This window comes from Hyaena hyaena, unplaced genomic scaffold (assembly GCF_003009895.1).
Source record: "Hyaena hyaena isolate Hyena2069 unplaced genomic scaffold, ASM300989v1 scaffold_992, whole genome shotgun sequence".
NCBI lineage: Eukaryota > Metazoa > Chordata > Mammalia > Carnivora > Hyaenidae > Hyaena > Hyaena hyaena.
This window is the reverse complement of record NW_024081625.1, coordinates 443,232-511,612: the sequence shown is the minus strand read 5'-3', so window position 1 is coordinate 511,612 and position 68,381 is coordinate 443,232. Positions and strand designations below refer to the sequence as shown.

At 59.9% G+C, this 68,381-nt stretch overlaps 3 protein-coding genes across 4 annotated transcripts in view; 2 read left to right on the top strand and 1 right to left on the bottom strand.

Moving 5' to 3' along the window:
• GRK1 (G protein-coupled receptor kinase 1) overlaps positions 1 to 12,149 on the top strand; it is a 13,702-nt gene extending 1,553 nt beyond the window's left edge. Inside the window, exons 2-7 of the mRNA XM_039221632.1 lie at positions 324 to 451; positions 3,682 to 3,839; positions 4,760 to 4,843; positions 8,774 to 8,898; positions 10,634 to 10,835; positions 11,843 to 12,149. Of these exons, the coding sequence (XP_039077563.1) occupies positions 324 to 451; positions 3,682 to 3,839; positions 4,760 to 4,843; positions 8,774 to 8,898; positions 10,634 to 10,835; positions 11,843 to 12,141 (996 nt within the window). The 3' untranslated portion in view covers positions 12,142 to 12,149. The remainder of the gene's footprint in view (positions 1 to 323; positions 452 to 3,681; positions 3,840 to 4,759; positions 4,844 to 8,773; positions 8,899 to 10,633; positions 10,836 to 11,842) is intronic.
• Positions 12,150 to 25,258: 13,109 nt separating this feature from the next.
• Positions 25,259 to 60,750, top strand: TMEM255B (transmembrane protein 255B). 2 transcript variants are annotated; one of them, XM_039221605.1, is made up of 9 exons: positions 25,259 to 25,334; positions 30,593 to 30,735; positions 33,340 to 33,402; positions 44,968 to 45,057; positions 51,989 to 52,069; positions 54,215 to 54,300; positions 55,566 to 55,725; positions 56,254 to 56,397; positions 60,574 to 60,750. In XM_039221605.1, the coding sequence occupies exons 1-9, from the start codon at positions 25,289 to 25,291 to the stop codon at positions 60,706 to 60,708; spliced, it is 948 nt and encodes a 315-aa protein (XP_039077536.1). In that variant the 5' UTR covers positions 25,259 to 25,288; the 3' UTR covers positions 60,709 to 60,750. The 2 variants fall into 2 exon arrangements, with proteins under 2 accessions (XP_039077536.1, XP_039077537.1); XM_039221606.1 differs by lacking the exon at positions 44,968 to 45,057.
• A 7,567-nt stretch (positions 60,751 to 68,317) lies between these two features.
• The window catches only part of GAS6 (growth arrest specific 6), a 34,493-nt gene continuing 34,429 nt past the window's right edge, over positions 68,318 to 68,381 (bottom strand). Inside the window, exon 14 of the mRNA XM_039221622.1 lies at positions 68,318 to 68,381. This exon is cut by the window's right edge and continues 400 nt beyond it. The gene's annotated coding sequence lies outside the window, so the exon portion shown is untranslated.

Here is a 68,381-nt window from a genome sequence, read left to right as displayed (position 1 = left end):
CTGCGGGGTGGGGGTGGGGGCGGGGGCGGGCTGTTTGGACGTAAGGAAGGACCGAACAGGCAGCCGCCGACGTGCCGGGTCCTCACCTGGCGTCTTTAAGGCTGGCGGTCCGGCTCCTGCCCCCGGAGGCTCCAGGAGGCCCGAAGGCCTCTGGACGTGTCGTCGCCGGGGCTGGGGCGACCGACACCCGTGTGTGTTATGGGCGGGTGCTTCGAATACGTTTGCAACTCTATTTCTGCTTCCGGCTTGTGGGACTTGGGCTTTTATGGTGACGTCACTTTCCCGCTCAAACCCGGGTACTTATTCAAGATCTTGCTTTTCAGGGTGCTATGGTAGAGAAGAAGATTCTAGCAAAGGTACACAGCAGGTTTATAGTCTCTCTGGCCTATGCGTTTGAAACCAAAACTGACCTCTGTCTGGTGATGACTATCATGAATGGAGGCGACATAAGGTAAGCAGGGAGTGAGTTGGAGCAGGGTCTCTGGGGCCCCGTGGGGCTGCCCCCCATCAACACGCTCCTCTCTGCCCCCTGGTTGCTGAATCTCCACGTGATGTGTCCTCAGCACCACGTGAAATGCGGGGCCGTGGGGAGGTGGCCCACAGCTCTCTGGTCACTGGTGGACGAGGGTTTGTGTGGCTGCGGGCTGGAGGCACAGGGGCCGTGGGTCAAGCGCCATTTGGGTTGGACCGATGAGCAAAGGGTGGGCCAGGGCCCTGCTCTTGGGGATCACGGCAGAGCCGGAAACGACGTGGCCAACTTCGGGACCGTGGCTTTGCTGTCCGTGTATCCAGTGCCTGGGTTTGCCGGAGGCCTGAGAGCCCGACTGTGGGCTCCCGCGGGAAGTCGGACCACAGGCTCTCGGCGCAGAAAGACCCAGTGCAAGTCGAGCAACCTGCCTGCCCTTGCCTCAGTGTGCTGGTCTGTGAAATGGGGATGAAGAATAATACTAGTATTCTCAGGGCGTTGTGGGGAGTAAGTTACCACATAGTAGGCACCCGGAGGAGTGTCGCGTGGCACACAAACGGGGCCGTCACTGTTGGTGTCACTTGCAAGCCCTCTGCCTCCGTTCCTCCTGCGGGTCCATCTCCAGCGAAGCTCTGTCAGGTGTCTGTTGGCCCCATTTTCCAGGTGGGGATTCTGAGGCCTTGAGTAAGGAGCCCATGTGAGGCCACACGGAAGAGGAAGTACAGACAACATGACTTAAAGAGAGCAGAGATGATCATGACGCTGCTGTACCGTATCGTACCACATGACACGTCACTCTGCACGGTTGTGCTGCACCACACGCCCCACGCTGCCCTGTGCCACACCCTACTGCGCCACGTGACACCACACTGTCGTATCCGGCGCCCTGCTACAGCACGCTGCAGCACACTACAGGACGTTACAGCACACTACAGCACACTACACTACAGCACACTACAGCACACTGCGCACACTACACTACAGCACACTACAGCACATGACAGCACACTACAGCACACAACAGCGCACTGCAGCACATGACAGCACACTACAGCACACAACAGCGCACTGCAGCACACTACACTACAGCACACTATAGCATGCTACAGGATGTTACAGCACACTACAGCACACTGCGCACACTACACTACAGCACACTGCAGCACACTACAGCACACGACAGCACACTCTAGCACGCTACAGGATGTTACAGCACACTACAGCACACTGCAGCACACTACACTACAGCACACGACAGCACACGACAGCACATGGCAGCACACTACTCTATAGCACACTACAGCACACTGCAGCACGCTACAGGATGTTACAGCACACTACAGCACACTGCAGCACACTACAGCACACTGCAGCACACTACACTACAGCACACGACAGCAGACGACAGCACATGGCAGCACACTACTCTATAGCACACTACAGCACACTGCAGCACACGACAGCACACAGTAGCACACTACAGCACACGACAGCACGCTACAGTACACTACACTACAGCACACTGCAGCACACTACAGCACACGACAGCACGCTACAGTACACTACACGACAGCACACTACAGCACACAACAGCACGCTACAGCACACTATACTACAGCACACTGCAGCACACGACAGCATGCTATAGCACACGGCAGCACACAGCAGCACACTCTCGTAGACTTTGCCATGCGGCTCTCCACTACTGCACTGCACTGCACTGCACCACTCTGTGCTGCTCCACACCACACCATACTGCACCACACAATAGTCTACCTCACCACACTACACTGTAGCACACTGCAGCATACTACACTAGACCACAGTATACTATACTGCACCGCATCGTGTTATGCTCTACTACACTACCCAATGCTATGTGACACTGTACCACACTGTCCTAAACTACACAACTCCACACTAGACTTAACTACACTGGACTAGACTACAGCGTGTTACACTACACCGTACTACACTGTCCAACACTGCACAATAGTATATACATACTGTACCATTCTATACAACACTATACTAGACCACACTACAGTGCTGTGCGCGGTATACTCTGCTCCACTGTGCGATACGTGACTATACTATGTGACACTACAGTATATTGTACTATAACATACTATACTCTGCTACATCATACTGCCCCATCCTGTACTGCACCATACTATACCAGCCCACACTGTACTGCCTTATACTATACTATGTCATTCTCTACTATACTACTTTATAGCACACTGTGCCACGCCACACCACGCCACACCATACAACACTGCTCTGTATTACACTACACCACATCACACCACACCACGGTGCACTACGCTACACTATCCTACCTTACGCCTTATTACACTATGTTGCTCTCTACTCTACACCATTGCATAATACACTGTACGATGCCACCCTACACTACACCGTACTACCCTGCACACCCCACGCTACACTGTGCCACCCCGCATGACGCCACACCGCACTGCACTGCATCATACGACGCTGCACTAACTGTAGTGCGCTACACTCTGTTATGAAGTAAATGTAATAAAAGCCACTTATTTTGTTATCCCGGCTTTCTCAAGGTCTGGCTTATGTGAGGTTCCCCGTCTTGTTCCCTTGGCCCGCCTCTCCCTGGTTGCTCTCTGGTATAGATGGTTTGTTTCTCTTTATCGTGAGCTCACTAGGTCTTGCTTCCGTGCAGAACGTGATAGTGGAAAGATGGGGAGGGGGGAGGCTGGACGGAAACGGCGCTGCAGGCCCACCCGGGAGTCTGCGTGTGTGGACTTGGCGAGATAGCCGAGGCGCTTACCTGGACGCTATATCGACTGCTTAAACTGAGTGACTCCGGTGGCTTGCGTGGGCTTCCTTCACCGCCCTCTGCCCGTCCTCCCTGGGCTGGCGCTGGCGAGATGGCTTTGGGGAGCATTTCCAGCTTTGCAGGCCAGTGTGGGGGAGGCGGGAGAGCAGTGCACTCTGCCCGTCTCCTGGGTGGTCGTGGTAGGGTCTGTGGGGGCGTGACCACCAGCCGCTGGGGGCTCTTGGCGCCGCGGCAGGCTCTTCGGGCTGACGCCGAGGCCCCCCAGGGCCCAGACGCTTTGCTGACACAAAATGGGACTTTGAGGCTCTCACTGTTTCCTGAGATTTCACTTTCCATGGAAACTGGGGGCCCGTTGTTGTGCCGGAGCAGCATGGGCCTCTGCGTGGTCTGCCCCCAGATACCACATCTACAACGTGAACGAGGAGAACCCCGGCTTCCAGGAGCCACGTGCTGTCTTCTACACGGCGCAGATCATCAGCGGCCTGGAGCACCTGCACCAGAGAGCCATTGTCTATCGAGACCTCAAGCCTGAGAACGTGCTCCTGGACGACGACGGTGAGGGGGCCTCCCTCCCCGCCTGGCCTTCCCCTTCCCAGTACCCCCTCCAAGGGTCCCCCTCCAGGCCCCCCCTCCCAGCCTCCCCTCGCGGCCCCCCCTCGGGGCCCCCCCTCCCGACCTCCCCTCCCAGCCTCCCCTCCAGGCCTTCCCTTTCCCAGTACCCCCTCCAAGGGTCCCCCTCCCGGCCTCCCCTCCTGGTCCCCCCTCTCAGCCTCCCCTCCCGGCCTCCCCTCCCGGCCTCCCCTCCCAGCCTCCCCTCTGGCCTCCCCTCCCGGCCTCCCCTCCCAGCCTCCCCTCCCGGCCTCCCCTCCGGCCTCCCCTCTGTGGCCCGACAGGTCACCCGTAGGGAGATAGGCCAGTTTTGATAAGTGTTTGTTGTAGCTTTAAACAGCATCAAAAGACATCTTAAGTTTGTTGTTCATTTCATACATTTTGCACAATTGTCTCCAAATTTTTTGATGGATTGAGTTGAAATCCGGGGGATAATCAGGCCCCAAGCGTCACGGGGAGTTAACTCCACATGACTCTAGTCGTGGAACGATTGGCAAAGAGTTAATATTTCATTACTGATTATAAACCCTCAGGCTGTCACTCTTCCTGCCTTTTATGGAACTCTCGTCAGAAGGTGACGCGGAGATCTAGGTTTCCTCTGTGTCCCTTAGACAGCCTCCCTTTGTGTCCCCAAGTCACGCAAACGTAGTGATCTCCAGACAGGGCTTGGGGGGACCGTGTCCCCAGGCACAGCCACAGGTCTGCTGGGGGCCCCGGGGGGGGGGGCTTGTGCTGTGAGCGTGTGCCCGTGGGCGCACGTGTGCCCTTGCATATGTGTGCACACGTGGGCAGAGGCTGCCCTTGGCTCCTGCGGGCGCCTTTGTTCTGTAGAGCTGCGTGTGACCTCCGTCCGTGTTTGCTTTCAGGCAATATCCGCATTTCTGACCTTGGGCTGGCCGTGGAGCTGAAGGACGGGCAGACCAAGACCAAGGGCTATGCAGGAACCCCAGGTGAGCACCCCAGAGCGAGGGTGGGTCCGTGGGGGCCCCATCTGTCAGAGCGAAGAGCAAACCTTTGGGACCCGCCAGCTGCACCCACTGCAGGGACGACCCTCCCGCCTGCTGCTTCTGACGCGTCACGCCCTCTGAGATAGAAGCTTCCGCCTTCAGTGGCTTTCTGGACATCAGCAGAATGTGTTTGTCTGGAGGGGAGCCCGACAATGTCGGCTGGAGCCCTGATGGCCTGTGCGCAGTGAATCACTGGCTGTGCCCCCACCAAGGTGGGCAGCCTGGGAAAGCCACGAGGGGTACCCAGCCCTCGCCTCAGTGTGCCCAGGGCCTTCTCTGTCCACGGGAGTCCAGGGTAGGGTGTGAGGCAGGTGGGGCGGCCTCACAGGGGAGGGGGCCGCCCGCATCCTGTGTGTGTGTGTGTTGTGTGCGCGCGCGCGCGTGCATACACACGTGTCTGTGTTTACATTTGTGTGTGTGCATTGTGCATGTGTTATGTGTACACGCACACGTGTCTCTGCAGGTGTATGAGTGTGCTTGTGCATATGTGTGCATGTGTATGAGTGTGCATGTGTGCACGTGTTTGCATCTCTATGTGTGTGCACGTGTGCACGTGCGTATATGCATGCATGTGTATGAGTGTGTGCATATGTGTGGGTGTGTATGTGAGTGCATGTGTATGTGTGCACGCATGTGTATGTGTGCGGGTGCATATGCATGTGTATGAGTGTGCAAGTGTGTGTATGCTTGCATGTGTATATGCATGTGTGTGTACACATGTGTATGTGCATGCGCGTGTATGAGTGTGTGTGGGTGTGTATATGGGTGCATGTGTATGAAGTGTGTGCATGTGCACGCGTGTATATGGGTGCATGTGTGTGAGGTCTGTGCACGTGCACACGTGTATATGGGCTCATGTGTGTGAGTGTGTGCATGTGTGTGCGTGTGTATATGCGTGCATGTACAAACATGTTCTGCTGCCCCCCATCTCCCCTCACCCCGGGCCTGCAGAGAACACAGGAGACCCTGGGAGCAGGGGCGGGATGGGCACAGCACAGCAGCCCAAGCAGCAGGAGGGGCTCAGGCCCACAGGCTGTGGGCACCTGACGGTCGGTCCCCCTGCCCCCCACCCCCCATGTTCCGGAAGGTCCAGGGACTCTCAGTAGATCCTCTCCTGGGTTGACCTGGCTTTGGGGAGGAAACGCTGCCAAGGTGGGTGTGTCCTCATGGGTGGCTTTGTTCAGGGGAGGGTCCCATCTTGAGTTTCCCACATCCTTGGTCAGAATCTGTGAAGTTCCAGCCCTGAGTGTGAGCGCGTGAGTGGAAACACGTATTTCGAGGCGATTCAAACCATGAGGCGGAAGCTGTGGAGAATGAGGCGCCACGGCTGCCTTCCGAGCGGTCTGACTGCAGGGCGTCCGCGGGCCCTGCTGGTGCCGAGTGTGAGGGCCCCGCAGCCTCTCGTGGCTGCTGCCTTTCCCTGGGCAGCGTCCTGGCTTCTGCGCCTTTGGGCCGGGGCAGGGTGGGGCCTGCAGAGGCCCGGCCGAGGCTACCCAGGCTACTGTGCGTTGTGCCCAGGTGCGGTGACACCTGCCGCCTCCTTCTCCCCTACCCCTCTGCACCCTGCCTGCTGTGGCCGCGGGCAGCAGGCTGTCAGCCCTGCGCAGGAGGGATGTGAGCGTGCCCTCTGACCCCACGGACGCGGGGCTGGGTCAACGCAGAAGAATTAGTAACTAGAGGGAGGAGTGTTCGCTCACTCATTCACTCACCCGGTCATTCATTCATGCATCTGCTCGCTCATTCATTCACCCGCTCACTCGCCACCCGCTCACTCATTCATTCACCCGCTCGCTCATTCATTCACCCGCTCACTCATTCATTCACCCGCTCACTCATTCATTCACCCGCTCGCTCATTCATTCACCCGCTCACTCATTCATTCACCCGCTCACTCATTCATTCACCCGCTCACTCACCACCTGCTCACTCACCACCCGCTCGCTCACTCATTCACCCGCTCGCTCATTCATTCACCTGCTCACTCATTCACTCACACACTCAGTCATTCACCCAGTCACTCAGTCATACACTCATTCATTTGCTCACTCATTCACCTACTCACTCCTTTATTCATTCACTCACTCATCCACTCAGCCGTTCACTCACTCACCTACTCATTCATTCACAAACATTTGCTCACTCATTCATTCATTCATCTGCTCATTCAGTCACATACCCATTCACCCATTCACCCATTCACTCACCTGCTCTCATTCCTTCACCTGCTCACTCATTCCTTCACTTACTCATTCATGCTCCCGCTCATTCACTCATTCATTCACTCACACACTTGCTCAGTTATTCTTTCATCTGCTCACTCTGCTCACTCACTCATTCATTGCCTCAGTCATCCAGTCACTCGCTGTGCATTCAGGTGACAAATGTTTACTGGTGCTTTCTCCTCCTGGAGATACAAAACAATGTGTCACCCAGACCAGGTTGGGATATAGACCAGAGCCACCACTGTGGTGTTTTGCAGAAACTGATCCCCTCCCTGAGGCCTGGCTTTCTCCCAGACAGTGTTTCAACCTCAAAGTTGTGGCCAGTGAAACCCATCTTTTTCATACCATCTGAGCAGTCTGGATGGTGGTGCAGTTTCTGAAAAGCAGGACCTAAAAAGGCAGAAGGGGTGGGCCTACGGGACTGGACTTCTGTGACCTGTCTGGGACAAGTGAGTCGGTGGTCACACTGGCTTGGCTGCCTTTGCTGAGCACACCCCCTCTTGGACCCTGGCCGTGAACATGGTATATGGAGGGCCAGGAGGGACAGGAAGTCAACAGACACACTAGCTTTCCTTCCCTTGGAATGTGTGCGGCCGTCAGGCACAGAAGCCATCTGCACCCACCCCAGAGCACCGACCCCTGGTCCCAAGGGAGTGGCCATGGGTCCCAGAAACTGGCCCATCCACCCTTCCCATGTGCTGGCTGGCTTCCGTACGGTGGCAGTTAGGGAGTAGAACCCCAGAGCTTGCTTTCAGGCTCATGGACCTGCACAGTGTGGGGCTCCCCAACTCCCCAAACGTGGCTGACCTGGTGTGGGAACAGATGGGGCAGTGGTGGGCATCTGGATGGCTCTTTGGAATATCTGGCCTTCAATCTGTCCTTTTGTGCCCTTTTCAGAAGCAACTGGTAGTGCCTGTCTCTGACCACACACCCCCATGACCCCACACATGAGGTCACACTCATGCCTAAGTTGCAAGCAAGGACCGTCACTCTGTGTGTGTGGTTCTGAGGGGCCATCTGTGTGTGTGTGTGTTTCTGAGGGACCGTCACTGTGTGTGTGGTTCTGAGGGACTGTCACTCTGTGTGTATGGTTCTGAGGGACCGTCACTCTGTGTGTGTATGGTTCTGAGGGACCGTCACTGTGTGTGTGGTTCTCAGGGACCGTCACTCTGTGTGTGTGGTTCTCAGGGACCGTCACTCTGTGTGTGTGGTTCTCAGGGACCGTCACTCTGTGTGTGTGGTTCTCAGGGACCGTCTCTGTGTGTGTGGTTCTCAGGGACCATCACTCTGTGTGTGTGGTTCTCAGGGACTGTCTGTGTGTGTGTGTGGTTCTCAGGGACCGTCACCCTGTCTGCTTACTGTGGCGTGCCACCAGGGAGACAGGCATCACGGCACAAGTGATGTGGACAGCAGTGGTTCTCAAGCAGGGACAATTATGCCTGGAGGGGACACTGTGTGCTGTCGGGAATGTTTGGGTTGTGACACCTGAGGCCTTAACTCCTGGCCACGGGCCGGGGACACTGTCCACACTGTGGCACTCGGGCAGCCCCAGCACGGAAGGTCGTGCATGTGGGTCGTCGGCCCCTCCCACCGGGCTGGGTGAGTGACGGCCACCACGTGCCGCGTCCAAGCCTGCGCTGTTACCTGGCAGGTTTCATGGCCCCCGAGCTGTTGCGGGGTGAGGAATACGGCTTCTCTGTGGACTACTTTGCCCTGGGGGTGACGCTGTATGAGATGATCGCAGCCAGAGGACCCTTCCGCGCCCGAGGAGAGAAGGTAGGAGGTCACTCCACCCCCCGCGGTGGCCCCGCTTGTTATGGGGGGCTGTTCACATGTTCTCACGGGCAGGAGAGGGGACACGGTGGCCCCGTCTCATGGCGCTCCCCACACTGAGCTGTGTCTCAGGACCAGCCATGCTGGGCCCCCCAAGCCAACCCCACGAGCAGCGCTCAGCCCATCTGGGGCCCAGCCGGTCTAAGGGGGATGCGGCCTCGCCCCTCCTGCTTTCCCCGCAGAGCAGCGAGCTCGCTGTCACCTGCTCCAGCATGGCAGCCTTTCTGAAGAGAGGGCAGCAGGTCTCACGCCTCTGTGCCCTGACCCCTGGGGCACGTCCCCTCCTGCACCGTCTGCCCCAGAGGCTGCAGGTGCTGTTACCTCGGAGTCGCCTGGGGTCCTGCTCCGACCACCACGGTGGAGCAGACGCCGGGTAAAGCGAGTCAGACGAACGTTCTGGTGTCCCAGTGACCATAAAGATCACATGTCCACATGCCACAGCCTGCTGAGTGTGCAGCGGCCTCGGTCCCAAACAGCCTGTGTACCTTAATGAACAAACACAGCTGGGTTCCCAGCGAGTTGTGATCACTGATCACCATAGCAAATAAAACAACAATGAAGACGTTTGAAATTCTGTGAGACACGTGGGCAGCCCACGCTGTTGGGGAAGGGGTGCTAGCAAGTCTGCTGCCCTTTGTAAAGACCGCAGCATTGCCACCAACGGTATCTGGGGACTCATCGCCCGCTCGAAGCCCAGCGGAGGCACCAGGAGCCGGGGCTGAGGAGGCCGGAGGGCAGGAGGCATCTGCAGGGCCTGTGGGAGCAGCCTCTTTAGCCGGCCCGAGGTCACGCCCCTCGCTTCTTCTGCCTGGGTCCCCGAGTGTGTCCGTCCCCAGGCCTGCCCTGGCCCTGACACACCCAGGCTTCTGGGAGCAGAGAGCACTCATGTGGCTACACGCCAGCCGCTCTGCGTCTCTGCTCGGCCGCCCTCATCGCTATGACGCGTTTTCTCTCCTGACTTCCAACCACTCGCAAGAACAAGACGAGGCTAGCGGTGCGGAACCCACATGCAGCGAGAGGCCCAGCCCAGAGCTCCCACCGACCCCACGGCCCCGACCAGAAGCGCTGCTTTCTGCGTGCGCGAGCCTGACCCGTCAGGCACAAGGTGTGCAGCGGGCCCGCGGCGGCCCATGGCCTGCTCCACGGCCTGCGGCCCACCGGGCGTCAGACCCGTGATGGCAGATGAGTGACTCTGGGTGCGCCTGTCTCTATGCCACGTTAGGAAGGCAAACCTAGCCTGTGGTGAGAGTACACGGCCGGTGTTTGCCAAGCTGGGGGGCAGACGGGCTGCAAAGGGCACAGGGCACGTTTGGGGTCTTTGTGGGGCTCCCTGGTCACTGGGAACAGGGTCCTGTGGTATAGGAACTGTACTCCATAAAGTGGATTCAAGCTTGCCCTCAGTTTCTACCCAGTCAGGAGGTCTCTGCCAGCTCAGTCTACAAGGTTGGCTCTTTTTCTCTTACACTTCTCGCTTTCTCCAGTGGCTGAGGAATGGGTACATGGATGCACCGAGGCACCAGCCAGAGCGCCCCAACCTTGCCCAGCACCGCTGGGGTGCCTGGGGGCCTCGCATTCAGGGCCCGCCATCACCTCGGGCCGGCATCTTCCTGGGAGATGGCTGGCACCGGCCTGCACGGGCTCAGCAGGCGTGACGTGACGCGGTGTGTCCCGTGTGCAGGTGGAGAACAAGGAGCTCAAGCAGAGGGTCCTCTCCGAGCCTGTCAAGTACTCGGACAAGTTCAGCCAGGCCAGCAAGGACTTCTGCGAGGCGCTGCTGGAGAAGGACCCCGAGAAGCGCCTGGGGTTCAGAGACGGGACGAGTGACGGGCTCCGCGCCAACCCCCTCTTTAAGGACATTAACTGGAGACAGCTCGAGGCCGGTACCGTCTGCTCACCTTTGGATCTGGGGGTCCCGGGGGGGCAGGCCCATCGGGAGGTCCCTGCTTGCCCTGCCTGGTCCCTTGGTGCCTCTTGAGCGGTGACATCAGCAGAGATGCCCTGTGGCCTTCTGTCACCAACCAACCACCATCCCCACTTCTCTGTCACCTGCGCCCCAGGCCTGGGTGTTCACACAAAGGTCTCTTGTGCTGGTAGTTGGGTGGGATGCTTGCGGGACGTGCTGCTCGCCCTTGAACTAAGGATCCAGACCCGTGCTATGGATTTCCACACCCTGTGCTTTTAAGGAGCCCCGGTCCACGACAGGGCAGGATCCCCGTGCTCTTGAGAGAAGCTCGTTCCCTCAGTCTGTGTTGTCAGGTGTCACTTGGGCACAGGTGTGTGTGTGCAGACGCGGCCTGTCCCTGAGCCTGCGGTAGGGTGTGTGAGCCTGTCACCCCGCACAGGAGCCCTGAGCATCAGATGACCACAGGGAGGAGGCTCTGTGGTGGGGCAGGGGTGCAGTGCAGGGAAGATGGGAGCCAGGGGAGCTGGGGCCTGGGGGGTCCTGAGGCCACTTCACTGGTCTGGCAGGAGGCCCGGCCCGGGGGCTGCACTGAAGGGAAGGGCGGGTGGCGGGGCCACGGGGGTCACGTGGCTGGCACTGTATATTGGTGACTGAAGGACCTCGGCTCCCGAGCAGGCTGGGAGACAAGCCGGCTTTGGAAAGAAGATGAGTTCAGTCCTGACCGTGCTGGGTTCGAGGGGTCGCTCCTGCAGACAAGGAAGCCCCTGGGAGGCTGGCCTGGGGACGCGGGCCAGAGCACGCTGTCCTTTGCTGTGGGTGCCCGGGAGGCACGTCCTGCCTGGTCGCTAAGACCCTCACGCCCGCTCAGCGTGAAACCCAGAAACCCATCCAGACACCCCGGGAAGGGCAGCCCTGCTCGCTGAGCACACGGCCGCTTCCCTCTGCACATGGCATTTCCCACCCTTGTTTCCTGTCTCCTCACAGGGATGCTGACACCCCCCTTCATCCCAGACTCCAGGACAGTCTATGCCAAGAACATCCAGGACGTGGGCGCCTTCTCCACGGTCAAGGGCGTGGTGTTCGACAAAACAGATACTGAGTTCTTCCAGGAATTCGCCACCGGCAACTGCTCCATTCCCTGGCAGGAGGAGATGATCGAGACAGGCGTGTTCGCGGAGCTGAACGTCTGGCGCTCGGATGGGCAGATGCCTGACGACATGAAGGGGGTCGCTGTGGAGGAGGCGGCCCCTGCGTCCAAGTCGGGGATGTGTCTCGTCTCCTAGGTGTGCAGGAAGAGGATCTGCAGCCCGCAGGGGCGAGAAGGCCTCTGAGCCGCCGAAGAAAGCAAGGAGCGGCCGGACACCCCAGCCCGGCTCCCGAGCCCGGCCGGTAAATAGTCCGCTTCCTCTGCCCCGTTTCACTCCGACACAGCGCTGGTTCCCAGACGGAACGGAACTTGGGGGCTCCTGTGGACGTCCCAGCCGTCAGCCCTGGCTGCCGTCCAGGCAAAGTGCTGCTCAGACCGCAGGAGGCATGTTTCCTGCACCTTCCCCTCACTGGCTCAGGGGTTGGCAGAGCATGGCCCGCGGGCTCACGGGCACCAGCGGAGAGGCCGGGGGGCCCCCTTCCCGCCCAGCCTCTGCCCCCGCCCCCCGCTGCTGCCAGGGCCTGAGCTGCTGCTCACCCACCACCTGCGTGCTGCAGATGCTGACGTCTGCCAGGTGCTGGGGGCGCCATCTCCCCAGGGTTGCGTCGCCGGGGCTGGGGCCCAGTGTCCCGGAGGAGGGAGGACACGGGGCCCTGGGGGCAGCCTCCCGCTTGGCTTCTCTTTGTTCTGAGAACATCTCCAGCCGAAGGCACCTGGGCAGACAGGTGTGTGGGGCTTTTCCTTCTCCGGCCCAAGCACCTGTCACCACCTGACTCCACCTCCTGACCGAGCCCTTTCCCGGCTTTCGTCCTGGACAAGCCTGGCACGGGCTGGTCTTGCCACATAGGGTCTGTTGGCTGGTGGCTAGGGACAGGCCCTCTCGGAATCCCCAGAGGCAACAGCACTGGAGTTTCGGGGTCCCGCCCCTTACGAGTGCAAACATGTCCTCCTGGCCCGCGGCCGCCTTCACTGTCTCCCCGTTTCCAGCTTCAGCTGTGACCCCAAGGGTCCCCGCGTGCGTCCTACCCTCCAGACGACGTTCACTCCTAGGCTAGGATTTGGTGGCCGTGGCCTTGGAACCTGAGACGGCCGGAGGGCTCAGGAGGGGCTAAGCTTCCGGGGAGGAGCGGAGACTTAGGGCCTGGAGTTTCCAGAAGGGTCTACCTTTCCTTAGGAAAGAACTCCCGAGTCCCTGCAACTCATGCACTGTGTCACGTGCTGGTCCATGCAGAGAGCCACGTACATGGCTGTGAGATGCTGGATTACGTGTGGGGTCACGTGGGAAGGCCCCCCCGGGAGTGTCAGAAGATGCCACCGCATTTACCAATCAAGTGGGGCTGACATTCGGCCCTTCCACGGGTTGCAAAAGAAGGGGTCCTACCTAGTTTTAGCACATGTGCTGGGGTCACTGCCTCCTTTCCCAGCTGCCTCATGAGAGTCCCCCCCAAGTCTTGGGGTGCGCCCGTCCTCAGACTGCCAACACCGAGTGTTCAGGGCACCCCCACCCGCAGACTGCCAACACCGAGTGTTGGGGGGCCGTTGGCCACAGAAGTCCGTGTGCGCTCTGCTCCCCTCCACCCTCAGGGGACCGGGGGGTCCTGCAGTCAACAGCTCTGGAGGGCCGCTGCTCTGGCCCTGCCTGCCTGGCGCAGGGCCGTGCCGCGTGTGGCGGTGCGGAGGCCAGCCAGGTGGCGGGGAACATCCAGCCTGTGCTTCAGAGGACCGTATGCACACGAAGCCTCTGCCTTCGAAGCATCCTTGGACCAGAAAGATCCTTCTCTCCGGGCTGTGCGCGTGGCCTGCCAGAGACAAAAAATGTTCTGGAAGGGCCCAGAGAGGCGCCCAGCGCTTTCTGGCCTGTGGCCTGGAGCATCTCTGCAGGCACCCAGGACCAGGGACATGGGGCTGTCGTAGGCGAATCACGGCACCCTCCCCCCGTCTGGCTCTGTTGTCCAGGACAGCGCACGCTGATTCGGTAACGGCCCCATGCAGCCCCTCACCGCACTGCGCTGAAACCAGGGCCTGTTCCGGCTTTTATAAACCCAACAATGTGCTCCAGGTTCTCACGGCCCTGAGCACAGTGGTCGCAGCAGCTGTGTGGACAGAGGCCTGAAGCCCCTCAGCGTTTGCCGGGGGGCCCATTTGCCTGCGTCTGACGACCAGATGGTCAGATAAAGCACAGGACAGCGATGCATTTGAATTTCAGATGAGCAGCAGATACTGTTTTTAGCGCATGTCCCCAAGCGCGTCAGTGTATGCTGGATGTGGCGCGCCTGTTGCTGATTACATGCGTCACGCATAACAAGTACTTACTCCACTGAACCAGCCGGTGTGTCGGGCACGGTCGTCACTTCAGCGGTCTCGGTCGGAAGGCGTCTTTCCCACGCCCATAAAACTCAGTGCCCCTGGCCCTGCCCATGCTCCCTGCCCCCTGCCCCCTTCCCCTGCCCCGTGCCCCCTTCCACCTGCCCCTTGCCCCTGCACACTGACCCCTTCCCCCGGCCCCCTCCCCCCTGCTCCCTGCCCCCTGCCCCCACCCCTACTCCCTGCCCGCTGCCCCCTTCCCCTGCCCCCTGCCTCTGCCCCGCCCCTGCTCCCTGCCCCCNCCTGCCCGCTGCCCCCTTCCCCTGCCCCCTGCCTCTGCCCCGCCCCTGCTCCCTGCCCCCTGCCCCCTGCCCCTGCTCCCTGCCCCCTGCCCCCTGCCTACAGGCAACACTGCACATGCTTGGATGGTGGTCTCAGGGCGCTAATTTAGGACGCCCAGTGCCTGTGGAAATGGTGGCCGTCTGTGGGACATCCGCCGCCCTCAGCTCTACTGGGGGTCCCGGCGGGGGTGGGGTGGGGTGGGGGGCAGTGCCTGCCCGTGGTTTCTTCACAGTCTCAGGGGATCTCTGCTGGGGGTGGTCTTCCAGGCCCAGCCCCCCGACCTGGCACACTCCCAGGGGTCTGGCTGTCCCCCACACACAAGGTCCTCCCCCCAGCTCCGGCCTGGACCGCGGGCTGGCCCGGACACAGCAGCAGCCCATCCGCTCAGCCGCAGGGGCCGGTGGGGATCTGGTTAGCCTGCAGGCGGGGCTCTGGCTCAGGGGCTGCCCACACTAGGCCGACGGGGGCCCCTGCAGAGCAGCCTTCATCGCCGCTCCTAGTGTCCCTCAGACACCGGCCTCGACCTCCTGGAAGGTGCCGGGACTCAGGCACTTGGGCATCTACGGCCATGGCCACAGCCTGGCCAGACCTGCCGTCTTGGGGTGAGGATGGCACCCAGGGGTTTCTCCCCAGGACAGGAGGAGGCCAGGCAGCAGAGGCGCCCTGGGGGCACTGGGATCAGAACGACTCAGTGTGACTTTTTGTTTGTTAAAAAAAATGAAGTTTCAGGGTGTCTGGGTGGCTTAGTCAGCTAAGCGTCCGACTTCGGCTCAGGTCATGATCTCACGGTTTGTGGGTTCGAGCCCCGCTTCGGGCTCTGTGCTGGCAGCTCAGAGCCTGGAGCTGCTTCAGATTCTGTCTCCCTCTCTGCCCTTCTCCCACTCCCGCTCTGTCTCTTTCTCTCAAAAATAAATAAAAAATTTTAAAACAATAAAAATTGCTTGTGGTGCCCCTACTGGTGAGACTGAGAATTGCAGAGCACGTGGAGGGGCACACCTCCACCTGGTCCCCCACCCTGGGGACTCGTGTGGTTTTGCTCTGCTACTCACAGTAGAGTTTTGTATAACTGTAGCTCCCCCTGTCCCAAACCTGCACCACACGCTTGTTTGAGGCACCACTTAAGTGAGTGGCATTGTGGCTACCTTGGGCAGAGGCCCCTGGGCAGGCCCTGGGGTTTAAGGAGGTGGCCTAGACGCTGTGCGGCTGGTGCTGAGGGCCACGGTGGCTGGCAGAGACCAGGGCAGGGCGGGTCGCTCTGCATGGCCGGGAAGTGCACGTGCTGAGTACTGGGTCAGATGCTGCAGAGAAGCCCGGAGGCATCTTTTTCCCGTCTGTGCTCTGCTCTCCAACCCTGGGTCGTGCGTGCGTGGCCCCAGGGACAGACCTGTCCCACGGCCCTCTCATGCCCCACCGTGCCCACGTCTGTGTCAGGTGCTCGGGTGATGCCCATCCACCTGGGCTAGCAAATACTTCCTCCATCGCCTTGGGTGACCTGGCAGTCATTGTAAATTAGATTAAACCCGGGGCGCCTGGGTGGCTTAGTTGGTTAAGTGTCCGACTTTCGCTTAGGTCACGATCTCGCGGTTCATGGGTTTGGGCCCCGCGTCGGTCTCTGTGCTGACAGCTCAGAGCCTGGAGCCTGTTTCAGAGTCTGTGTCTCCCTCTCTCTCTGACCCTCCCTGGCTCACGCTGTCTCTCTCTCTCTCTCTCTCCTAGAAATAAATAAAAATATTAAAAAAAAAAGATTAAACCCTTTTCGTTTTTATTTTTTTTAATGTTTTATTTATTTTTGAGAGAGAGCACGAGCGAGAGAGAGAGAAAGAGAGAGAGACAGTGTGAGCGAGGGAAGGTCAGAGAGAGAGGGAGACACAGAATCTGAAGCAGCTCCAGGCTCTGAGCTGTCAGCACAGAGCCCGACATGGGGCTCGAACCCACGAACCCTGAGATCATGACCTGAGCCAGCATTGGATGCTTAGCCGACTGAGCCCCCAGGCGCCCCAAGAAAACCCTTTTCCTGCTCGCGGGGTGCAGGGCCCTAGGAACCGCAGGTGAACAGGGCTCAGGTCGGTAGGGGGGATGTGGGGGCTGGCGGGCTGTCCTGTGGACTCTCCGCAGTGGGGCTGCTGGTGTTTATTCCTGCAGGTCCCCAAGGCCATGGCGCTGTTGATGGCTCACTCGTTCCTCCCAACCCCGCACAGGGCAGTCAGACTGGGACTGTGTGTCGCCCTAGGGGTCTGGGAGCCAAAGCCACCTTCCCATTTCAGGGCAGCAGTAAGTGCCTTCGGTTCTGGGGCGCGGTGGACTCCTGTCCTCCCCCACCCCACCTATCAGGACACACTGAAGAAGGTTAGGGGTGGCTGGCCGGCCCTGGACCGGGGGTGACCCAGGCCTGGGCCGGAGGGGCTGCTGACCCGCACAGAGGAACGCGCCCCGGGAGGAAGGCATGGAGAAGCCAGCCCAGTGTTCACAAGGGACGCCCACGCCAGCCTGCACCACGGCCCGGGGGGCTGAGTGGGTCCTGACCTCCACCTGCCCTCGGCCGTGACCAGGCGCTGAGCGGGAGGCCCGAGCTTTTGCCCTCCACCCCTTGGGAATGAGCTGCTCCGGTCCCTTCTCCCAATGGGGACAGAGGTGAGGGAACCTGGCCCATTCTGGCGCCAGCAGCACGTGGCTCGAACGCCGTGGCCGCCACGCGTCAGGGGTAGTTCCGTCCTAAACGTGTGCGGCAAGTGTGGTGGGAATTCTCAGTGGCTGATGGGGACACACTGTCTTCACTGGCTCGTGGGAAAGCCCACGCAGGGCTGAGTGATGGCGGGGACGGAGACATGATGGATGGACAGCAGGGGTGCGGCTGACCGCCACCCCCACCCCCACCCCCAGAACTCTGGACAGCGTGCTGTCATGGCCCGCGGCGCGCTCTCGTGCGGTCCTCCTGGACTCGCTGGGCTCCGTCCTCGCTGGCCGGGCGGGCGCGCAGCAGGTGGGCCTCACCTGGAAGTGAGGCCGACAGGCACTGGCCGGCGGCCGCAGGCTGGTTGAGAGGCAGACCTCAACTTGGAACTGTGAACTTAAGCTCACATCACACTAGTGTGAGATGGGCTCTCAGGCACTACCCAGACCGCATGAAACGACGACAAGGAGGCTTTGAGTTTGTGAGGAGTCAGCCTCAGCTCCCCAGTTACCGCAGAAAAATGGGTCCAAGCTCAGCCTTCTTCCTTCAGGGTAATCAGGTGAGAGCCATACACAGGGTTGAACGGGAGCGGGCGTGTGGGGCCCTGCAGCCTGGTGTTGACCCGCCCGGGCCTGGGTCCCTTGGTGCGTCCCTTGACTCTGGGGAAGCCTGGGGGCGGCCACCTTTCCCTGGAGCGTCGCTGCTTAATATTTAATAGGTGCCGGCGCGGGAGCCTGTGGGGGGCTGGCGCCCAGGCTGCTGAGACTGCACTTGGCGGGTGGGCTGGCGGAACAGGAGACACGGGACACGCCTGTGGCTGCCGAGCCCAGGGCCAGGAAGGGAGTCCCGGGTGGGCTCCGTGCTTCCGGGGGTGGCTGGTGGGTGAGCCCCGGGACCTGGAGACACGAGGCATCTGCGAGGCGGCCGGTTCTGCTTCGGCTCGATGGAGAGATCATGGTTACAAGCCCTTCTGGCAAAGCCCAGACAGTGCTTTTAATTTAAAAAATTCATGTCTCTGAGACGGTTTCCTGTCCCACCGCACCTCGCTCCTGAGGACAGACGGGCGGGGCTGCGCCCGCCGTTTCTCTGGTTGCTCGCCTGCATTATTTATTCCCTGAGCTTCGCTTCAAGGTCATTGGGTTACAGGGGGGAGTCGTGTTCTGCCGTCTGCACTCCATTCCCCTGAGAGTGAGAGCCCGGCTGCACCTGCCTGGGGCGGGAGGCCCGTCGCCCGGGCACAAACCCCAGGAGACAGACTGTGCTTCTGCGTGGACAACGTGGCTCCGGCGAATTTTTGTCTTTTCTAGTCCTGCCCCTTTCAGAGCTGGCTCTTCCTACCTGCTCAAATAAACTGGTTTCCCTGCCAGTCAGACTGACGTGTGGGTCCCCCCGCAAGGCCTGCCGAAGAAGGGGCCCCGAGGTGAGGCGCAGGCAGGGGAGGAGTACTGTGCGCAGCACTCGCCCGGCCTGGCAGGAGGCAGCTGCCCACCCGCGTTTGCACCAGTCAGGCGCGCACAGTCCTCATTGAACAGGTGTGTGCTGCGGGCCTGGCTGGAGGCGGGCGCTGCTCCGAGCGGGGAACACCTGTCTCGGGCGAACGCATTTCCGAGTAGAAGCGACAGGTGCCACGGCCACCCTGCCCACCACTGCTCCACGCCCTGCTTGTGTCCAGAAGAACCAAACTGCTGGTCCTTAGAGCCCTCGGACGGCCGGTTCCCCGGCTCCGCCGCCCTGGCCGCCCCTGCCAGGCTCCACGCTGCTGTGCGGGGGCCCCGGCTGGCACGCCACCAAGGGCTGCGTCATCCCCTCCTCAGGTGGCCTGGTCGTGTGTTTTTAACCCTCCCTGACCATAACCCAGGATAGTCAATTCTCAACGCTTCTACTTCCCTTCCTGTTCTGTGGCTTCGGGGAGGGGGGCCTGTGGCGAGGGCGACAGCGGAAGTCCCTGCGTCTTTCCATCTGGGTCCCTCCGAAGCCTGAGCCGCCCCCGAGAGGCAGTGAGAGAAGGGGGTGCTGGGCCGGCGCCCCGCTCCCTAGGCCAGTCCAGGGAGGAGGTGGGCATCCGGGGCGGTTGCCAGCGCTGGTGGCCAGATGCCCCTGCCCCATGCTGTCCCCTACCTGTGTGTGCGCCCGTGTGTCCTACCTGCCTGGGGGGCCCTCAGGCTCACGGCTCCTGCTGGAACGATGGAGCAGAAGCATCACGTGGTCCGGAATCGTGGCAGCCTATGTCCTCCAGCCTCGGACGTGGCTTTGCCCCCGTGCCTCTGGCACCACGTGGACCCCCTGCGACCACTGGTCCTTGCCTTTCTCCCCCAGCTTCCTGTCCGTCCTGAAGACAGGCCTGCCGGGGCCCGGGAAGCTCAGACATCCCTCTCAAGGCCAGAGGCCCTGATCTCGGTGTCCTGGGCCCGAGGGTGCCTGTGGGGGGCGAGGCCGTGCTGGCCTGTGTCTCCCTCGGGCGGGGCCCGCCCGCGGGGACCCCTGTTAGTGCCGCAGCGTGGATGTTTTATTTGTTTCTCACTTCCAACTGCGGTGTTCTTCAAGGGCCGGTCTGCATGGCCCATCTGAGCAGCACCCGCGTGTCTTACGCACAGAAGGAATTCAGCAAATATTTGTTGGCTTCGTGAGCTTAAGATGAAATGTCTGCACTCAGGTAAATACGTGCTTTCCCATTTAGAAGATATAATTTTGCTTTGAAATTGGGCTGACCTGGTTTGTATCTTGTTTCTGCCATTAGCCAAATACTTGACTTTGGAAAAATTATCTAAATTCTCGGGGCCTGTTTTTCATCTGTGAAATAATATTGTACGGATTAACTAAGGCCACAGGGTGAAAAGCCGTGACCACGGTGGGAGGCGTGTGGTCAGTGCTTAGTCAGAGCCACTCAGCCCGCCTCGCCCACGTCCTAAGGGACGCACTTGGGGGCCACAACATATCTGGGGAGGTGCTCCGGGGAGGCGCGGGTGTTTCTGGGGGCTCGCGGGACCTGCGTCCACACAGGGAGGTTGGGGGACCCCACAGCATGTCGCCCTGAGCAGGGAGGTTGGTGTTAGGGAGAACAGCATGCTTCTGTCACAGCCGCTTTCATATCTTTGCGCGCACAATAGTGATTTTATTAAATTAGTTGCTTTATAAAAAAGTGCAGGTGTCATAATGGTTAACATGACAATTTGCTAAACCTTGGTCAGCCGGTGCGATTTGCTGAGCGTGTCTTACAAAGGAGAGGAAATGCCACCTCCTGTTAACACTGTTCCTTCACAGCCCAGGGGGAGCGAAGAAGAACCGTTTATCTCAGACTCTTCGTCAGGGACGTGAAACCGGCCAAGCACCTCCCTCGCCCAGCAGAGAAGAGTCTGCGACTAGCGCCTGGAGTGCCAGCTGGGCTGCCGCGTGGCCGGGCTCGCCTCCTCCGGCCGGGCCAGCTGTCAACCCCAAGCCAGTGCCGGTCAGCTGCCGAGTCTTCGCCCCGTGGACTCACGTACCCTCACGCTCACCCTGAAGACGGACGAGCTGCTCACAAGTTGCTTTTCTGCACAAGTGACTGTGTGGGAGAGGGAGGGGCGGGGAGCTGGGACGCTGCTCCTCCATCTTCAGTTCAGTGGCAGTGGCCACGTTAGTAGGCGTGAGTTTGTAAACTTGGACTTGCTGGCAACTGTGTTCTCAATTTTTAAAAATGTCTATTTGTTTACTTATTTTGAGAGAGAGTGGGGGAAGGGCAGAGAGAGCGAGTGAGAGAGAGAGAGAAAAGGAGAGAGAATCCCAGGCAGGCCTTATACTGGCAGCACAGAGCCCGACACAGTGCTCAAACCCATGAACCTTGAGACCATGGCCAGAGCGGAAATCACGAGCAGGTGCTCAGCTGACTGGGCCCCGCCTCCCTCCCCGACCCCAAGCGCCCCTTCCCCGGCCCGAGGTTCCCAGTTTTAACCCAGGTTGCCCTGTTGCCATGTTAGCACCCGAGGGTCAAGGGCAAAAGACTCCATGGTTTTGGGGGTGGCAGGATGGACGGACAGGAAGCTGCGCTGCGTGTCCAGGGGTTTGGGGAACACAGAAGACGTGGGGGATAGAAGGCTGTGAGCGGCCCTGCACCCCCAGACCCCTTCCCCCCCGGACCCCACCTTCCTTTGTCTTGGCTTTTCTGGCTCCCGTTTTTCACGGCAAACAGCCCATGAAGGCAGAGTCTCCGCCAAGGTCTCCATCTCCACTCAAGGTCACACATCTTGAACTACGGGTTCCAAACACCTGGGACCACACAGCACCTTTTCACAGCATGATTGCATCACTCAGGGACTCCGGACCGTGGGCCCTTCTCCCATACACCCAATCATGGATGCCAGACCTGCCTGTGCTGACTCAGGGCCCAGCCCTTCCTGTGGTTTCTGGGGCCGGCGCTCCGGGCTCTCCGCGTTCTCTGACTTTTCCTCTGTTGCCCCCTTTCACTGTCACTGTCACCTGGTTACTCATGTGTGACATCACCGTCTTCGCCTTCTCATGGGGCTGCCGCCCCCCACCTTCCGCCCTGGGTCTTCCTCAGGGGCGCAGCCACATCCCAGGACTGAGCTCCTGGCAGGCGTGTGGGTGTGTCTAAATTATCTTCTTAATTCAGTACTGATCTGTCCTGTCCCTTGATTATCTTCAGACAGGAAGAGGACAGATTTCCCCTTAATTGTCTTAGTGACAGCTAAATTAAATTACATTTAAAAACTTCCCCAATCTGGTGCGCCTGGGGAGCTCAGTCAGGTGAGCGTCCAACTTTGGCTCAGGTCATGATCTCACGGTTTGTGGGTTCGAGCCCCGTGTCGGGCTCTGTGCTGATGGCTCAGAGCCTGGAGCTGCTTCAGATTCTGTGTCTCCCTCTCTCTCTGCCCCTGGCCCACTTGTGCTCTCTCTGTCATGTTAGAAACAAAACCGAAGCCACAAACTCCCAGATGCCAGACTGTCACTCCCTGCAGAGGTGGGCTTGCTGCAGGCCCCTGGGTCAGTTGTCATCGGTGCAGTCGGCACAGGAGCTGATGCCCTGTCACACCGGGTGGTCACACTGGCAGGGGCTCCTCACAGGGAGGGGTCTAAGGAGTGAATTCTGACCCTCCCTGCAGTTACACACGCAGCTTTTGGAAGAATTCTGCATCCAACCTTGGTTACCCAGTCAGCCTCCTGGGACCTCGCTTTCCCCATCTGTGAAAGAGGAGCAGCACCAGGTTGCCCATCGAGGCCATGCTGTTGCCGCTGGGTGCTGGAGCGCCTTCCACAGCCCTTCCCAGCTGGGCTCCTGCAGCCGGGAAAAAACTTCTAACACTTGCCTGTTTTGAATCGGCATCTAAAATTGTATAGATTTATTAATGGGAAAAGGCTATCATGTCTGGCAGCAAGCACACACCTGAACCATATTTTCAGCAAACTTCGGCGCATGCTGCCGTGCAGGGTGGTGGGCATGACCTCGGCCAGCCTGTGGGCTGGGCTCTCGGCCCTGCCACTTCCCAGCTGTGTGACTGTGTGCTGCTTGCTTCCCCTCTCTGGGCCTCAAGTGCCTCACTTAAAATGGCGACAACAGCGCCTAGCACTCGCAGCCCGTGGGGCGGCAGGCGATGGGGCTGGTGTGGCTCTGTGGCTCGTGGCTGCAGCACGCCTCGTGGTGCCGGAAGCTGGAGAGCACGCTCAGGCACGTGGGGGGAGCACGCACCTTGTGGTCCTCAGTGAGGGAGGGCCTTTCTCTGATTAGCTTTCTTTCTGTATTTTAGTAAATTGGGTTATCAAAAAGGACTATTTTTTCTCGTAAATATTCATCGCAGACTATTTCGCAAAGTCAGACAATAAAAGCGCATTATCCTGGTTCGCTCTCCGGTCTCTGAATGTCTTTATTTTTCTGGCAGCTCCGCTGTCTCCCTCTGTGCCGCTGAGGGAAACGCCATGGCTCCCGCGGCCTTCCCAGCCGCTCCTCACGACAGTGGTCTGGGGAGGCCATATTTTTTTCAAGTCTTTTAACCTTTTAAAGGCAGATGATTTTTCAAGCAGAGGCCAAGGTCTCTAGATGTGGCTCCGAAAGCCGTCTGTCTCCCGCACGAGGAGGGAGCACTGCTCTGGAGCTGTTTTGCCGTGGGTGTCCAGGACATGCTTGCCTGGCGTGCACGTACCCGCACGTCCACGCTGCCTCGGGCTTGTACACACGCGGGCGCCGTGTGTTGTGAGGCTGCTGTGGCCGCGGCTCGTTGCCTGCGCTGCCCCGACCTGGCCCAAACCACTGTCACGTCTCATGGACTCAACCCCCTAAACCAGCCTCTCTGCTTCTACCTGCCACGCAGCATGCCACCCTGCAGTGGCATCTACACCTGGCCGCTGGCCCTCATGTCACTCCAAGTAGAGGCCGGGGCCTGGTAACCCTCCGAGACCTTCCATCCTGCCCGGAGCCCTCTGGTGTCCCTCCTGCCCCCCGCCGGGACCCATCTGCTTCCCCAGGGCCTCTGCACGCGCGTGGCGACGCTGACTGCCTCACAGCCTTCGTGTCTGGGCTTAGCGCTCCCCTCCCTAAGGAGACCCACTCTGACCACATAATTCCCGCTGGCTCCTGCCACCGCTTCCTTCCTGTGTGTGTCCCTCTGTCCCAAAACGGGTACTGCTACTCTGCATTTGTCTCCTTTACTACATGTGTCAGTCGGCACCTCTCCTCCACGAGAACGCTAGCTTCCTCGGATCTTTGTCCACGGGCCCACGCGCCTCCCACGTGCACAGATCCGGGTGCTCTGCAGATGTCTGTTGAGAGGATCAGTGAATGAAGACTATTGTTTTTCAGGCTTAGAAACTCCACATGAAGCCCTCGTACTCACCACACGCCCGTGGCGCTCATATCAATCCGTCCCAACCACCAGTGGGGCCACGTCTGCGTCAGAGCACGGCCCTGTCCTGATGCAGGCGTTCAGGCTGTGCCCACGGCTGTGATGTTGTATGTGGGACATCGAGCTGCACATGCGTGCGAGGGTCTCTCCGTCACAGCGACGGCCCCTGTAGAATGGCAGCCTTCTAAGCGGCCAAAGCACTCCCTCCGAGTCGGAGTCACGTGGTCAGGGTCACGCTCGGGGCCACAGTGAAATGCCTTGAGATGATGGGAGCGGGCATCCTGGCTCCAAAAGCTGGCCCCCCGGGCACGTCCTTGAGGAGGGAGCCCTGGCTTGTAGGTTCACACCTGCTGATCCCTGCACGCTGCTGTCCAAGGGGCCACGGCCCAAGGAAGCATGCGCAGGGAACGCAGGGTCCTTGCCCCACACCCCGCCCCTCTCCCCCATGTCACTCGGTGTTACTGCAAAGTAACTGCCTGACTGTCAACGGTTTGCCAACAACACGGGAACAAAAAGAGACACGGTTGTTTCTGACGACCTTCTCTTCCCAGGGAGGCCGGGTGCCTTTCGCGCCTCCTGGGACAGTTTGAAAACGGCATGAGCGGTCTTCACAAGACCCTTTCCTCCCCGCCATGCGAGCCACCGGTCCTGGGACCCCTTCCTCCAGCAGCTCCTATCCAACCCGGAGATTTCACTCACTCAGTGACAGTGTGACACAGGCCAAGGTGAACGGGCGGGGGTAATGACAGCGGCCTGCAGCGTGCATGTGTTCGTTCATTCATTCATTCATTCATTGGAGAGCTCACCCTCTGGGTGAGAGCTCACCCTGCTGTCCCCAGGAGCCCTGTTGGGGCAGGTGGGCCGACAGGGGCTGAGCGTGAGCTCTCTGCGTCCCTCCCCTCTGCGGCCGTGACCTGTGAGCACCAAGCGGAAACCCAGGGGGACCTTCCCGCCCGTCTAACTCAGGCCCTCAGTCCCCCACCCCCACTCCCGGAGCAGGACCGGCGCAGGCGGAAAGGAGGCGGTCTGAGCGCAGAGAAGGGGCGGTGCTCCTGGCCACTGATCCTCACTGATCCACAGCCAGACGGAGCTGGGGCCCAGGGAGGGCCGTGCCCGGAGCAGCTCCCTCCCCCGGGATGCAGGCGCCCGGGCCCGGGCCCCTGGCCCTGCTGGACACCAGAGGTTAGGGGGTGCCGGCATGCTGGCAGGTTGTGGGCTGGGGCGGGGGGCTGGGGGGCAGAGGCCAGGTCTGCGGCTCCTTCCCGCAGCCCTGGGGCTTCACCTTTGGGACCTCGTCCTGATACAGGTTCTCTCCTGGCCGGGCTTGGGCCTGTCTCCCTGCTTGCCTCTCTCTGACTCTGTCTCCCCTGTGTGCCCCCATGTCTGTTACCACAGACAGGAGGCCACCTCTTCCGAGCTGACACCCACACTGCCCTTGGCCTCCGCTGCCCTAGCTCAGCCCGCAGACATTTCTAGAACTTGTTTCAATAGTCAGTGGCTTCTTCTCACGGTTTGGGTGCAGCTCTGTTACAAACCCCCACATCCTCTGGCCCAGGAGTCGGGGAACCCCAGCTGCTTGGATGGGCCCGGGCCAAGCCCAGATGCACCCGGACAGGCCCCAGGCCTGGAGGGATGCGGGTGTGTTTTCCTGAGGGCGAGGGGAAGGTTTGGAAGGAAAGAAGGAAAGGAAAGGAAAGGAAAGGAAAGGAAAGGAAAGGAAAGGAAAGGAAAGGAAAGGAAAGGAAAGGAAAGGAAAAAGGCAAGGCAAGGCAAGGCAAGGCAAGCCTCCCTCAGACACAGGAGGGGCACCAGCCACTTCCTGGTGTCCCCCCCACCACGGGTGATCCCATCCCCGCCCCAGGTGACCCCCACCCCCCAGCGGCCTCTCCACTACCTCCAGCATCTTTGGAAAGTCTTATTACAAACCAGATGAGTTAGTGTTGTTTGATTTTTGAATAATAGCCCAGGAATCCGGCTTCTTCCCTGAAAGAACAGAGCTGCTCCTCCACCCCTGAAGCCCAGGCTGAGCCCCGTGCACTCTCATCCTCCAGATGTGGGTTCTCACTAGTGATGGTGACGATGCCTGTTGTTAACTAGCTGTCGTCAGGTGTCACGCTGGTGTGACACAAGGGTCTCACTCGCTGTCGTCACATGTCACGCTGGTGTGACACGACGGTCTCACTCGCTGTCGTCAGGTGTCACGCTGGTGTGACACCGGGTCTCCCTGGCTGTCGTCACGTGTCACGCTGGTGTGACACCACGGTCTCACTGGCTGTCGTCACGTGTCACGTTGGTGTGACACGAGGGTCTAAAACTAAAACAGTGTTGGACTTAGTTGGTTCTTCTGAAGAGGAATTATAACCTAACAAAGTAATACCAGGAGTTCGTCTCTTACTTAAAAATACCAAATAAACCTGTGTAGTGGGGGCCTTACAGGTATTTCCTATTTCCCGTCTCTGCAGTCAGCACTCGGGGCGCGTCACACGCCAAGCCCGACAGCGGAGAGCTGACGGCCAAGTCGCACCATTCTGCCTCAGCCTGGTTACAGGGGTGTCTCTTTGCCTCTGTGACCAGCTGTCCCCACATGAGGAAGTGACCACGTTCTTCTCCCTGGGAGGCCAGGCCCTGCTGGCAGGGAGGCTGTGACGGGGGGCTTACAGGTGGCCCCCCCTTGGTGCTGGGATCAGCAGCCTGTCAGCGCCCCTCCTCCAGATGTGGCCAGGCTGCCACAGGAGCTGGTTCCAGAGATGGCTGGGAAGGGGGTGCAGGGCGGGAGCACTGGGAAGGCGGTGCAGGGCGGGAGGGCTGGGGACAAGGTGGAGGGCAGGGAGGGCTGGGAAGGGGGTGCAGGGCTGGAGGGCTGGGAAGGGGTGCAGGGTGGGTAGAGCTGGGAAGGGGGTGCAGGGCAGGAGGGCTGGGAAGGGGTACAGGGCAGGGAGGGCTGGGTAAGGGTGCAGGCGCAGGAGGGCTGGGAAGGGGTACAGGGCAGGAGGGCTGGGAAGGGGTGCAGGGCGGGGAGGGCTGGGAAGGGGGTGCAGGGCAGGAGGGCTGGGAAGGGGGTACAGGGCGGGGAGGGCTGGGAAAGGGGTGCAGGGCAGGGGGGGCTTGGAAGGGGGTGCAGGGTGAGGAGGGCTGGGAAGGGGTGCAGGGCGGGGAGGGCTGGGGATGAGGTGCAAGGCGGGGAGGGCTGGGGATGGGGTGCAGGGCAGGGAGGGCTGGGAAGGGGTGCAAGGCTGGGAGGGCTTGGAAGAGGGTGCCAGGCGGGGAGGGCTGGGAAGGGGGTGCAAGCAGGGAGGGCTGGGAAGAGGTGCAGGGCAGGGGAGGGCTGGGGACGGGGTGCAGGGCGGGGAGGGCTGAGAAGAGGGTGCAGGACAGGGGAGGGCTGGGAAGGGGTGCAGGGTAGGGGAGCGCCCACGTGGCACCCTCAGATGCTCCAGGAGGGGTGGCCACGCAGGCAGGGACAGACGTGAGTACCACGGGGAGGCGTGGCTGGTGGCCTTCAGCCCCTCAAGCTCCTGCCCTCCTGGGGGCTGCATTGCCAGCTAAGGGCCCCTGTGCACAGTGTACTGTCTCCTCCGCCCTGATGGACAGACTCGCTCCGCTCACACCGCGTGTGGGCCTTTCCCAGGTGTCCTCTGGCTGAGGCTGCGCAGCACTTAGGAGGCAGGGCATGCAGGTCGTTGTCGTCATCTCCACTTCCCGGATTGGGAAACTGAGGTCTGTGCCTCCAGATCTGCCTGTCTGAGCCAGGCATGGGGTCTGGCGGCAAACAGGACAGACAGAAGCCCGCTCCGTGGGCTTCTCCTCCGGGCAGCTGGACATCACCTGGCCAGTCTAGGCAGCTGCCTGAGTGCCACAGTCCGGACGGGAGATATTGTAGCAAAACCGTCAGGGCGCGGTCTTAAGGGTGCGCCGTTTGTAACCCCACATGCTAAGAGTCCTGCTTCTGGGCAGGAGGATATGGGGGGCCGTCCAGGGGGGATCTGGGGGGCAGTGCAGGGGGCTCTGGGGAGCGGTGCAGGGGGCTCTGGGGGGCATCCCAGGGGGCTCTGGGGGGCGGTGCAGGGGGCTCTGGGGGGCGGTGCAGGGGGCTCTTGGGGGCGGTCCAGGGGGCTCTGGGGGGAGTTCCAGGGGGCTCTGGGGGGCTTCCTTCAGCGCACAACCTTTTTGTCTCCAAAACCTGATCTAACAGTTGAGTCGCAGGGTAAAAATGTAAAAATGCCCTGCCTTCTTGTTGAGTTCATTTCTCATTCCCTTGGGTTTATGGCATCTCCTGTCTATAAGGAGCATTTGGGGTCAGGATTCTTCCTCGCGTCATCTGTGTTGTGTCTGGAGTCACGACAGCATGGCTGGCGGAAGCCTGGCTTCCCGGTGCCCTGCACGCGTGAGGCAGCTGCCCTGGGCTCCCGTTAGCCTCGGGACCTGGCCCCCCCGGAGAGGCCGGCGGGGCGGCAACGCCTCCAGTGCCCGAGCCTGGGCGGGAAAGCCCGACTGGGGAGACGGTGACGGGATGGGCCCCAGGGGGACGGTCACCGTCCCGAAGGAGATGCGTTTAGCTTTTTGCTCCGTGATCGCTGTGTCTGAGTGTCACTCGTGGATCTGACGCGGACGTTCTTCCTGGCAGCTGCCGCTGAGGGGCTGGGAGACACGGCCCATGGGCGGTCGTGCTGCGGCGGGAACGGAGGCTGCGGCACCCGGCTGGTGGTCTTGGGCGGAACGCGCGATGCCCTGAGTTAGGACAAACGGCACAAGAGGAGCACATGGGCCTGAGCCTGCACGGGGATGTCTTCTCTGTGTGGGTTATTCCCGAGTGCGCACCGACCCGGCCTCTGGCGCTGGACCTGACTGGCCACTGAGCTTTGCAGACGGGGCTGCAGAAGGGTGACACGAACTTTCCGGAGCGCGGAAACTCCCGCGTGGGGCTGCCTCCCCACCAAGCACGGGCGATGTTGACGTAACAACTTCAGGGCGGAGGAAGCACCTGTTTTCCTCTCATCCTGATTTGGTTCTGGACTCACAGGGATCAGGATGGCGAAGCTTCCAAAGGCAGAAACCTGGCCCACTTGTCTCAGTGGGTTAAGCGAGTGACTTGATCTGGGCTCAGGACATGGTCCCAGAGTCATTGGCTCAAGCCCTGTGTGGGGCTCTGTGCCGACCGTGAGGAGCCTGCCTGGGACTCTCTCTCTCCCTCTCCTTCTGGCCCCTCCCCCAGCTACTCTCTTTCTCTCTCTAAAAAAAAGAAAAGAAAAGAAAAGAAACCATCATAAAACAAAACACAGGCCAGTGGCCTGGTTGGACTAGGGGTGGAGTCTCGCCTTGGCCTCTCCCGGCCAACTGCCTCCCTGTGTGGCGGTGACTGGGGGGCGGGGTTGCTGTAAACGGGGGACCCCTGCATCCCCGAGACACACCCACAGGGAAGGAAGGGCAACAAGAAACCCAGAACCGGAGACGTGAAGGCGGGCCAGCCCATGGGAAGGTCTCCTTTCTGGCTGCCTTCTTGAATTCTGTGACACCTGGGATGAGGTTTGCCTACAAAGCCCGGGGCACCCAAAGTGGCAGCCATGGTCTGGGGACTTCGTTCTGCTCAGCTTCGGACGGAACCCAGGGGCTGCCTTCCTGCTCACATTCCAGGTAGCGGAAAGGATGACAGGGAGAAAGGCAAAGGGCAGGCTCCTTGAAGAGATCTCCTGCTGGGCCCACGGAGCTTCCTTTGATTAGATGGGTAGTTACTTGTCAAGAATGTAATCCTCGGGCTGGAACAGAAGCTGCGTGGTGCCACCCTTGACATTCGCATCCAGTAAGGGGCCTGTTAGTGAGGGGAAGGGGGGATGGGCGTCTGGGTGGGCACTGGCAGCCTCCCGCGCACTCCTGAGTCCTTTCTGCCCCTCCCTCCCCTCCCCCCTCCCTCATTTAGCCATTCAGGGTCTGGGGCTGAGGGGGTCCTGCAGGTGGATGCAGGCCACGGGGGAGGACGGGGGGCGCCCAGGGATACTTGTCAGTGCTTAGGGGGCCCCCACACACGATGGGTGCTCAGAAGATGGTCGGGCATGACGTCTGCGGTGGGGCTTGCAGTCAAGGGCGGATGCTGGTTTGTGGTGAGCCCTGGCGGCACTGACGCCCCGGCGCCTCCCCTGCAGGCAGCAGGGAGAACACGCCCCCACTGCCCTTGCGGGGCTCATTGTCTGGGGGTCCGGGGCCTGGGCAGTCAGCATGGGAGCGGGGGTCTGGGTGCCGTGGTGGTGCAGGGGAGGGCGGGGGACGTCCAGGCTCGGGGAGGACACGTTTCGGGTGGATTGGCAGGTGACAAGGGAGACCCCGAGTCCCCAGACAGAGAAACGGGGCACCTGGGAAGGAGGGAGACTGGCAAGGTGGGTGCTGTTTGCTGGGACCCCGCTCTGAGCCCGTCGCCTCACGAACGAACCCCTCTGTCCTCCTTCCAGAAGCGTTTGCCAGAAGAAAGAAGACCTCCCTTTGGTTCGTGGGGTCTCTGCTGCTGGCGTCCGCCTGTATCCTGGCCATCGGCCTCGCCGCCACCACCAGGACAGAGAACGTGACTGTAGGGGGCTACTACCCAGGGGTCATTGTGAGTGCGGCCGCCCCGGGTTGTGCGGGAGGGCTGCACGGAGGCGGCACAGGCCACGTCGGGGCTCGTGGCCGGCAGAGTCTGCCCCTCCAGGGCCCTGGGCGGGTAGCGGCTGCTGGTTGTCCGGCCTTGACGGGGCCTCGAGCAGGCAGGCCAGCAGGGCTGTGGGCCCGGACAGGGGCGGGAGGAGGGGGCGCAGGGAACCAGCCCCGCGAGAGCGCACCGACCACAGCTCTGATCCAGTCCTGCAAGGACGCCCCCGTGGGGGTGGGGGTGTTCATCACTCCACCTCGTGGGGGTGGCAGCAGAGGGCGATGTCCACCACTCATTTCAGATTTCAGCACCGACAGGGACAGCCTAGTCAGATGTGGCAAGAAGGGCCACCCAAATCCAGAATTATCAAGGAGATTTTTTGAGCGAGGAATTCACGTCCCCTGTTGTGAGCGGTAGAATTTTCCCCAAGGGCCCCCACTGGACAGGAGTCTGTGGACGGACCTTTATCAGCTTTATGCCCTTAAAATGCATAAGTGAACTGCTGTGTCAAAAATGCTAAATAGAGATTTTTTTAAAAATATGAAGTTCTGGGGCACCTGGGTAGTTTAGTCGGTTGAGCGTCCGACTTTCGCTTAGGTCATGATCTCGCAGTTCGTGGGTTCGAGCCCCGCATCGGGTCTGTGCTGACTGCCAGCTCAGAGCCTGGAGCCTGTTTCAGTCTGTGACTCCCTCTCTCCTGACCCTCCCCTGCTCACGCTGTCTCTCTCTCTCTCTCCTGGAAATAAATAAAACATTAAAAAAAAAATGAATTTCTTTTAATCACACTACTCTCACTCAAAGTATCAAGATAAGTAATAATATTGGTAACATTTTTAGCAAGGATGTAAAGGTTTTGACATTAAATATTTATTTGACAAATATTTGACATGAAATATTTAAAAATATTTCGTGTATATTGTTCACTTCGTCTCTAAAAATTTTTTTTAAGTTTATTTATTTCTTTTGAGAGAGAGAGAGGGAGAGAGTGTGGGAGGCGGGGGGGCAGAGACAGGGAGAGAGAATCTCAAGCAGGCTCTGTGGTGTCAGCGCAGAGCCCAACACGGGGCTCCATCCCACGACCCGGGGATGGTGACCTGAGCCGAGATCAAGAGTCGGGTGCTTAACCACCTAAGCCACCCAGGCACCCCCACTTCATCTTTATATTAATACTTAATTTTCATTTTTCTGTTTTTTGTCTGTGTTTTATAAACTTACACGATCTACCTGTGGATTGCTTAAGAGTAAACACATAAATAGTGTGTGCAGAAGGTTTATCAGTAAAAAGTTAAGAACTGCCACTATGTTGGGACCCCACTTTTCTGCCGGGTGTTGTGGGGGGACCCCTGGGTGTGGGCCAGGGCTGGGAGGACCCGGGTCAAGGCTCTGACGGAGCCAGGTTCCCGGGCAGCGGCTGGTTCTGAAGGTGAACTGCGGAGGCCAGATGAAATTCACCTGAAGAACATGCGGGTAGAAGTCGCTTCTGTGGCCCTCGCGTCGCACGCGGACACGGCAGAGAGGCTCTCAGGACGGAACTTGGAGGCTCCGAGCGCCTCCACCTTCTTGGAAAGAGGATGGGAGTCGGTGAAACTTAACAGAAACCCTTTAATAGGGTCGTGTCGGCCTGGAGTTCCGGTGTTTTTGAGCTGTGGATCTGGACATGAAGAAAACGTTCATCTTTCCTCCTTGAGAATTCTTAAATTATTGCCGGAAACTTCCTCTGTGCACAGGTGTCCATCTCCACAGACACCGTCACAGATGCAGTCTTCTGTAGCCATAAGGAGGTCGGACTTTCACGCATTACTTTTAACACCGTGGCCTTGAGCATCCATGGCGGTGCCGCCCACGCTCAGACAGGCCAACGGTGGTGGGGCTCGCCTGGCCAGCCTCTCACCTCTGTCGTCCCTTGTCCCCGTCACTCAAGCCGAGGGAACTACACTCAGTGGAAGGATCCAGCCCCGTCCTGGAGCCCTCATTTTGAGGGCAGGGGCCAGGAGCTGAGGCTTCTCCAGGACGGACAGAGCCTGTCACTGTGCTTCCCCTGCTGGAGCCTCCTTCCTCCTCTACCCGCCCCTCCCCACAGCCACCTGTCTGCCAGCTCACCTGTGAGTGGCGTCAGCCACGTCCATGGGCGCCTGGTCCCCACATCTTCCCCGGGGAGCCAGCCTCTGACTGGGGCTGCTGCCTGGCGTGGGGGAAATGAGCAGGGAGCCCCACCCTCTGGGTTACTGCGAAGGGGCTGTCCTCTGGCCGGAGGTGAGGGCCACGTGCTACCCTCTTCTTCTGTGACCAAGAGTCACGTTTCGGCAGCTTCTGTTCTGACCACCAGCTTTGCTGGAGCCGGAGATGCCCACACACACAGGCATGAGCTTGTGGGGCGCCAGGTGGTGAAGGTGGGTGGGGGAGGGGCGACTGGCCGGCTTTGCCCCTTGGATAAAATGTTTCCTGGGGGGGCAGCCTCCGATTTGCTGCTACCCCCCCCCCCCCATGCTAGGGCCGCGGTGTGCTAACCTCCCTGCACTGGGCTCGGTGTGCTAACCGGGCACCTTCTCCCTGTTCTCCCTTCCCCGCCAGCTGGGCTTCGGAGCCTTCCTCGGGATGATTGGCATCAACCTGGTGGAGAACAGAAGGCAAATGGTAAGAATGTGCTTGCTTATGCACATGTGGTTTCCTAGGGAAGCCCCGGCCCCAGTCCAGCACTAGGATGGGGGCTGGGTTCCCCAGGCTGCGCACTGTGCAACTCTGGCTCGGGGCTCGGGGCTCCCTTCACAATGGGTCTAAGTGAGCGTTGCGTCTAGGATCGTAGGCTGCAGCCTACAACCTCACGCGGTGGTCCTGGCAGCTGAAGTTGCGGCACAGGAAGAGTTTAGGGTGTGGGCTGGGTTGGGGTTAGCAAATTAAATGATGATGTATAGGCTCCCGCAGGCCGCGGAGAGAGGGCAGGAAAAGGGCAAAGCACGAGGGCCCAGCTCACAGGGCTTGACAGAGAGGAGACCCCGCCTGTCCAGGCCACCGGCTCCGGGGGGGTCGAACACCAACCTTGATAGGTTTTACGAACGTGGTGTTTTCAGGAATGATCTCAATTCGGCGTCTGTTTGCTGGTGCTTTGGGGACGCAGCTCCAAGAATAAGCGGTTGATTTTGCCAGTTCACCGTGGTGGCTGGTTTTGAATTTGATGGGTGTTCAGAGGGGGTTTGGGGCCACGTGGCCGTTTCGGACTCGTCTCTAATGCCTGCCTGGACTGGCTTCATCCTACTTATTCCCAAATGTGCAGTCACCTGCCCTGGGGTCTTCCCTGTGTGAGGGCCTGTAGTAGGATGGCTCGTGCCCCCCATTCCCTGGCCGAGGGGGGAGGTCCGTGGCTTGGCTGTGGTGGCCACTGTCGTAAGCACAGGGGATGAGAAAGCGGGCCCTGGGGCAGGCGCCTGGCTGGGGGAGGGTGCTCCTGGGATGGGGCGGGGGGCGGGGAAGCAGGGCAAAGAGGTTTGGATTCTGGTGGAAAGGAGTGTTTTGCCCTGAGTCCCAAGGAGAGGGGGCCGCCGGCTAAGAAGAGGGGGGCAGAGGGACCCCACACTCCTGCCACGTCCCAGGCGGTGCACGGCCCCCCTCTCCTTGCCTGGCTGCTGCTGGGGTGGGGGCTGGGAGGGCAGCCCTGGGCTCCTGGAAGCCCCGCCTCCTGGTGGCCTCCAGAATCCAGAAGGAGCCCTGAAGGTGGTGCCCTTGAGAGTCTTGCCAAGGTCCTTCTGTGCCCGCGGGAGAAGCGATTTCCCTCCTGTCCCCATTGGAGGTCCGGGATTTGAAGCTGCATGGAGCCGTCAGGCACTAAGCTTGTTCTCTTCAGAAAACGCTGTTTGGGGAGAGGGGCTCCTGGCAGGGGTGGGGAGAGGCTGGAACCCCGCTGTCAGGGTGTTACCAGGTCCCTTGGTCTGGTTTCCCTCCCGCCCCGCCGCTGCCCCTGAGCCCCTGCCTGCTCGGCCGCCCCGCCCCTGCCTCTGTGACCCCTCCCTGCCTGCTCTCCCATCCTGCTGAGGCCGCTGTCAATGCTTCGCGCCTACAAATTGAGAGCCTCCTGACCTGGTTTTGTAGGCGGTTCCCCGAAGGGCAGAGCCAGCTGTGAGGCCTTGAAGCTGGCGGCTGGGTGGCGGCCACGTGGCATGCAGGCCACCCTCGTGGGTGGTGAGGACCCAGTTTGGTCCAGGGACGCCTGTTTCTTTCCCTTTTAAAAAGAGTTTTGCTGACACAATTCACCCAGTTGACGTGTAAAGTTCAGTGACGTTAGCACACAGCGGGTGTGTGCCCCCACCTGCCACCAGCCAATCTGAGGACATCTGCATCTTTCCAACCAGAAACCACCCCTCAGTCCCCCACGTCCAGCCCTCGACAACCGCTAACCCGCTCTCGGTCTGGACGTGTGTGCAGGGACCAGCCGCGCCCTCACTCGGCATAATGCTTTCCAGGCGGCCTGTGTCAGGACCTCACTGCTTTATGGTGGAGTCACGTTCTGCGGATGGAGGGAGCACATCTTGTGTCCACTGGCCAATGCTGGTCACTGGGGACGCTGCCGCCTAGGGCTTTGTGATGAGTGTGAACGCGGGGACGAGTGTGCACGCCAGGCATCCTCCTAGGAGTGGAATTCTGCATCCTAGGGCGGTCGTTGGGGGAAGTGCCAGACCGTCATGGAGGCTGCACCATTTCTGCCCCCACCAGCGCTAGGGGGTTCCAGTGTCCCAGTCCATATGCCCGCCCGCCAGGTGGGGACGGCCTGGTGTCTCACTGTGGCAGTTCCTTGGTGACTAGTGATGTTGGGCTTCTTTTCAGGTGCTTGTTGGCCTTTTCTCCGCCTCTTTTCAGACACATGTCTATTCAAATCCCCTGCTGATTTTTAAGTTGGGTGACTTGCCGTCCTATCATTCAGTGGTCGGAGGATTTGTATCCTCCAGAGGCAAGTCCTTCGGAGGCACGTACCGCCTCCCTTCACCTTCCTGACGCGGCTTTGAGCACAGAAGCTTGTGGTTTCGCTGAAGCCCCAGGTGTGTTTTCTCTCTCGTTGCCTGTGCTGTTGGTCTAAGAATCTTGTGCCGGTTCCAGGATCATGAAGATTTACCCCTATGTTTTCTGACTTTTGTCACTTACATTTAAGTCTTTGGTCCATTTCAAGTTAATGTTTGCATATGGTGTGAGACCGGGGTCCACATTCCCCCTTGTGCTGTGGCCGCTCCGCTGTCCCCGCACCCGTTGCTCTGAACCATCTCGAAGCCTTGTCGGCCACCCCGCGGCCCCAGGCGCATGCTGTGCCTTCCTCCACGGCCGGGTCTTCGTCTCCGTGCGCACAGTCTCAGCTACTGTTGCTTTGTGGTGAGTTTGAAACCAGAACTTGAGTCCCCTTAACTTGGTTCCTCTTTTTCACGACGGTTCTGATTCTTCTCTGTCTTTGCAATTTCACACGAGTGTTAGAATCAGCTTGCGATTTCTGTGGGGGGTCAGCTGGGTTCTGGTGGAGACTGCGCTCAATCTGTACGTCCGCTGTGGGAGTGTATCTGGCTTAACGATGTTAAGTGTCCTGACCCATGAACGTGCGATGTTTTCCGTTTTTTAGATCTTCTTTCACTGCCCTCAACAGTTTTGTTGTGTTAAGTGTCTAAGTTTTGTGCTTCTTTTGTTAAGTTTATTCCTAAATATTTTATTATTTTTGAGGGTATTATGAATAGAATTTTTTCCCTAACTTCGTTTTTGGATTATGCATTACAGGGGTGTAAAAATACATTTTTTTACAAGATTTTGTATAAGATTGTTCATCTTGTACCTGTAGCTCTGTTGAACTCATTCATTTGCTCTAATAGTTTCAAGTGGGTCCCTTGGGATTCTCCATCTTAGATCGTGTCACCCACCGAAAGACACAGTTCTGCTCCTTCCTGTCCAGTCTGGATGCAGGAGGTCTTTTTCGGAGGCTTTGGTAAGAGGAGACCGTGTGGGGCCCAGCTCACCTGCTGGCCCCCCTGCATAAGGCGGCCCCCAGCTTCCCAGACCAGAGCCTGCGGCCGGGAGTCGTCCGTGGTGTATGTACAACCCCACTGCTCCTGGTGAGGAGGGGGCTCGTCCAGAGTGACTCTGTAGGAAGAGCACGCTGCACTCTGATGTTTGACTTCATGATGATGGAAATTGGAACCTCTGTCTACCACTAGGAGTGGTGTGATCTTGGGAAACTTACTTGACCCTTCTGGGCCTCAGTTTCCCCATTTCCAGGGCTTCTGGGAGCACCCATGTGAGGATATTCAGCACAGCCGGAGCAGGTGTCCAGGAGAGGCAGCCATTGTCACCCACGGTTCTTGAGCAGCCGGGCAGGGTTGCTTCCAAAGGAGTCTGTAAATAGCAAGCTGAGAAAATGTCAGCAAAAGAGAGAGTGCATTTCAAGTGCATCTGCATATGTAGGGATGCTTTCTTCTTTCTTGATTAAAAAAAAAATTTTTTTTTTTTTTATGATAGGAAATTTAGGGGCACCTGGGTGGCTCAGTCAGTTAAGCATCTGACTCTTGATTTTGTCTCAGGTCATGATCTCATGGTTTGTGAATTCCAGCCCCGTGTTGGGCTCTGTGATGACAGCCTGGAGTCTGCTTCAGATTCTGTGTCTCCCTCTCTCTCTGCCCCTCCCCTGCTCGCACTCTGTCTCTCTTTCCCTCTCAAAAATAGATAAATGTTAAAAAATTTTAAACACATACAAATGTAGGCACTAGAGCCCAATGAACCTCATGGCCAGTCTTCTATTCTCTTACCCATTTCTTCCCTTCCCACATTATTTTGGAGCAAACACCAGATAGGGCCATTTCATCTGTAAATAGTTTGTTCAGTTTGAGGGGTGGGGTCTCATTTTACAGTGGCTGCACCGTCACCACATTGGCCTCCAGAGAATGTCCCAGAGTGAGTCAGCTTGTCCTACCTTCCCGCTGATGGTGAGTCGCTGGCTTCTCTTCACCCGGACGGATGCGTGGACCATCAACTTCAATATCAGCTCCACCATCCACACAGCCCCAGAGGCAGGGGGAAAACTCAGGGGGCCAAGGACAGTGTGCAAACTGCGCATCTGCCTCCGTATGTGTGCACATGGACACACAGACACACACAGAGACAGAGAAACACACACAGACACACATACAGACACACATAGACACGCAGACAGACATGCAGGCACACAGACAACACGCAGACACACACAGACGCACAGACACCCACGCAGACACGGCCGAGACCCTGCCATCCTGGCACGTGGTGTAAAAACATCCGCTGCACTAGCGGGTCCACCGGGAACCAGCGGAGGAGGAACATTCTCTGCACGGGGAGGGCACCAGGCGGCCGTCTGCCTGGGCCGGAGGGAGCCCGCGCTCCTGTGCTGCGGGGTCCTGGCTGGGTCCCCCCTCCTCTCCTGCTTTGCTTCTGCTTTGGGTCGACGTCGGGGACCCTCGGCAGCCTTACGGGGAGTGTCCAGCCCCTCACCTCCTCACACAGAAGCTGAGGCGGCCTGTGCCCCCCAGACCCGCCTGGAAGGGGTGTGGGGAGGAAGGACCCTAAGCCCTCGCTGCATCAGAGGTGCCTGGACACAGACATAGGGAGCCACGCACGGGGTGTCGGAGGGCGAGCCCTCCCCACAGCGTCTTACTGGCCACAGGCCACACTCCAGGGACAGGAATTCACGGTCTCTTCACCCTTCTCCTCTCAAACTCCTGGGGCCACGCCTGCGGGGTCGGAAGGGCTAGGGCCCTGGGTGACACCTTCCCCAGGACAAAGATGCCACCACCCACACCCCCAGGGTCTGATCGGTCTCGGGAGAAGGGAGGCGGGAGAGGTGAGCAGAGCCGCGGGAACGACCATGCTCCCTGCCGTCTGGCTGACTGCAGCTTTGTCGGGGGAAAATGCGTCCAGTTCTGCTTTCTACGCACCGCGGTTGGAGGCCTGTGAGAGTTAGCGCCGCGCACGCGGGAAGCTGGCTCGGCGGCTGTGATCACACACAGACTGTGCTTGGCGGGTGGCCCTGTCGTCCTGAGGCCCCACCAGGGCCCGCCCTGCCCTGTCACTTGCTGGCAGGTGAACCCCGTGGGCTGTCACCGCGGAGGCCGCCTCCGTCACGGCCTTGCGTCCGGCACGCAGCCTCCTGTTCCTTCGGCCCAGGAATCCGGGCAGCAGGGGCCGGGGGGTCCTCCGGGCGAGCGGGCTGGTGTGAAACACGGCGTAGTTCGTGGCACTGCCCAGAGCCGTCGCACCGGGGCCGCGAGCGCCGCGTGCAGGGGGTGGTCCCCAGGCCGGGGGCGCGGGGAGCCCGCGAGTGTGGGGAAGCGCTGTGCTCTGCCCTCGTCCTCTGTGACTTGCGCTCACTGGTCCTGGGGGCCTATGTCTAGTGAGCGCTGCTTATGCGGCCGAGTCCACGCAGAGGAGAATTCTAGCAGGGCCAGAGCTCCCGGGCGCCCGTCTGCCGAGCGTCCCGGCCCCGTGTGGGCGCTGTCATCCGCCCATCTCCCTCCCAGGAACGTCGAGCGCACACTCTAGGCACGCGGGCGGGGGGCCTGACCTCCTGCAGCAGACGCACGGGGGGCACAGCCCCGGGCGCGTGGGAGGGGCTGTGGGGAGGCCGAAGAAGGGCGCCGCCGGGCAGGGAGGCCCTGAAGGCTCAGTCCGCGGCTGGAATGCAAGCGGCCGAGCGGAGCGCCCCAGGCGCTCTCCCTGCGCTCTCCCTGCAGCTGCGGGCGGGGCTGCCCCACGGGTCCGTTGACCTCACCTCTGCCCCAGGCCCTGGACCCGCTGCCTCTCTCCCTGCGCAGGGCAGGGAGGCCGTCTGGTCCTTTGTTGGAGGTTGTCGGCTACTGATTCAATCTTCTTCTTTGTATGGTCTGTGGAAACTTTCTATTTCTTCTGGGGTCAATGTTGGTAATTCGTGGGCTTCTCAGAACTTGTTCATCTAGACAATCAACTTTGTTGGTGCACAGAAGCTCCTAGTATTTCCTTACAATCCTTTTAATTTCTTTTTTTTTTTAATGTTTTATTTATTTCTAGGAGAGAGAGAGAGAGACAGCGTGAGCAGGGGAGGGTCAGAGAGAGAGGGAGTCACAGACCGAAACAGGCTCCAGGCTCTGAGCTGGCAGTCAGCACAGAGCCCGACGCGGGGCCCGAACCCACGAACCGCGAGATCATGACCTAAGCGAAAGTCGGACGCTTAACCGACTAAGCCACCCAGGCGCCCCAACAATCCTTTTAATTTCTGTAAAGTTGGTAATTACGTCCCCAAACGTATTTCTGATTTTAGTCATTTGCTTTTCCTCTCTTGTTTTCTTAGTTTAGCTATAGATCGGTCAACTTTGTTGCTGTTTTCAAAGAACCAACTTCCAAGTACATTGACTTTCTTTCCCCCTGTGTCTTTTAACTCTGCGTTAGCCTTTATCACCCCTTCTTTTCTGGCTCTGGGTTCACTTGCTCTCCTTTTTCTAGTTCTTTAGGGCAGAAGACAGTTGACCCGAGACCCGTCTCCTTCCGTGCGTGTCTACCTGTGTCTCGCAGGGCCTCAGCTGCACCCGGGGTGGGGCTCTGGTGTGCTCCCTTCCACCCCATTTACCTCGAACCTGTGAGGTCCCCTGGTGACGACTTCGATCCGTTGGTTGTTTAAGGGTGCGATGTTTGGTTTCCACATATTTGGATTTTGTTTTTCCATCCGTGATTAATTTCTACCCCATCCATGTGTTTGGGAAGAGGAAGGTATGGACGGCGGGAGTGTGGACGGAGGACACACGACGTCCAGCCTGGAGTCACGGGGGAGGCAGGGTGGTGCACGGTGATGCGCCCTGGGGCCTGCAGTGTCCCCAGCAAGAGGACCCCAGTCAGGGCCGGGGGTGGGCGGTACGAAGGGGCAGGCGGTGCAAGGGGGCGGGGGGGCACGAGGGGGCTGAGGGGCCCCTGGGAGATGGACGTGGGGACAAGGAACCCCAGGTGACGGATAGCTCAGGAGTCCTGGCTCCCTGCCTGGGCTGCCAGGACTGCCTCAGGGCTCCCTGGTGAGGGCCTGGTGACATTCTCCTTGGTAGACGGCGTCCCCACCAGCCTCGCTGACGTGACACTCCTGGGCATCGGACTGCGCCCCTCCCCCGGCACTGCCGGCCACCCTTTTCCTGCTCCTTTTCATTAACGCCCCCCTCCGCAGATGCAGGCAACTCCCCCAACAGTGGGCCCGATGGCCCCGCCCCTCCTGTGTCCCTTCTACACCAGCCCCTGCCCTGCACCCGGCCTCACCCTGCTCATCACCCGCCTGGGTCACTGTCACCAGGAGTAACTGTCCCCTTTCTACCTGCCCCAGTTCAGCCCCCACAGCCGGAGGGCTCTCATGCCCCAGGGCGGCCCTTCTCAGACCCTCCCGAGGGCCCCACCACCCCAGGGGACCCCGACTCCCTTGCTCCCTTGGCAGCCCTGTGTCACTGGGTCTGTCTCCTCCGTGGATGAGAGGCCTGTCCACTCGGTGACAACCTTCCCACCTGGTGACAAGCTCACACCCACTTTTTTTTTGCTTTCCCGTGTTATCAACAGGACCTTATCAATTGGCATTTGGTTTCTCACCTGCCTTCCTTGTTGCGAGGTAAACTCGAGCCCTGCGGAGATGTGAAGGTGACCTTCCCCCTTCCCAGGGGCAGGGCGGTGAGGTCTGTCCCCTTCTGTCCCTGAGGCACTAACAGCTTCCGCGTGAAGTCTGTCTGTGTGGCAGCCTCACGCAGCATGGAGAGTGCTGTGGCTTGTGTCCCCCCGAGACGTGATGGGCTCTGACAGACCAGAGAACCACACGGCATCTCCAGGAGAGCTCTTCTGCTCCCGAGTTCCAGCCCGAAAGTTGGAGGAGAGAAGGTCCAATGTCTTTCCCACCATGGTCTCCTGGACCTTGGGGCTGATGCCTCAGGGGTTCTCAGGCAGCGCCACCCCCGCGATCACACTAGGACTTGATTTACCGTGTGCGTGTGGTCACATTAGCACTTGGCCTGCCGCACGCGTGTGGTCATGTTAGCACCTGACCTACTGCGTGCCTGTGGTCACGTTAGCACTGAATGTTAATTTTCAGGGGTAGTGGGTAGCAAGACAAGGCCAGTTGAAAGGTGATGAGGACATTTGAATGCTGGGGACAGTTTGTATAGGACCAAGAGAATGTGTGTATGAGTCTAGTAATTGAAGGCAGTCAAGCAATGCCAGAGGACACTGGGCACGTCCTCTGCTTCTGTGAAGTTCTGGATGAATCAGGTGGGGGTGTCCGGGGAGGTCCCTGGCTGTCTGGGACTCTGGTGAAGCCACCGCTGGGTCAGAGCTGGTTCCGTGGCCAGGAGGTGGAGTGTGATGTTCTCTGAGGGGCCATTGAGTTGGTGCATGATGAGCTTGCTGGGACAGCAGTCCCCACAATGTTTTGCGTGCACATGCACGGTCAGAGAAGTAGCAGGGCCACTTCTGGAAGCTTCTCAGGCAACTGGCAAGTGCTTGGTGGATGCCCTGGGCTAGCGCCAGAGCTGGAAGGTGGCACACAGTGCACAGGGCAGGCAGACACCCACTTCTGACCACGCACCCTGCCGGGCTCCAGGAGAGTCATTAGCAGACAGCCCAGCTCCTTGGGACACCAGAGGTGGCTCAGGGGACTGGTGGGGGACAAGGGAGGCAGCTGTGGGAGAGGGAAGGGCGTCACGGAACAGGAGGTCACGCCATGGGCCGTGTGGACCCTCTGCAGCCCAGGCTGCCTGGGACCCCAGAGCACTGTGGGCCGTGGAGCTCGGCCTCGGGGACAAAGCAGAAGCATTTGCTGGAGGAGCCGCTCTCCCCCCTATTGGACTCATGTCAGCGTCGGACCGCTTGCTGAGGTCACGGGCCACTCGGGAGGTCTGGCGGAGGGGCAGGTGTGCGACGTGCCCAGCCCTCCCTGCAGCTGACGATAATGTCACAGATGTCAGGACCAGGAGGGACACATGTGCTAAGTGACTCGGGCTCTAAGGTGATTCTGTTCATCTTTGAGCCTGTTTTTCGCTGGCCCCCTGACTGGGGATTCTGCTCAAGGGGACTTGCAGGTAGCGAGGGGCAGGGACTGACTGCCCCCAGCCTCGGGTCAGGCCAGTGGGAGGGAGCCGAGCTGGGCAAGGGCAAGGGCGCCCCCTGGGGGCCACAGGACCGTCAAAACTTGAAGACTCAGCAGCCAAATTAGACCCAAGCTTTTCATTTTTGCGGGGAAAGCGAGGTGCCAGGAAATTTGAAAGCTGCCGTCTGAATCTGTTGTATATGTTTTAATGCGTTTTTCCACAACAGCAATACACATGCAGGGGAGTTCCATCAGTAGTTTCTGCAAACGATGTTCACACACCCATCCTTCCACCTGTGCGCGGTGGCTTCTGCGTCCCCGGCAGAACGAAGGAGGCGCTTTTCCCTTTGGCTGCCTTCATGGTGGGCATGGCAGGGAGACGGCCCCTGCCTGGTCTCGCTCCCTCCGCACCCTCCCCCTCCCCCACTGGAGGAACTTGCCTTGTGTTTCCAGGGCCTTCAGCGCGCCCTCGGGGTAAGGCGAGTCCTCCCTGCCTGTGCCCCAGGGTCCTGAGTCGATGCGGGTGGCCTGTGGCCTGCCTCAGGGTAGGTTCTCCTCGCTGGAGGCGCCATGGTCTGGTTGTTGCTGAGTCAACGGGCTGGGCAGTTGTGCAGAACAGCGGGTTCAAACTGGCGGGCTCTGCGGTTTAGCTCTCTGCTGTGCAGGTGAACAGGCAGGGCTCTCTGCACGCCGCTCCTCCGGGCCACACATCCTGTCGCTTCCTCATAAAATGTCACAGGTGTGAGGCCATGGGGAACAGCCAAGGACCCCTGTCGGTTTTGTTACATCTGCCCGCGGCACCAGTGAGGCAGGCCGCCAGGAGGCGCTGCGGGAATGAGTCCCAGCTGACCCCTCTGACTCCAGGTGTGGAAACTGAGGACCAGACGGTCACCAGTTCTGAGACCCCAAAGGACTTGGGCAAAGGCCCCATTTGCAATGTCAGGGGCCCATTTCCACTGGGTACTGGTGGGGTTGCAGTCCAGGGAAGCCCAAAGCTGGCCCACCTCCGTGTGCCGGGGGACGGCAGCCGTGGGGGGTGGGCCCGGCACCACACTGCACTGTCCCCTTGAATGTCAAGCCAGCTCCCTGTGCTTTGTTGAACAAAATAACTCAGGTCAACAAGGATGGAGAGGGAGTCGGCTGCATGGAACAGTGGCCACTGGGCCCGACCACACTGTCCACAAGCAGCTCAAACACGTGGAAAGAAGCACCCCGAGTGACTTGGGGAGCCTGTTTCCAAGGCTGGAGACTCCAAGAACTACTCGCAAACACTGTGTGTGTTTACAGCTTGCCGTTCACGGGGGGTGGGAGTTCCAGGTTGCTTTATGCAGAGTCTGGAACCCAGTAACTAAATACACACATGGAGGGTCCTGTGGGCGGGGTTCTTGCTGCTGGAGAGGAGCTGCAGGTGAGGAGGGCGTTGCTGTGGTTTTGACGGTGACAATACTTGGGGAATCTCGGGGGAATGACAGCCAGGAATTCTTTGGACTATTTTTGCTACCTGTTTTGGTAAGTTTACAATTATTTCGCAAAAAGATTTTAAAAATGTAAAGAAATGGCCGACAAACGTAGAAAGGTTTCCTTAGCTGGCTGAGAGAGAGGTGGTCGGAAATAGCAACGAGCCTGCTGTGCCCAGCACACTGGTGACGGTGACTCTTCTAGAAGGTTAACAGGAAGTGTCACTTGGGTTTAAGGAGGGACGAAGCCGTTGGAGTGAAAACCGGCCAAGTCTCTGTATGGACGAGGCGGCGATCTCAGACTGTCAGGTGCCCAGACCGGAACGTGTCCTGTCTGACGTGTGGGGTCTTGTGCAGAGACACCCACACAGGAGCCAGATTCGTACACGGATCCTATTTAGGGTCACTGCGGCAGAGTTTGTAATAGTAAGAAGCTACAGACGGGCTAATAGTCTGATTATTCAGGAGGCGTGTGCGGAGGACCTAGGGGCCCAAATCTCCCACCGCAGTGCAGACGAACCTGCCAGAACACAGCCCGCAGGCCGGGCTGAGCCACGGGGCGGGCAGGAATGGCCGTGAGCCCGGGCGGTGGGGTGGGACTCGGGCGGCTTGCGTCTGAGCACGGGGTCGGGAGCACGTAACGCCCACTCGCTTCTCTGCCCTCTGCCCCAGCTGGTCGCGGCCATCGTCTTCATCAGCTTCGGCGTGGTGGCGGCCTTCTGCTGCGCCATCGTGGACGGCGTGTTTGCTGCTCGGCACATAGTGAGTGTCCTTTCCTCCATTTTGTTCTCCATCACTGTCGGGGCTTGAAAACACCTACAGAATCAAAATTTCGTGGCAAAGCACTCCGCTCACTGACCTGGATCCCCTTTCCCCGTGTCCGCCAACCGCTGTCGCTCCTTTTCTGGCTTTTCCTCTTTCCCTGAAAATTGACCCAGCACATGCACACATGCAGGTGCATGCACATATGCACACACTCATGGGCAAACACACACGTGTGTAGGCACACTCATGGGGAAACACACACACACTGATGATCACACACATGCATATACTGATGCACACACACACACATGCTCATGTACGTGCACACACACATGTGTAGAGGGTACATGCACACACTCACATGGACATACACATGCACACACTCGTAGGTACACATGCACTTGTGCGTGCACACTCATGCATGCACACACACGGGCACTCACGTGCACACACTCACAGAGCACACACATACATGCACTCATGGGCACACATGCATGCATGCTCATGTGTGTGTGTATGGGCACACTTGTGGGCACACATGCACACACTCATAAGTACACATGCATGCGTGCACTCACTCGTGCACACTCATGCATGCACACAGTCATAGGTACACAGTGCACTCACACACTCATGTGCATGCACCTGTGCACGCACTCACACACATGCACACATTTATGTACACGCGCAGGCACCAGCATCAGCACCTCAGATGGAAATCAGGATTTTCAACTTCCTACATGACTCCCTCACCCACGTCTCTGAAACCTGCTGCCTGAGCACTTCCCAGAGACCTTAGTTCAAACACGTGTCTTGAGAGATCATGACAGCATTTTCTCGCTGATGCTGTAGCTGTGGGACCCTTGATGCCCACTTTACCTCTGTGTGGACACCGAGGTGGACATCGCTTAGGGCAGGGCCGCACAGGCGCCTGCCTTGCGACCCGGGATCTCCGGCTTGTGCGAGCAGGTTCCGAGTGAAGGAGGTCCGGGCAACGGGATGAGGAGCGCAGAAACACTCGAGTACGCTAACGTCGGTCAAGGTCAAGCGCAAACGTAGAATCCATTGTCCAATTGCCCAGGACGTTTTCCTGACCGTTGTGTCTGTTTAGAAAAGCTTTGTTACAACGTCAGGAAATGGCTCTTGTTTCAAGCTGGGCAGATGGAACCGAGAATTTTGTCCACAAGCCTGGGAGCCGAGCGGAGGCAGCATTACACCCTCGGCTGAGGCCTGACCTGTCCTCTGCCCATGTTTCTTTCCAAACAAGACACCAGTCACGGGTGGCTGCCTTTGACCTTGGACTCTGGGCTCGGGAGGCGGCGGGGCCGGTGCTGGCTCAGCCTCTGCAGGGTGAGCCGTCCACCTTCCTGGCGCCCTGTCCTGCTAGAGGCTGGTTGTTCCCCCAGAACCCCGAGGCGCCTATGGCCTGGGGGCAAGGGGCTGGGAGGGGACACACCGCCATTCCTTCTGCCCGGCTGCCTCGAGCTCGCCTGTCAGCGCGTGAGCCCCGCGATGGTGCTGTCACTGAGTGCCGTGTCCCCACAAATTCTCATATCGAGACCTTGTCTCCGGGGGACGGTGTTTGGGGCTCAGCTTAGGGAGGTCACGAGGTGGAGCGTTTGTACAGGCTTGTGGTACATGCCGGCCCCAACTCGTGGGCGAGCCCACGCTGCCCCTGGACCCAGAAGGGGGGTCCCACCAGACACTGATCTGGCAGGTCCCCCCCGACGCTGGACTTCCAGTCACCACACTGTGAGAAACAAATTGTTTATTGTTTACCCCCTCTGCCCCCCGCCCCCCGCCAGTTTACAGTATTTTTGTTGTGACAGCTCACGTGGACTAACAGAGTTTGGTACAAGAGTGGGGGTACAGTATTTGGTACAGAATTTACTGCCTGGGGGCTCCCCATGGCTGAGCAAAGCCCCTGGCGGGGCCGTAGGGGAAGTGGCCTGCTTCAGGCTATGTGGCATGTGGTTTGTGTCTCTGCCGTCAGATGCAGGGGTGGGAAGAGCGAGACAGAGAACATCACGGCCCACTGCCCAGGAGAGCCCTGGCCTGCACAGGTCGCCAGGCGCCTGCGGGGTCCCGAGCGGCCCTGGACCGTGAGGACCAGCTGGTGCCTAGAAGGGGCAGAGGACAGAGCCCGGTGGTTGTCCCTCCTGGGTGTTCATCATTGTTGTAAAGTTGTCTTTACACTTACAGCGCTTTTTAGGGGTTTCTATATGCACACTTTGTCCCCGACTTTTGCTTCTTGTTTTTTATTTTTGGAAAGAATACTTGAACTGTGGGTCCCTGACCAGTATTTGCTGGTACGCTTCCGGCACTCTGCCTGGTTAGAACAGAAAGCGTGTCCTTTGATCCGAATCCACTTTCCCTTCCTGAGCCTGTTGCTGACATCAGCAAGTTGTTGGACAGCTGCACCTGACCTTCTGCAATGCCATCAGGCCAGCGGCATCAACCAGGTCGCCCCGTGCCAGGACGCGGGATGGGTGGGCAGCCTGCCTCCTGGGGCTCCAAACCTGCTGGCCGGGGCTGAGTGTCCCAAGGCCTTCGGAGGAGGAAGCCCCGTGTGTGCCCTCAGAGTGCGGCTCCGTGAGGAGTGCCTGGGAGACGGGTGTTGGTCGGCTTCGTGATGAGTCGGTCAGTTTAGAAAAGTCTAGTAGACTGTGCTCCTCAACAGGGGCTCCTCCTCGGGGTGGACAGAGGGCTGAGTGGCGTCCGGCCGGGACCGGCCACACGTTTGTGCTGGTCACTCTGTCCCAGGTAAGCGTTTCCTGGGTAATGAGGGCCGTTCGCGCAGTGACATCTTGTGCAAAGAGTGAATTCTCGTTTTCTCCTGCATGTCGGCGGGCCCAGGCCAGCAGCCGCAGGGCAGGGGCGGGGATGTGCGATGCTGTGGAGGACAGCGCCCCTCACAGGGCGGAGGGCGGAGTGCACCCTGGGGAGGTCAGGCAGGCTTCTCCGCTGGGGGCTTCAGAGCCCGGGCGGGCATGAGGCGCCCTCCTGCGCCCGGCTCCCCGCTCCGCAGGCCTTGGCGGGTCAGCGCACCCCTCTGCCCACTAAGCCAGGTGCCACCGCCCCGGAGGCCACAGAGCCTGTGTGGAAGCGTTCCGAGGGCAAATATTCCCCTTCTCTAAGTGCGTGTTCTCTTCTTTCTAAAAATGCACAATTAACATCTTCTGAGAAGAAGGCGTGATGATCCCGTTGTGCGTGAGTGTCCTCCGCTTCCAGGAAGGGCAGGGAGCCCTGAGAGGCAGCCACCGGGTCCCGCGACCCAGCAAGTGGCAGCCGGAGACCTGCACTCGACCCCCTTGGGCACAGGCCCAGAGCCACCACCAGAGGGGAAAGTGGAGCCCCGCAGCAGCGAGGCGTCTGGCGTGGCAAGGCCTCCGACCCTGGGCCTGCGTCATGACCCAGAAGCGGCTGTCGGCACCTCCACACGCAGCCTTCGAGCTCGTCCGTACGGAGCAGCGAGACACAGAGGCAGCGGCTTAGAAATGAGGGCAAATAAAGTGGAAATTTAGCAGCAGGACTTCTGAGCCATGGCACCCCGCTGACCCCCGCCCCCCGGCCTGCCTGAGTCCTGCCCGCCCTGCACGCGTCCTGAGGAAGAGGGCGCTCCACGGCCTTGACCTTAGAGGCAGGCAGCACGTTTCCCCCGAGGGCCAACACCGGGGACTCTCTCTGACTCCTGCTGGTCCTGAGGGCGTCTGTTTCCCTGGGAGCTTCCAGCAAGAACCACCTCCCCAGGCAGCGTAGGCTCAGCCTTCCCGCCGTCAGAAGAGGCAGCAGTGACGCAGGAAGGGGCCAAAGGGCTTGTGCCTGAGGTCAGCCCCGGGAGCTTCCAGCGCCTGGGCCCACCCACCGCCTGACGCCAGCGAGCCGCACGCCCGAGGCCCCGAACCCACGCTGAGAGGGCCCCTCAGCCACGGAGTCCAGCGGACATGGGGCCCGCCCCACTTGTAAGGGGGGTGATGCTTCTGTCCGGAGGAGGGTGGGTGTTGAGGAGGAAATAGTCATCGGTGCCTGCTAGGGCCGCGTGAAGGAACACGTGGGAGAGAAAGTCCCTTCAAAACCGCTTGCGTCCCGAGGAGGGGACCTCCGTGCAGCTGCGGGCGAGCAGGGGGAGTGGGACTCATGGAAGCAGTTTGTCTCTGTGGCCGAGGTGTGAACGGCACCAGCTGTGTCCAGGCTCTCGTGTTCCAAACCGGCTGGAGGCTTGTGTGGCAGAACGGCACCCCCGGGGCAGAAGGTCGCCCCTGCTGGAGGAGCTGTCAGCAAGCAGCCCACCATGTCTACACAGCGGGGCCTCCGGTCAGGCCATCGGGCTGCCAGACTCTTGGTTCTGGCCCGCCATGGGAGCCACGGCAGGTCCTGGGGTCAGCGGCTGTGCGGTTGCCCCAGAGTGCGGTGTTTAGTGCTGGTTGGGGGCACCCTCAGGGACTGGCCGCACTGCACTGACAGTAGGGGGCGCGGCGTCCTTTCCTTCTGGGTGGCCCCACTTCCTCCGTTCACAGCTGCCCACCAAGGTCCCACCCTGGCAGGCGCGGTACGGGCTGGGGCAGTGCCTCCGGCCTGTGGCCACGTGGCCTCCGCCATGGCTTCTTAGTTCAGCTGTGGCAGCACAACAGCAGCCACGGACGATATGTGGACGAATGAGCACGGCTCTGTGCCAATAAAACTTTATTTACAGAATCAGGTGGCGGGTCAGGCCTGGCCCGAAGGCTGCAGTGTCCCCTACTGGAGACACCTGGGGTGTTAACCGAGCTTGAGTGACTTAGAGTCTGATATCATATGTGGAGGGTCTTAATGCTAATTTACGTGGAACAGTCAAGAAATAAAGACCATGTCATAATGATCTTTTTTTTTTTTAGGTTTATTCATTTATTTTGAGAGAGAGAGAAGGAAGGGCAGAGAGAGGGGGGAGAGAGAGAGGCTCCCAAGCAGACTCTGCACTGTCAGCACAGAGCCCGACATGGGGCTGGAACCCGGACCCCAAGATCATGACCTGAGCTGAGATCAAGAGTCGGACGCTCATCCGACTGAACCAGCCCGGTGTCTCTCGGTGGTCTTTCTGAACACCCACTGCCCATCTTCCTGGGCCAGAATGACGCTGGCTCTGGGCTCTCTCTGACCCCAGAGGAACACTGTTTCCAGTGCGATCTTAAATTTGAAAACTAAGTCTTGTGGCAGGTGGGACTGAAATAGTCACAGTTGTATTTAATTCAAACTATTAAGAACCTTTCCATCCTGATTGGACACTGACGGTCAGACAGAAAATGAACCAGGCCCCTGGTGCTTCTGTGTCAGGAAGAGGATTTACTGCAAAGCCCAAGTCTTACACCCGTTCTCCGTGGCTGATTTGATGTGGCGCCGAGCCAGGAGCCGCTGCGGCCTGAGCGTCTGTGTCCCCAGCGCCCATGTGTGGCAGCCTGAGCAGGCAGGCCTTTGGGAGGAGGTCAGGGCCAGATGAGGCCCCTGTGGTGCGATTAGTGTCCATATAGACACCAGAGCCTGCGGCCTGCGCGGTGAGGCCTGGGCGGGGAGAGGCCGGCACCCGCGCTCGGGCCATCGCCACGGGCTGTCAGAACCGCTGTCCGCCGTGGAACCCTCCCGTCCGTGCTGTTTGCTACTGGGCCCCCAGCAGATGGAAGCAGCAGCGACGGCGGGAGGTGCTCCCCCTGGCCGGTGGCCAGGCCTCGAGTGGGGACTCAGCCCCAGACAGGGTGGCCCGTGCGTCTGGACCTTCCAGCAAGGCCACGGTGCGGAGTCAGAACGGGTGTTTCCACGTGGCTGTGGCTGAGGGAGGGCGCCGTCTAGCAGGGCTGGCAGGTGCCGCTGTCACAGGGTGCTGCTGGTGCCCGTGAGCCAGTGGGACCCTGAGCCGAAGCTGCTGGAATGAGGCCCTGTGGGTTGACAGCCGACAGGCATGGGCCCAGCGGACTGGGCAGGCGCCTGGGGAGGGCTCAGGGGCGGCGGCCCGCCCCTCACCACGGGGCCTCGGGGCACCAGCCCCTCGGACCCTGCCCCCTGCACGCCCCACCCACACCCATCTGCTGTGCTCTGTGCCCGTCTCCCTCGGGCCGCTCAGCATGTCCAGACGGGCTGGTGTGCAGCGGCCCCGTCCTTACCCGTCGCTGCAGTGCCGTCCCTGGTGGTTTCTAGGCTCATCTTAGGTCAGGGATGGGAGGGTGCCGGGAAGTAAGGTGCGAGGCCCTGCTGCGCACCTTACTGATCACATGGGCGCCTGGGCCCCTCGCCGTTATCAGCCAGAGCAGTTCCAGGTGCTTTGTCACTGTCACTTACAGATGTGCCTCCACTGGTCAGCTGGGGGCGGGGACTGTGTCTAACCCTGGTACCGCCAGGGTCCGGCTCCGCGTCTGCTCCGTGAATGCTGGGCACAGGCTTGTGGATGGAAAGTTGAACAAGGCCATGTTGAACAAGGTGGGTGTTTATGGAGTGGTTGGGGGATGAGGGGAGGGACGGGGGCGGGAATGGCTGAACGACTGGATGCTCAGGTGGAGGATTGGCTGAGTGAGTGAATTAACAAGAATCTTTTCTTCTCCCTTCCTAGTTGTTTTAGAGCAAGAGGCAGGCGCCAAGGGGTGTCCTTATTCAGGGCGGAGGGCTGCCCCTCAAAGCGCCCGGACCCGCCTCCTCTCAGCTGCCCACGAGGATGCTGGTGGCCAGGGAGGGACACGTCAGCCCAGCCTTCGGGGCAGGTGTCTCCCCCGCCCCCGGGGCATCTGCTCAGGTGTCTGGATGCAGTGGCCCAGCCACCCTGGAAGGAGCCGTGGGTCTCCTGCTCCGTGTCCCCCGCCTGGCAGACTCGGCTCAGAGCCCAGGGCCGACAGGTCTGAAATCGCCTCCGGCCTCTCCTGACCCGGGGTGAGCCCGCTGCATTGCTCGTGTGTGTCTTTGTGTCTAGGAGCCCAGGCCGCTGTCCACGGGAAGATGCCAGTTTTTCCCCAGCGAGGTGGGTTACGTGCACGACGCCTACCAGACGGAGGTAAGCAGGGTGCGGGGTGGGGGGGAGGAGGGGGTGAGCTTTCATGCGCTGATCCTGCCCCACAGGCGCTTTCTGTGCCCCAGGGCGGCGTCTGGCGGCTCGGCGGCTTCTAGCGCGGCCTGCTGACTGCCAGCTCTCCACTAGCGCCCACGCTGTTCCAGCCAGTGCTGACGTTCCACGGTCACCCCGTGGGACCACAGCCGCTGACGGTCCCACGCAGGACGCACAGCACCCAGCAGCCCTGTCCGGTGGGGGCGGCAGTTACTGACTGAACAGCTGCAGAACACAGCTGGGGGCTGAGCAGCTGTCCCAGGGCCGCTTCCCGCGTGCGGAAGGCCAGGAGCAAGGGGCAGGATGCATGGCACGCGCCGTCCCTGTCAGGCCGCCCCCGGCGGGCGAGGGGCCCCAGCGCTGCATGAACGTGTCAGCTGCACTGAGCACGGCCCCCAAAACTGTGCAGACGTGGAGGAGGCGCTGGGCGCCCTGAGCGAGCACGCGGCTCGTGTGCCCCTCCAGCTCCGGGCCTGGCTCCCCGCTGCCCTTCCAGGGGTGGCACCTTTCTCCAAAGGCTGACCCAGCACGCCTGGCCTGATGGGGGAGCTCAGGGGACCCGTCCTGTCCGAGGGCGTCGCGGGGCTCTCCCCGTGCACCCCACCCATCCACGCACCCTGCAGCCGCCACCCTTCCTGCTCCCGTCTGCTCCTGGGGCCAGGGCGGGGCGGGACCTCTTCCTGAATCCCATCAGTCAGGCTTCTGGGGACCGGCCCTGGCTCGCCCCTTGTTCCCGAGCCCTCTGTCCCTCTGTCTCGTGGAACCAGCCCAGGGGCATGAGCAAATCCTGGCGCCGGGTCCCACCCCGGTTGTTGATTCAGTGGACACAGGATTTGCAAAGCTCCCTGAGGACTCGGGGACCCACGCTGCCCACACAGCCCTAAACCAGGGCCAGCAGCTTGCCCCATAAAGGGTCGGTGGTATTTCAGCGTTTATAGGCCAGGTGCTCTCCGTCCCAGCTACTCAACCCTGTCTCTCTGGTGTGACAGTGGCCACGGGCAAGGTGCAGTCAGAGGAGCGTGGCCGCATGAGGCTTCGCAGGGGCTGGGCTGGAGGCCCCTTGCTGGCTGGTCAGATCTAAGCCGCTGCCCCATGCACACTTCCTGGGAGGGGACGCTTAGGGTCAGGCCTCTTGACCGCCAACTCCTCCGCCCGTGGCGCTGGCCTTCCCACCAGCCACGTGCTGCCCTCACTCCTCCCTCCCCTTCCCTGCCCTTCTCCCCATCAGCCTCCAGCCCTGCCCTTCCCGGGGCTGCTGCTGATCTGTGGGTCTGGACGTTTCCCTTTACATTTCCAGTGAGCCTCCCTCCAGCCCTTGCTTGCACACACCAGCGTGTCCGTGGCCTGTAGCCACAGGACCCTCAGAGGAAGGCCACATGTCCCGTGGTTCTGGAGGTGCGGTCAGAGGGGCCGGGGCCCCAGGAACGGGGTGGGGCCTCACTCCCTCACCTGTCCTGGGTCAGCCGAGCCCTTGCTGAGAGCCTGTACTGCCAGCCCGCGCCCGCCCTTTCTCCTCCCGACGTCACTGTCTTCCCTCTGAAGGGGGGTGGTCATCACCCGCTTCCTTCCCACGCGTGGGCAGCATGACTTTAGCCACGTCGAAAGCACTGGGGGAAGGAGAAAGGCACATGGTTTTGCTCTAATCTTACTCTTTTAACATCAAAAGTCTCCCAACCATTTACAGCATCATTGCAGCAGGTGCCCAAGGGGAGGCCTCCTCGTGGCTTATGCAGGGCTGGCGTGGCACAGTCGAGCCCTGTATGTGGTCAGCTGTCCCCTCCTGTCCCCTTCTGCCCCCTCCTGGAGCCGTCCCCAACTGCAGGCAGCGTGCCTGGAACCCCTCCCTCTCCTCATCCACCAGACATCGGCTGCCTGGACTCCCTGGTGGCCAGGCCTGGTCCCCCGACCCTCCATCAGGGGACAGGCCTGACCCCCCCCCCCAAGGTCGTGGAGGGCGGGAAACCTGCCTCAGGAAGAGGAGCTCCTGACCTTCCCGGGCGCAGTGACCGGGTGGGTCCTGGCCCCCAGGGAGGCAGCCCTGCCCACCCCGGGTTGAAGAAGGGCGGGCACCTGACACAGTCTCTCTGCTGGCAGGTCACCTGTCACTCCTTGAACGGCAAGTGCCTGCTGAAGGTGAAGAGCAACACCTGTTACTGCTGTGACCTCTACAACTGTCAGAGGTGAGGGCAGCCTGGCTGGGCGGCAAGCCGTCCCTCTCCCGGCCCCCTGCCCCAGGCCTGGCCCCCTGCCCCTCTCCCTGCCCCCTGCCCCAGGCCCCTGTGAGGAAGGGGTGCTGACTCCATCTCACAGAAGAGAAACTGAAGATGCCTGAGGGGAGGCAGTGGGGGACAGGGGAGGGACGTGGCCTCCTGCCCCATGGCGGCAGCTCTGCTTGCGTCTGGACGCCCAGGTTCCTCAGTGCTTCCTCCCTGCTTGGCCAGGGCGGACTGCAGAGGGACCCCTCCCCAGCCAGGCCCAGCTCTGGCTGCAGGCCCAGGTGTGATCACAGCGCTCGGGCCTGGTTCAGGATGGTCCTCTTCCCTTCCTCCACGGGCAGCGGAGGGCACTCTTCTCTGATATTGACCGGGAGAGCCTGCCCAGGCTGCCGGAAACCTCACAGTGTTGGGGGGCCTCCCCAGGACGGCCCCCGGGTTCTCAGGGCTCGGGCTCGCCCACACGGAGCCGCTGGCGTCCGTCCTCAATGGGTCAGGCTTCCTGCTGAGGTCCTGGGCACGGGTTTTGTGTTAATAGCTCGAACACCTACATTAAAACCAGCAGAGACTTTAATGTCTGCCACCCGGGGACCCCTCACCTGAACCGTTGAAAACTCCGTACTTTTAGCTGCAACCTCCTTCCCCGTGAAGAGGGCTCCCTCCCATTTCCAAGCCAGAGTGGCTAAAGCAGCACCTGTGTGGGTCACGGTCCCCACGCAGTCCTAAGGGCCCGGCTGCAGGCCCTGGGCCACAGCCCTGTGGTCCAGAGCTATGCAGAGACCGCCACAGGCCGGCGTTGGGAGCGCCAGGACCGACCCCAGTGGGCTCACCCTCCTGTGCGCCCTGCCGAGGTGGCGGGTGCCGAGCTCGGTGTCAGGCCTGCTCGCTCCGGGGCTAGCACGCCAGCGCCCTTCTGCCTGGGCTTGTGTTTGGGGGGCGGGCTTGGTGGTCCTTCCTGCTCAGAGGCTTGGGCTCTTCCCAGGGGGATTTCCAGATGCCCTGGGGGACAATCTTCCCGCCAGGAACTCGGGGTGCAGCTGGGCTGGTTCGCGAGGGGCTGTATCCCCGAGCCGGTCCCCCGCAGCACCAACAGAGCCCGTGGGTCCTTTAGGGGCAAAGACTATGCTTGTCCGGATGCAGCTCGCCGGCTGTGGCCCCGGTGTGCTGTGCCCCACGTGGCTCGCCCGCCGCCTCCCTGCAGGCGTGGATGACACTGTTCTCTTTGCATCCAGTGCTGAACCTTCCCCCACCTACTATGAGTTCGTGGGTGTGAGTGGCTGTCAGGACGTGCTTCACCTGTACCGGCTGCTCTGGGCCTCGGCGGTGCTGAACGTCCTGGGTGTGCTCCTGGGCATCGTCACGGCAGCTGTCCTGGGGGCCTTCAAGGACATGGTGAGTAGGGCCCTCTGGTGCTGGCCATGCCAACAGGTCGGGGCTTCGGGGCCCGTGTCCTCTGAGGTGGGCAAGGTGGGCCTCCTATCGTCACTGACAAAGGGGAAACACAGGCTCATGACAACTGCCACCCGCCTGTTAGGACACCTGTGAGCCCTCCCTGGTGCCTTCCCGGAGCGGCTCCTCTAAGGCGCAAGCTGCACAAAACCCTTTAAGAAGCGGGAGGGGCAAGCGCGCCTGACGCCCGGGTCTGTTCATCCCACCCTCACCCCCAGCCAGACAAATAGGAACCAAAGAGATCCTGGCCTCGCCTGGAGCCTTGGTGGGTCCCTGGGACAAACAGAAAGAAAAATAAGCCCTGCTTTTAGGTGTTTAGCTTTCGCTCCGCGGGCGTGGCCTCTGGCTTGCAGGTGTCAGAGGAGGGTGGTGTGCGGACAGGGCTCTGCAGGCTCGAAGCCCAGGGCGCCCGCCTTCCGGAAGGCCGCTGAACGCATCTGACGCGTGCCCGTCTCTCCATTCTGTCGGCAGGTCCCTCTGTCCCAGCTGGCCTATGGCCCGTCTGCTGCACCTCAGATCCTCTGCAACCCTGCCCAGCAGGTCCTGGCCTACGCGGGCTTCTGCCCTCCGTCCGCACCCCTCCCCACCTGCTCACCCTACCCTCTGCCTCTGCAGGTAGGCTGTGTCCCCTGCAGGAAGCCCGTGCACGCATCATGGGCAGTGGTCGTCCAGGACAGCCCTGGTCAGATGGGACACGGATGGGGGCTCAGATTGAGGGAAGACGGGGGCCCGCGGCCTCCCCCGTCCCCAGCTCAGTAACAGGGTGGCAGAGCCAGCGAGTGGGCTGGGCACGATGTGAGTGGGGCATGGTGGACAACATCTCCCCCTTTCCTGGCATTTCAGGCCTCCTTTGCTCCTTGTGGCCCTGGTGACCCAGACTTTGGTGTCATCGGAACTTGAGCTTTTTCTGAGCCAGGCCTGGGTCCTGCAGAAGTCCCCACCGTGTCCTGGCCAGCCGCCGGGGGCCTGCGGGTAGTTCTTTGGGGGAGCCCTGAGCCTTGCTCCCAGCCACACCTCACCCCAGAGGTGGCCACCTCCTAGGGCAGACCCAGCAGGAAGCCGGCCTTGGGACTTCGTGGAGGGGTGAGCCCTCGTCCCCAGATGGGCGCTCGCCTAGGGCTCCGGTCGCAGCTTTGTTGGGGAGCCCTCACGCCTGCCAGCTGGCCGCCCTGGGGCAGAGAGGCCTCCCCAGTCTGCCAGCACGAGCGGCAGGGCGTGGGGGGGCTCTCAGGAGCCCAGGACATGGGGCGCAGCACGCGAGGGAGGGCCAGCTGGGGGCGAGCGGAGGCATGCGGCTTCCTGGTGTGCCAGGGCGGGCCCCTGTTCCACACGCCTTGAACGTGAGGCCGGTGGCTGTGCCCCCCGGGAGTGGGTGTGACCTTCGAACCCTGGAGGGGACCTGACACAGCAGTCCAGCCCCCTCTGACCTCTGCAGGGGTGCCAAGCGGCGCCTGCTCCCTCCCAGGAAGCATCGGGCAGGTCCCGAGCGGCACCAGGCCCTGGTCCTGTGGGGACTGTAGGGTGCTCGCTGCTGCGTCCACATGAGGGCCCTGCGAGCACTGCCCCCCCTCCTGGAGGGCGAGGCCTGGCTCCAGAGCATCTTCTCTGCCTCTGCGAATGGGGAGGAACGATCCCGAGGCTCAAGAACTGAGATGTTTGCCCATGACCGCTGCAGTGCTCATCCCCGGGAAGGTCCCTCCCCATGTCACCGGGCGGCCTTCCCAGATCCCAGGCGGCCACGCCTGGCAGCCTGTCTTCCCAGGAGCATCCCCTCCGGTCCCCACCACAGTGAGGACCACTTTGCCTTGGCCGTGGCCTGTGTCCTGAAGGCTCTGCTCTGTCTCCCTGTCCCCTTAGTTTGCCAAACCCAGGTCATGAGACCCACAGCTGTAGGAAGGCTGGACCCACGGCTGCTGGGCCACCCACTCGAGTGAGGGCGGATTGGCCTGGGTGCGGCTCCAGGGAGGGGAGGCGTGGCCCCAAGCCCCGGCGGGTGCTGTGTGATGGGAGGCCATCCGTCAGGGCCCTTGTCCTTGTTCAGGTCTCCCGCAAGCTTGGCTGTGAGGGGGGACCCGGGTGCGCCCCAAGTGTCAGCCCTGACTTGCCCTGGGGGCCTGACGGTCCTGAGAGGCGGGCGGCTGCCGGGGGCTCTTTCTGGCTGAGCCTGGGTCCTGACCGAGGGCTCCGGGCAGGTGTCCTGCGCTTGCAGGCCTTGATGCGTCTCCTCTCAGACGTGCTCCTTGCGGGACCCGGAGCGCGGCAGTGGCCTTCCACACGCCAGCTTTATTCCCGTGCCACACTCAGGGCCTCAGATGCGCCCTTTGTGACCCCCAGGGAAGGCCTGGGCTCTTGTCCCCGTGCCTCTCCAGCCCCCGTTAGTGTGTGTGGGAGCATAATTACATATGTACTGACACAGATCTGGGGAGGTGACCGAGCGGGGGCCCCAGTGTCCCCCGGGGAGAGCAGCAGAACTGAAGCGGTCTCGTGACCAACAGGGAGGGAAACGGGCCGCTCCAAGCGCCGTCATTAGCAGCGAAGCACGCCCCACACAGCCGCAGGCAGCGCACGGCGGTCAGGGGCAGCGGTCGTCGGGGCTGTTTGCAGCCGCTCATCAAAAGGAAGACCTTAAAGGGAACCCACCTCCCCTGCTCTCCCGGGGCCACCGGCCAGGATGCAGGATGGCGCACCCGTGAGCCAGGATGGCAGCAGAGGCGGGGATGCCTCCTGTCGTCTGCGTCCCTGAGGGGCTGCCTGTGTGGACAGAGCTGTCCCTGTGAGGCCCTGGCTGCCGGTGGTTTTCCTCAGGATTCACAGCAATTTCCTTTGTGGTCAGTGGTGGTTTAGTCTGTGGTCTGGAATGGTTTACTCTGTGGTCCGTGGTGGTTTAGTCTGTGGTCTGTTGTGTTCATTCCACGGTCTGGGGTGGTTTATGCCATGGTCTATGGTGGTTTAGTCTGTGGTCTGTGGTGTTTACTCCGTGGTCAGTGGTGGTTTTCCCTACGGCCTGGGGTGGTTTAGTCTGTGGTGGTTTACCCTGGTCGGTGATAGTTTAGTCTGTGGTGTTTATTCCATGGTTGGTGGTGGTTTTCTCTGTGGTCTGTGGTGCTTTAGCCTGTAGTTCATGGTGGTTTAGTCTGTGGTTCATGGTGGTTTCATTTGTAGACTGTAATGGTTTACTCTATGCTCTGTGGTGGTTTAGTCCGTGGCCTGTGGTGGTTTAGTTTGTGGTTTATGGTGGTTTACTCTGTGGTCTCTGAGCTGCTCATTTCTAGTGGAGAACAAGTGGATATAGACATGGGAGAGGGTGGGAGAGGCTGGGAGTCCCAGCAGACTACAGGGAATGTTCTCTAGAAGGTTTCTTTGTCTCCGTGTCTGAAGGGATAAAGAGGTAGGCAGGTCCCTGACCACTGGATTCTGAAGCCCATGCTGTTGACTCTGAGCAGGTGGTATTCCTGGGTTCAGCCATGGCCTGTGAGGGCATCCTTCTTCCAGAATCCCGACATCCCAGGGCTCCTGGGCCTCCTCAGTGGGGAAGGGTCCAGGAGGAGCCACAGAGGACAGATAGGCTGGCCTCTCAGGAGCCCCTGGCACAGGTGGGTGGGGAGCAGAGGGGCCGCAGCACGGCCAGGAGATCAGAGCTCTTACACACTCTGGGTATTTCACAGAGGGGGCTGTTCACTTTGTTTAAATATTGGTTTAGGTAGGCACTTTTTCTTTTCTTTTCTTTTCTTTTCTTCTCTTTTTTCTTTTAGCTTATTTATTTATTTTGAGAGGAAGGGGGCAGAGAGAAAGGGAGAGTGAGCAAATCCCAAGCAGGCTCCACACTGCCAGCATGAAGCTCAATATGCAGCTCGAACTCACAAACTGTGAGAAAATGACCTGAGCCAAAATCAAAAGCCAGACACTTACCTGACTGAGCCCCTCAGGTGCCCCTTAAGTAGGCATTTCTAACCATTAGAACTCAAGGGGGAAAATTCAGGAGCTCTGTTGGCAGGTGGAGATAAACTGGAAATTTTATTAATTTAAAATATGTGCCATTTCCAACATTTTTGTTCTCAGAATCACTTTTACTTGAGTCTGTGTGTTAGTCAGGCTTCCTCAGGGAAACAGAACCGATAGGATTGTGTGCACATACAGATGATGCAGATATTGATACACAGAGAGACAGAGACAGCCACAGACAGAGAGACAGAGCCCAGAATGTCCAGGCCAGACACGGGCTGCAGGCCAGGGAAGAATGGATCTTGCAGGTCTGGCCAGTCTGGAGGCAGAGTCCCTCTTCCTAGGGAACTCAGTCCTTCCCTCTTAAGGCCTTTACCCGATTGGGCTGATGTAAATGTCAATCACATCTAGAAAACACCTTCATAGTAACATCCAGACTGGTGGTGGAGCATCTGGGCCCCAAGGCCTGACCGAGTGGACACGTAAAATTAACCACTGAGCTATGATGAAAATGTTGATGTCTTTTCTCCTTCAAATATGAAGTGAGCCCCTCCCACTCCTCCAGACGTTCTGGGCAGCGTCGTCCTTGGACATGTTCACACTTGGGGATGAGACTTATGCACGGCAGGTGTGTGGCCGGGCAGCTAGGCGTTCGGGGGATGGGCAGCTCTGCGGGCGGCTGCAGGTGCGGAGTGCGAGCACAGGAGGCCCCTGCGGCCTGACCGGGGGGCCTGCATCAGGCAGCTGGCCCTGGGTGTGGAAGGAGCCCGGGCCCCAGGAGGGCTTTGTGTGGACTGACGTGGGGCTGGCCCCTCCGCAGACTGAGCACGCCTTTCTGTTCCGTTACAGCGCTGCGGCCGCTTCCCAGCCTCGACTCCCAGGGACCCTCCTCTGTCTGAGGATTTGCAGCCCCCCAACGCCCCCCCTCTCTGTGCTCCAGCCCACTTCCTCCCCGGGGAGAAGCCTCCCCCCTACTCTCCCTGACACACAGGGGGTAGACTGAAAAATAGTTTTCTGGTTTGTTAAAAAAGCAGCCTCTACAAACCCTGCTTGTGCGGCTGACCTTCTAGAGACGTCAGGGGGATGTTCCAGAAGTCCACACTCTCTTTCCCTTCCTGGGCACATCCATGGGCAGAGAGGCCAGCACTAGTGGTGGGGATGGAACCCCAGGTGACTGAGATGCCAGGCGGCACCTCTGCTCGGCCGTCCAGCCCAGAGCGTAAGTCAGACACCAAATCGATCGAGTGTCCCCACCTGGCGCCTCCTCACTCTGCCATCGCCTACTAGAAAGTCGCTTCTCACTGTCCTCCTAATGAGTTAGCTATTAGTTTGCAAAGGGAAGACAGCCCAGCGTGCCCTGTGTGAGGCTCATGTTCAAGGAGATGTGTTGCATGTTCACATCTGTATGTGTGTGTCCCCAGGAAGTACGGGGTCTCCACGCTCAGAGCTCTGTTTTCTCGGCTCTTACCTTCTGGGGATGAAAAGATGCTTTGGCTCAAATATCAAATGCTGCTCGTAAGGTGTGTGCATTCACTGAGGTCTGTGCGTGCTTCGTTTCCAAATCCGCCATCCCTCCTGCAGAAAGGCTTGCGACCCAGGCTGCGTGTTTCCTATTCAAGGAGCGTCTGGCTCCCAGCTGCCCCATGTGGGGGCCCCCATGCCTGCAGAGCAGATACCTCTAACCACAACCTCTCTGTTCCAAGTGACCCCTGGGGTGCGCCGCTTCTGAGGCCCTTCCGCAGAGCCTGGAGTGAGCTCTGACTCTTACAGACCAACAGCTATTGGCCAAGGCACCTGGTGAGGGCACACACCTGGGAATGACCAAATCCTGGTTGAGCGACAGGCCAGAGTCTTGAGTCACAGTCCTGAGTCACTGGGGAAAAGAGAAGAAGTGGAGGAGGAGGAGGTGTGGGAGGGGAGGGGGAGACGAAGGGGGATGGGGAGGGAGGAGAGGAAAAAGAGACGCGGTAAGAAGCCGCGGTCTCGGGCTCCCCCTGCTGGCTGTGAACGCAATTCGCACAGACCGTATTTCCACTCAGGGGCCTGAGACGGCGCGTACCGTTCACTGAGGACGTGGAAAGCTTTCTCTACAGAAGGTGAACACACGCGTTCACTGAGCAGGCCAACCGTGTGCAGTACGGGTGACACGGAGGGTCAGGGCGAGGGGCCGGCTGACTGGCCTCCGTTAGAACGGCTGTCCGCTGCGGGGCCGCCTTTGGTTACTGTGAAGTGGGGCCGGCACAGCCCTGAGCTGCGCAGACGCCCTCCGGGCAGAGGGAGGCGGTGCTCACCCTCGGGGTTTGCACATGGGAACAACGGCATGCTCTGTCCTTCAGAGGACATCCCGCCCATTAGTGGAGGGCAGGAAACAGGGACACAGGCCAGGCCAGCGCAGCGCTCCGGGATCTGCGGAGCGGACACAGAGCTGGGGCCCGGGCACCAAGGCCTGAACCCCAGGCTTCTGTCTGCAGCTGCTACGTGCGGGGGCCCCTCATCTGCCTGGAGTTTAAGGGCCAGCACGGTCTGGCTGAGTCGGGAGGCCTTGGCAGTCTGAGGGCTTGGATCCACTTCCCGAGTTCTCTGCCGTGTGGGGCCTGGAAGGGGAAGAGAGGCTGGGCCCCTCTCCCACTCCCCCCTCCCCCAGCACCCGCTGGCCCTGTGGGCTCAAGTCACCTCTCTGGGCCTGGGGCTCTCACTTCATCAGGACCTGCCCTGCACAGAGGCCGCAGAGTCGCTGGGCGGCGTATGTGGCCTCAGGCCTGTGTCCACTGGAGCTGGGCCACCAGCTCCAGAAGGCGTCCAGGCACCATGAGCCATAGGGACAGCGTGTGACCTCCGTGCTCAACCCGGTCAGAGCCACGCGCCCACGCCACTGTTTCACCATACTGTTGACACTAATGTCACCCAAAGCCACTTCTATCTGCCCTGTAAGCCCTGAACTGATAAAATATATCATCTCCCGGGCCAGAGGTCCAGCCCTTGCCCACAGGAATGTCTTTATCCCGGGCCCTGGCCACAAAGAATGTGAACAATTCAACTCTCAGCCTGGTGGTGCCTTCAGGCGGCCCCTGAGTCCCCAGGCCATTGCCTCACCCCTGCACACTGTATGTGTCCTCACCTGACTACCCATCCCGAGGACAGCTCCTCGCCCCTGCACACTGCATATGCCCTCACTTGACCCCGTCCCCAGGAAAGCGCCTTACCCCTGCACACAGCATGTGTCCCCACCTGATCTCCATCCTCAGGATACTTCCTCACCCCTGCACATGCCTGCCGATGTCAGCCCTGCAACATGTTCTGGGTACCATTCCCTGAGAGAACCCATCTCTGTCAGTCTTTCCCTTTATGTGGACAGACCGTGGCCAGTCTCTGCCTGAGTATGGTTGCTTCGTGGGACCTAGCCTGGCAGCTCTGAGGGACACCACACTGGTGCTGGGGCCCCTCCCTCAGCCCCTCCCTCTACTGAGCTACCACACTTCCTCGAACACTGACTGCGGTTGGCACTCAGCAAACCCAGGCTGGAGGCTGCTAATGGGTATAGGGCTCCCCGTTGGTGCGATGGAAACATTCTGGAACCAGATGGTGATGGTTGCAGTCTTATTAATGTATAAAACCTAGCGACTCTTATGTTGTTAAAAGGTGAATATTATGGTATGTGACTTGTATTTCAGCGGAAAGGGGGCAGAATACCATGGTACCGACCCACGTGAAGCTCAGGGAGCAGAGCCGGGAGAAGAGCATGTGCCTAGTTAACGAGAACCAAACCAGCATCATCACCCTGAAGAATGACCCTTGGCTGAGTAGAGGTGCCCTCTGCGCTCAGGGGAAATGCTCGGCCAAGCTGTTATCTGACCTACACAAAGAAGAGGTCTAGGAGCAGAGGCCCCGTTCAGCTAGTGACTTCCCAGGTGCCAACCATTACACGTGCAGATGGCTCCTTTTCCCGTGTCCCACCTGAAGCGATTTAATTATGGAATTTCACATACATGCAGAAGGAATGCTTAAAACAGACATATAATGTGGTGCTGCCGACACAGAAGAGACGATGAGGCAGGCCAGGAGCTCAGGCACTTAAGAGCCCAGCCCCCCGCTCCTCTGCCCCAGCTCAGGATTTTGTGTGGATACGTTTCCAACTCCTTTGGGCCAATACCAAGGAGCGTGATTGCTGGACCGGTGCTAAGAGCATGTCTGGCTTTGTGGGAAGCCCCCGGACAGCCTGGCGAGGCGGCCGCATGGTTCCGCACTCCAGGCGGCACAGAGCCTGTGCGTGCTCTGGGGTCCTCGCGGGTGCACGCTGGGGTCTCAGGGCCGTGTCTGTGGGCAGTCCCTGCTACCGGATGGTGAGGAGCACTTTTCATGAGCTCAGCTGCCGGCTGTGTACCTTCCTGGGTGTCTGTTAAGGTCTTTGACCCATTTTTTTTTTAATTTTTTTAATGTTTTTATTTATTTCTAGGAGAGAGAGAGAGACAGTGTGAGCAGGGGAGGGTCAGAGAGAGGGAGACACAGACTCTGAAACAGGCTCCAGGCTCTGAGCTGGCAGTCAGCACAGAGCCCGACGCGGGGCTCGAACCCACGAACCGCGAGATCATGACCTGAGCGAAAGTTGGATGCTTAACCGACTAAGCCACCCAGGCGCCCCTTAATGAGTTGTTTTCTTATTGTTGAGTTTTGAGGGTTCTTTGTGTATTCTGGATCCCCGTCCCTTACCAGATGTGTCTTTTGCAAACACCTTCTCCCTGTCTATGCTTGTCTCCTTTTCCTGACACTGTCTTCTCCAGAAGTCTTTGCTCTGTCGGAGCCCAGCTTGTCCACTGTCTTTTACAGATGGTGCCTTTGGTGCTGTGTCTACAAAGTCCCCGCCACACCCAGGCCATCCAGGCTCCGTCCTGTGCCCCCATCCCTGGGTGGCATACTTTTGCCTTGTACATTTAGGTATGTGATGCACTCTGAGTTATTTGTGAAGGCATAAGGTCTGTGTCTGGATTCATTTCTCGGTACATGGACGTCCAGATGCTCCAGCACCATTTGTGGAGGGGACCGTCTATGCTCGGTGTGTGGTCCTGTGTCAAAGACCAGTGACTGTGCGGATGTGGGTCTGTCTCTGGGCTCTCTGTTTGCTCTGCTGATCTGTCTGTTCTGAGACAGTCTGTATTAATTGCTGCAGCTTTGCACAGGTCTTGAAGTCCGATAGCCTTGGCCTTCTAACTTGGTCCTTGAAGTTCTTGATTTTAAGGTAGCTCAAGTTTTACATCTTTTCCTGTATCATTAGAGCATTTTGTGTTTTATTTAAGAAATACTTCTCTACCTTAGGTCATGATAATACTCTTTTGTCACAAGGCTCAGACCAGTCTGTGTGTAAAGGGCCACAGAGTAGATGTTGCTGGTTCAGGGGACCAGGAAGCATGTGGGAGCCACTCAGCGCTGCCATCAAGAACAAGAGGTGTAGAGGGTCGTACGTTAACAGTGGCTGGGTGCCAGTGAGCTTTATTAACAGAGAGAGTGGTGGACCACGCTGGGCCCACAGGCTGTAGTTTCACATCACTTTCTTTCTAAGTACTTTATAAATTACTTTTAGATTCAGATATATTCTCTACATTGTGTTATGTGAGATGGAGGTCAAATTTCCTTTATCTTTAACACAGTGGTTAACTGGGATGACTGCACCTGGTGCCACGCGGCAGTGTCTAGAGAAGGTTTTGATTGTCAAGTGCTTGGCCGGAGCGGGGGTGCAGCCAGCTCCCTGATGGCAGGGATGCTACTAAATGACCCAGAATAGCCCAACCCATAAATAAGCACTCCCAATCAACAGTGTCCTAAGCACACACACCCAAAACAAAAACCAAACAAAATATTGTGGCTCTTCTCTTAAAAAGCAAAAAAGCAACTTAGACCATAAATGTGTAATGGAGCACACTCCATTCCTCACTCCATGTCCATAGCACAAGGTCAAATGTGTCTACTATCCTCCCCTACAAGGCAGTAAGGCTCATCCAGCAACTCTATCACAGTGCACAGTCAGGACCCCCAGCCCCACCTCCATGTCACACAGTCAGGACCCCCATCTCACCTCCACGGTGCAGTCAGGATCCCCCATCTCACCTCCATGGCGCACAGTCCGGACCCCCGTCTCACCTCCACGGTGCAGTCAGGATCCCCCATCTCACCTCCACGGCGCACAGTCAGGACCCCCGTCTCACCTCCACGGTGCAGTCAGGATCCCCCATCTCACCTCCACGGCGCACAGTCAGGACCCCCGTCTCACCTCCACGGTGCAGTCAGGATCCCCCATCTCACCTCCACGGCACACAGTCAGGACCCCCAGCCCCGCCTCCATGGCGCACAGTCAGAAGGATGCAGTTCCCTATGTCGCAGACTCCTCAGGAGGCCACCCACCTGGACTGGGTGCGGGGGAGGATGCCAGTCTGCTGGCACAGCTGGGGAATGTACCCTGCACCCAGTGCCATGCTTGGGGCTGTGAGCTTGTTCCCAGCAGTGGGGTTCCCAGCAGTGGAGTCTCAGGAAACCACACCAGGAAACACGTTTGTGCCTCAGCCTCCCTGGATGGAAGATGACCCCATGGAGGTCAGAATCCCCCTGAGCCGTGGCCTCTGTTGTGTGTGTGCTCTAGGCTCTGGCCCCCCTGGCTTTCCCGAGAGATTGGGGTTGGCTAGCGGAGCATTCCATAAGAACATTCCAGAGCTGCCTCCACAATGAGGGAAGCCAGACAGCACCCCGGGGAGCGGTGCGGTGACAAGCTGAGTAATGGATCCAGCCTCCAGCTGCCCTGGCTCCTGGGCTCTCATGAGACCAGCTAGTGGGCAGCACGGGGCCCTCCCAGGGGTGACAGGCAGAACTCGTTTTCCATGCTTAGACCTGTGCTCAGCAGCGCTGGGGTCGTCTGGCCTGGGGCAGGCCTTCCCGCCTGTGGAGCAGGCAGCGTCCGAGCCTTGGTCACCCCAGTCGATACCAAACCCCCAGGAACTGAACTTTCACCCCCTAGATGGTCGGCGGCTGCAAGTCATGGGCTGAGCTGGTCAGCCGACCCCCTGCCTGTTCCAGAGCCAGGGGTGGGGTCCCTGTATGGTGCAGGCTGGCACACCTGTTCACCCTGGCCACAGACCACAGGGCAGCCGTGGACATCTGGCCTCCAAGGTCACAGTTTCCCCGCATTCCTTGTTTCTCGTGCACCCATGTGGAAAGCTCCCTGAAGAACCTCTTCATTTTCTCAAGTCCTGAGTCAACAGAACTTCCGCCAGATGCTTCCAAACACTTAGAAAAACAACAGAAAGCACATGGCCGGGTGGGTGGTGGTGGTCACACCGGGGAGGTCCCAGGGACACAGTGAATGTGCCAGGACCCACGGTCGCCCTCAGTGGCCAGAGCTGCCAGAGCCTGTGCGCCTTGCTGTGTCCTTGCCCTGGACCTGTGGCCCCCTGCAGTCACCTCTGAGGTGAGCTTGGCCTGGAGAGGGGTCCCTTCAGGCAGAATCTGTGACAGGCAGCCCTCACGGAGTGCCAGAGACCCCCTTGAAGGGCAGGCCAGCTGGGGGTGTGCAGGGATGCTCAGCTCCCCCGCCAGGGCGCCCTGGGGGGTCACCCCGCTTGCCACCAGCAGGGCTCCTGGCGCAGCCCTCCAGGCCATACCACTTTCTCGAAAGCTAGAAGGGAGCCTCCCTGTGGCTCGCTTCGCCCCTCGTGTGCGGGTTACTGAGCTGTGGCTCCTCCGGCTACTGTCGCTCCTGTGCCTGCTCCTCCCTGGGTCACGTGGTGACCTACAGACTCAACGTTCTGCAGCCAGGAGGACCCAAGGCACCAAAACTCAGACTGTTCAGCGCTTGGCTGGTGGAGCCTTCAGAGATCACTCCGTCCCAAGAGAGGTCAGGGCTGGCGGCCCTTGGCCACCGTCCTCAGAACCTCTGAAAGGAAACCCAGTACCTGCAGCCTCGGAACGTTCTCTGGTGTTTGCTGGTATCTGAAGAAAAGAGACCCCCAGTCTTAAGGAGCCATTGAGCACGATCCCCAGCAGATACTGAAAATGTCCCCGGCACGGCCTGCGTGGCCCCCGGCATGGCCTGTGTGGACCCCGGCTGCGGGCAGCCTCCCTCCCATGACCATCACGTCAGGTGGACAGATGTGCCATAGCCCCAACTTCGGCGTGCTCTCTGCACCCCCACCCTGGGCCTCGGTGACCTCGGTGCCTGCTGGTAGCTCTGGGGCCTCAAGTGTGTCTCCCACACCGGTCTTCCTGGGCTCAGTGAGCTGGGGGCGTTACCCGCTCCCATCTCATGCAGCGGCAGGTGGACCACCACGAGGCAGGGGCCTCTGGGAAGAGAGAAAATGAGGGTTCCCTTCACATTCAGAGGTCAGAGGCGAACAGTCCGTCTGGGGAAAAAGCAGGTGCCAGCCTGCCTGGATTCTGGATGGGTGGCTGGGGCCCCCGCCGCTGCCTGGGTCGCATCCACAGCCAGGAGAGCAGGGTGGCAGCTCTCAGAGCCAGGAGCGGGGTGAAGGGTGGCAGGGAGGGTGCATGGGGGTGAGGCTGTGCTGCTCACACCGGCTGCCGGGCACGAATGAGCGAAGACCAGAGCTGGCAGCACAGTTAGAAACGGTTCTGTGGATAGTTTATTTGTCCATATCTTTAGGCCAGAAAGAAGCATT

What these genes read in the sequence shown, in the direction of transcription:
- TMEM255B (XM_039221605.1), top strand. Translation starts at nt 25,289, where the DNA reads ATGCAGGCGCCCGGGCCCGGGCCCCTGGCCCTGCTGGACACCAGAG. An exon ending in TGGAGAACAGAAGGCAAATG is followed by an intron (nt 33,403 to 44,967) that starts GTAAGAATGTGC and finishes CCTCTGCCCCAG; the next exon opens with CTGGTCGCGGCCATCGTCTT. An exon ending in TGGGGGCCTTCAAGGACATG is followed by an intron (nt 55,726 to 56,253) that starts GTGAGTAGGGCC and finishes TTCTGTCGGCAG; the next exon opens with GTCCCTCTGTCCCAGCTGGC.